We start from the raw sequence: 68,584 nt of genomic DNA, 5'->3' as shown, positions 1-68,584 counted from the left end.
TCCTGGGTTGTGGATGGACAGTTGGTCACGGCGACACAGGATTCTTTTTGTAACGTTGAAGGGCCGGTACCCGAGAGACTTTTTTTTTTTTTCACGGTCTTGTCTTCTTTCCTCCTAATTCTCTTTCTTGAAATTACTTGCCCTTTATGTAAGAACAACCCCCTAAATGCAGTTTTGAAGCACGAGACTGGATGCGTGGCGTCGTAAAACGGAGGGTTTATTTTTCCTGGCCACATTCTAGCCCCCCCCCCACTCTCCCACCGAGTGAACGCTCCCCAGCCGAAGCGAAGGCCCCTTGTGGGCGCAGCGGACAGGTGGCTGCCCTCTCCTGACAGGCATTTCTCTGCCGCCGCTGCCCGAGGCCCTTCATTTTTACTTCAGCTCTGGGAGACCCTCTGGATTGCCCAAATTCCCAGAGGCCCAATTCTCATTTCCTGCAAATCTGCTTTATTGTTAGATTCCCTGCTACTGCTGATTGACAAGGATTTGTGAATGCCCCTTCTAGATGCCTCTGCTTAACCTGTGCTCAGAAGGAGTTACATGTCCACCTATCTGATTCATCCTTTTTTTCTTACTGTTACGCTTGGTGACACCTGTACCATCTTCCCAGCCTGTTGTATGAAATGACACATTAACCCAGCGACTCCCTGGCTGAAACATTGCTTCTAAGTCAGTCCCGACATGTATCTGCTCCGTTTTCAGTTCTCACTGTCTTCTTAATCCTTCCTGTCATGTTGTATAGTAATTAATTATATTTTAGTTATATAGAATTTCTATTATTTGGGGGCAACATAGTATATCTGAACATTTATAGTCAGGGTAGTATATTTGATAACTTTTCAACAGTTCATTACCCTAATAACAGAAATTTAGTAAGTTTATATTCCTTCAACATTAGATATAACGCAGTCCAGCTACAGGGTATAACCTGTCCTCCTCACAGAGCTCCCCCATACTCTGTTCAGTCTACTTTATGTGTTCTGCGTAATATTCATTCACTGTGTCTGACTGCAGAGGTGTGGAATCTGTTCAAAGAGAGGGGCGGTACTGCTGCTGAGAGTGGACGTGCCTGGCCGAGTAAAAGCAATATACTCATCACATCAGACTCCGCTTGGCTTGGACTGAGTTGTTTAAATGTCAGGTTCTCCCCTGTCAGATGCCTTCCTTGGGCATTTCCAGCTTATGAAACAAGCCAAAACGGCGTAGCGTGTGGAGGGGTTGCTGTCGTGGAACCGTACGACCGCCGTCCTCCACTGCGCCCCTGCGTTCACATAGGGGGAATAGGGGGAAGCGTGCGCCGTGTGGACCAAGCAGCTCAAAGCCCCGCGGCAGGCATGTTGGGCTAATTGATAGCCTCTGCTGTGTTGTGCTATCGTATGCACAGCTAGATTATTTTTTAAATACAGCACGGATGTGCGTTTCCTTTAAAAAGCAGTTATGAGTAATGTTTAAACATCCATGGAGCTTAGGATAGGGATTTAATATTTAATAGGTGGCCTGTTGCCAAGGCTCCTTTTAAAGATGGAGCGCGGCTGCTTAAAGCAGGAGCAACAAAAGCAGGTGCTTTTTAGTGCTCAGTACCCTGGCGGATGACTGGTCTACGAAAGGAGATCGTAGCTGTAGCTGCGTTTTCTTTTCAATGAGAACGAAGAGATCCTTTTGACACTCTCTTGATGTTTTTCCCAATTGGTGTGTCTCAAAGTAAGGCATGTGTTTTTGGTTAAACATGATTTTACGCCTTTATTTCCTGACTTCATACCTTTGTGTTGTAATTAAGCAGTAAGACTAAACATAAGGAGATTGCTTTACAGAAAAGACTAAGGTAGCAAAGCATGCTAGCGGGAAATCACACCTGCAATTCTAAATTTTATATAGTTGAAGGTGTTTGGTTTTATTTGGACCAGAAAGAAAAAGCACAAGAGAATGGAACTCAGTCTGCTCAGAGTCCTTGTCGCCATGGGAACCGGGGGTAGCCGTGTTCCCGACCTGAGTCCTTCTGAGCTATTCTGGTGGTTGTTTCTTAATTAAGTCCTTGGGTAGTTAAGAGTTAAAACTGTTCAGTCTGTGTGGCCAAAAGTAATTGCAAGAACTAGCTAATTAGCGGACAACCAACTGACTACTGAAAAGCATGCGTTCTAGTACATCTGGAGTAAATTCAGGGCTTCCCCTCCAGGGTGTGACGGTATTGAAAAGCGTGGCTAACGTCCGGGTGCTAGACCCTGCCAAGGCGGCTTTATCTCACCCGAAGAAATTAATTCATAACTTAGTAGGGCCTGCGTATGTGATTGGTTTTTCAAAGCATTTATCCATAATCTAAGTTCTGTTACTTCCTCTACTTAGTAAAGCTTCCCCCTCCTCTGCCTTCTCTTAGCAGTATAAGGATAAACATATCCAGCTTGTGTCTAAGACATCACAGATTGCTAGGCGACAGGTCTACGTTAATGAGTTGGTAACAACGGTGTGTTTTCTGAAAGTTCTACCACCGGTCCTGGTAGATGGGAAACATTCTGATGATGACTCATCATCTAGCAAAACCCCTGGGTAGGGCTGTGGTGTCCGAGTCACACTGATTTCTAGGGTATTCCAGGATCTCCCCTCCCCCGCCCTTATGCTCATTGCTGTCATTGCACAACATCCCATCCCCCCAAACAAGAAAAAGGAAGCCCTGGAAAAGTCCAGGAAGTAACTCTTCCTGAAAATAAAGTCCCCGCACCCCCCGCGCCTATGCATTTTTCAGAAAGACGTTAGGATAGTTATCCCAAGTCTGAACTTCACATTAGCTTCTCAGGCTGTCCTGCTTATATTCAAGCTGACCTTTCTTGAGGAAATGAACCCCCCAATAATGTGGGCGAAGTGACTTTACCATCCCATGACATACGTAGTCCAGCTTGGCCATGACTCCGTAACTCCAGGTAAAAAATTCAGTTATGTAACATGCAGGGTCCCATGTAAGGAAAACAATATTTTTTACTCAATATTCCTGTCCAGTAGGTAAGGAAAACTGTCTCCGTTATTAAACATTTAGGCACTTGATAATTATTACTACAGGTAAACAGTGTTACACCCCAAATCTAGCCTGCACAGACCAAAATACCTGTACAGCACTGGACAGAAAGGATTTTCAGTTGGGTCCGTAGAGAACCACCCTGGGGTCAACGATGGATTTTATACATTTCTGTATTTCAGACTGCAAGGATTTTATGTAAAGAAGCAAAAGGAAGGTAACACACTTAAAACTTGAGAAAATCAAAATTCTTTCCTCACCACAGTTCATTCCCTGCCAGTCAGGAAATACTCCAGTACTTTCTCCAGCATGCTTAAATGTGCAAAGGTTCATTTATAAATATTTGATAGGCAAATATTCCAAAAATACTTCCTGGCCCTTCTTTCTCTGTCCATGCCTTAAATAATTCCAGTTCCCTCACCCTGATGATAAGGAAATAAAAACATTTTGGTGAAATAATACATCTGGACAAAAAAATACGATGTGTTGTATTTTACTTCTGGTACATTATAATACTGTATTTAGTTGTTTTTTGTGTGTGTGTGTGTCTTTCTTTCTTAATTTCAGAAACCTAAAAGAAGGTCTTTGATTTCCTAAAGGAAAAAAATTGTATTAGCCTTTTTAGGAGATTCTCTCACCATTCTTTGTTTGCTGTGTCCATTTGCTTAATGAATTGCGTGGGAACGGCCACTGTAATGAAGTGTGTGTGTGTGTTGGGGCCGGGGGAAGGGCATGGGAAATGTTTTATGAAGAAAAAAGACATTATAAGCCAAATACAATGGAGTAACATCTAACGGAAGTTCTTTTTAAGTGCAATATATTTATTTCTGCTAGAAATGTATTATCAACACTATGTAATATTTGAAAGCATTACCTGTTATTTGTAAACAGCTTAAAATTATATATTACCCAAAGTTGTACAGGAGTACAAATGTGTGCATATTAATTTCTTTCATTAAAAATGGTGTGGTTTTGATATATCATATATATATATACACACACACACACACACACACATTTACACCTTTCATTATCTGACATAGTTTGCTTCCTGACTTTTGGTACCTGTTTTTCTCATCTGAAAAATAGAGGAGGATTAAGTAGGTCAGAGGTCACCACTGGCCCCTTCCGGGGCATGCACAGCCCGCTGGATTACTACACGGGGTTTGGGTTTTGCCTTTGAAAACCTGTAGATAAGACTTGGCTCTCAAGTCCACGCCAGTTCCAGATTTCCTACACCCAGCCCCCTTGACTTCCTGCTCTTTCCCCGATGAGCCCTTAGAAAGCTGGGACTTTGCACCTTTCTGCACAGAACGATAGGAAGAGTCCAGAAAGCCCCAAGGGCTCCTACCTCCCATTCCTGTCCCGAGCACTTGGATGTGATGTAATGACATTACACAGCAGGCTGACACAAAACAAGATTAGCCAAATTCAGCCTTAATCCTTCTTCCACATGACAGTCCTTCAGACTAGCTGACGTTATCATGCCTGCTGCTTTCAGAGGTCTGCTTGATTACCCTTCATTTTCTGGGCACGCCAAACACCATGCTTGTAAAAATCTTTTGTTTGAAATAATTCTAAGCTTCCAGAGAAGTTGCAAGAAAAGCATAATAAAGAAACCCTGTATTCCTTTTTACCTGGATTCACCAATTGTTAACCTTTTGCCTCATTTGGTTTATCATTTGCACTCACACTGAGTACTGCACACACACACACACACACAATATATATGAATTGTTTTTTTGAATCATTTGAAAGTTTTGCATGTCCTGCCCTATTATCCCAAAGTAATTCAAAGCGTATATCCTAAAACCAAGAAGATTCTATGAAATAGCCACAGTAGAGTCAGCAACTTCAGGGAATTTAACAAAGGTGATTCACCATCCGTGCTCCAGTTTTGTCGCAGGACCTGGTGACGTCCTCGGTAGCACGTCGTTTCCTTCGCCACAGATCACAGACTGCATTTTGTGCCGTTTCTTTAGTCTCCTTTAATCTGATACAGCTCCTCAGCCTTTGTTGTCTTTCATGGGAAAAAAAAAAATTCCTATTGTTCCACGGTTTATCATTACAATCCTTAGTAATCTTGACACAAATCATCCCAGATTTGGCCGTTGGGAGCCCCTTGGACTGGACCCTGTGTCCTTTTGATACGCCCTGATTTATTTATTTATTTATTTATTTATTTATTTATTTATTTTTAGCACTTCTTCAGTTTCTGGCACAACACGTTTTCCAGGCTCATCTTGAATCTTTTGTGTCCCAGCCCTGGAACCAACCATTTTCATAAAAAACCAAGATTTCTTTTACTTGGGGAACTGTATTAGAAACTAACATCTGGGCGCCGGAGATGCGCAATGGGGTATATGTGCTTCGAGGCCCCTTTTCAGCCAATAGGGATACATAGATGTACATAAGCATATGCATTTAAATGTGTGTGTGTGTGTGTGTGTGTATAAAATGTCTTGAAAGTCATGAGTTTATGCCAATACCTCCAATTCCCGTGTGCCCCATAGAGCCCTTCTTTTCCTTGCTTTGCCCCATTCTGTACCTGTATCTGCCTTCCTCCACAGTGAGCACCTGACTTCCAGTATCATCAACGTGTCCTTGACTCATTTCTACCATCCTTCACACCTAATCTGACATCGCCTTGCTCATGCAATCATAATAAGCACACCTCCTACAAAGAGTTGGGGATTTATTTAAAGCTTTTCTCTTCCTTCTCAACTAAGGGTCTATTGTTAAATGACCTGTTCTGCATTTTCTTGAATTAGCTCCTTTGTTGCTGTCCTGCGTGGTCAGGTTACTCATTTGCAGTACAAGTGGGTTCCTTTGTTCAGCTTGCTTACGGTTTTAAGGTTGTTTTCTTCTTCTTCTTGATTTTTTTTTAAAAAAGAACATCAACATGCTTCCAACAACAACAACAAAACTCATAGAACTAATAAATAATTACAGCAACATTGTAGGACACAAGGTGAATATAAGTAAGCAACTGTTTTCCTACCTATCAGCAATGAACAATGGGAATTTGAAATTAAAAATACAACAGCAGTTGTAATAGTAACACCAAAAAAAAAAAAGAAAAGAAAAGAAATACTTAGGTATAAATATAATAAAATGGTATGTACATGAACCATATGAGGAAAACTATAAAACACTGATGAAAGAAATCAAAGGCGATGTAAATAAATGTGGAGAGACTGCTTTTGTGGATAGGAAGACTCGGTATTGTCAAGATGTCAGCTCTTCTTCATTTGACCTGGAGATTCAATACAATCCCAATCAAAATCCCAGCATGCATTGTGGCCATCAACAAAACTAACTCTAAAGTTTAGATGGAGAGACAAAAGACCCAGAATATCTAACAATATCAAAGAAGAACAAAGTTGGAGGACAGACGGGACCCAACCTCAGAACTTACTATAAAGCTGCAGTAATAAAGACACGGTAATATTGGTGAAGAAATCGACAAGAGGGTCAACAAAACAGAATGGAGAGCCCAGAGAACACGCCCACATGAATATAGCCAACTGATCTCTACACAGACACTGCAGAAGATAAACAGACGGCAAATGAACGTGAAAAGACGCTCCACATCACGTGTCATTTGGGAAATGCAAATTAACACAACAATGAGATAACACTACACAACTATGAGAATGTGGAACGAGAGGAGGTAGATGCACAACCTTGTGGATGTACTAGTCAGTGAACCCTACACTTAAAAGAGTGTATTTTATGGTATGTGAATTATATCTCCCTGAAGCTGTTATTTAAACTGTAAAAAAAAAAAAAAAGCCAGCAAATCTTTTATTTTCATTCTTTAGGGCCCAACTTGTCAACTTTGAGGACTTCCAGGGGAGTAAGTCTTGTGTACTTATGAGTTAAGAGTTGTCTGAAATCTTCTCCCTGCCTCAATTTATTTTATTATCTGTTTTGTTTTTTTAAAAAAGATAATATTGCCTATTTGATAGCATTGTGTGACCCGGGGCTCTCAATTTATATTAGTTTATTTTTACCCCGTCATTTTATTTTTCAGGAAGAATAAAGCTAGTTCTTTGGATTCTCTGGGAAAGAAAAAGTTCATATAAATAATCCTCCATCCTGAGTCTGATATGGTAATAATTACTGTCTTTTATGAAGCATTTACTATATCTATACACGTTATATACATTATCTTACTTAATCTTTGCAATGACTGATACGAGGTTGGAGCTATTATTATTATTCCCATTTGAAGTAAGAGAAAAACGAGGCTTAGAGAGATAAAGTGACCCACAGCAAGTGGGAAAGTCAGGATCGAAGTCCTGTCTGTACTCATAATGAACGGCACCAACCCCAGAAGCAACTATTTCTAAATTCTAAGAATGAAAAAAATTTTGCCTTTTGTGAACCCAGGTACCCAGCTTTAATTAATAAACATAAAACCGGCATAACTCAATGCTTTTTATCCTGTGGACTATAAATGGCCACTGGTAAGTGTCTCAGGAAGAGTTTGAACAGATGGCAGGCCGGAAGGGAATTTTACAGTTCCATAGTCATCTTTTGTGGGTGGGCAATATCCACGTGGGAGCAGGACCCTGCTGCCCTAGCAATAGTGTGCTGGTCTTGGTGTGAACATTTACTACTTAGGGACGTGTTAGTTAAGGACATGTTTCCCTCTCCCTTATACTCTAGCTGCCAACTAGGCATCTAGGGCAGTGGTCCCGAACCCCCGGGCCGCGGACCAGTACCGGTCTGTGGGCCATTTGGTCCCGGTCCGCAGAGAAAGAATAAATAACTTACATTATTTCCATTTTATTTATATTTAAGTCTGAACGATGTTTTATTTTTTTTAAAATGACCAGATTCCCTCTGTTACATCCGTCTAAGACTCACTCTTGACGCTTGTCTCGGTCACGTGATACATTTATCCATCCCACCCTAAAGGCCGGTCCGTGAAAATATTTTCTGACATTAAACCGGTCCGTGGCCCAAAACAGGTTGGGGACCACTGATCTAGGGGATAGAAGTGTTTAGGAAATCGGGACAGTGGAACCCGCTGTACTTAGAGACTGGAGAGCAGTAAAGGGAGGGACCGGAAGAACAAAGCCCAGGGATGCGGTGGAGGCTGGGTTGGGTGGAATGGGCTAGAGAAAGAGGAGACACATAGGCTTAGCTCAGGTGGGTTGGCAGTGAGAGGTGCAGCTACTGGAGGACTGGATGGGGGACGGACTGTGAGGTGAACTGCAGAGAGACCCTCCGGGAATCGGTGCTCAGAGCTAGAGAGAGGGAAGTGCTAACAAGAAGAGAGTTTGGTGCAGGGCACCGCATGACTTGACAGGTACATCGTTCCAGCTACCTAAGTATATATACACATCCCAAGACTCATTTAAGTTTAAAAGACTTATGGTAACTACAGCCATGTAGCCCAAAGACTTTATTTCATAGTTGAGGAAATAGGAGATAGTGAAATAAACTGCCCTGTACACACTGGGCCTCCTCCAGCGATATTTCTAGACCACTAGGTCATAAAGTTAAATCTTGAATCAACCATAAATATTATGTGATATAAAACATAGCACAGATGCCTTGTGGACCATTGCTGTTTTTGCTGTTTTACACTCAATCTGCCCATTTAGAGTCTACAGTTCACTCTTTAATATATTCTAAGACTTCTGGTTACTAGTATTGAATGTAGTAATTCTTCGATTAGTCACTTTGGTGGTGAATGAAAATAACCTCAATATGTTAGCGTTTGTACACAGAACTGTCATCACTGAGTTCATGGAACAATAGACTGTAGGGGTGTGGTGTATGTATACAAATACTGGTTGTCATTTAACAATGCGGTGGAGGCTGGGTTGGGTTGAATAGGCTAGAGAAAGAGCACTCTTCTGCTGAAATCGGTGTGTAAGTAGGTAACTGGGCAGTTCCCCCATGTAGGGGATAAAGGAATTCTCCTTATTCCATTAATTCATGGGTCGCCTCCCTTCCTTTTAATGGAACATGCCTGTTTGAGGCTGTTCACAGTCAACGAGGTCTCATATCATCTTGATACCGGCTTGGGGAACAAACCAGAGTGTGGCTGTAGGAGAAAGCCTCAGTTTTAAAAGGAGAATAGGCCCCTCATGGACTCAGAAAGTAGACCAAAACTCCTAGAAATCCCGACTGATTCCAGATGCCTTTCCTCCTTTGAACATTTGCATAACGTCGCGGTGGTATGCAAAGCACCACACACAGGTGCGTTTCCATTCAAGCTGTTGGCTCCACTTTAACGTGGGGAGTTTCCACTTTCTCCTAGGAAGAAACATCTGCATCCAGCTGGAGCTGAAGCGCGCTCCACAAAGTAATGCAACAGCAGTAAATGGACTATTTAAAAATGAGCCGATCAAAATATGGAATGGTTTTAGACCAGAACAGTTATTTTATAAAATATGCCTGTGCAGATCCATTTATTTCAGTGGAGGTAACTGACTGAAGAAAAATTTTAAAATAATCTTTTAACAAGTGAAGACAGACAATTAAAAAATAAATAGACACCAAGAGGCACATACCTGTGGCTATTCTTTTTTTTTTTTTTTTTGGAGACAAAAATAAAGCTCCATAATTGAGCAAAAAGGTTTTTTCATTGTTGTGAATATATAGGAAGTCTTGCAAAAGTATAAGATATGAATCTCACTTTACCTTTTTAAAACTTCTTAATTGAAATGAATAATATTACTGAAGAAATTGCTCTAAAGGAGTCTTGGCTATGTGGTTCAATTCTAGCTAACATAATTATGAGAGCCTAAGAAATCAGTTACCACCTTTGGGACTGATGATGACAGACTAGAGGTAAACACTTGGAAGCCAACTCCAACTCACTGAACCATAAAAGGGAAAAAGGTATTTCACTGTAAAGGAAACTGTGAGACAGCACAAATAAAAACTAATCTTTTATGCAGCAGAGTAGCAATTATAGCAGGGGTCAGGAACCTATGGCTCACGAGTCAGATGTGGCTCTTTTGATGGCTACATCTGGCTCTCAGACAATTTTTTTTTTTTCCTGAAGCTGGAAATGGGGAGGCAGGCAGACAGACTCCCGCATGCGCCCGACTGGGATCCACCCGGCATGCCCACCAGGGGGCGATGCTCTGCCCATCTGAGGCGTCGCTCTGTTTCAACCAGAGCCATTCTAGCACCTGAGGCAGAGGCCACAGAGCCATCCTCAGTGCCGGGGCCAACTTTGCTCCAATGGAGCCTTGGCTGTGGGAGGGGAAGAGAGAGACAGAGAGGAAAGAGAGGGGGAGGGGTGGAGAAGCAGATGGGCACCTCTCCTGTGTGCCCTGGCCAGGAATTGAACCTGGGACTTCTGCACGCCAGGCCGACGCTCTACCACTGAGCCAACCAGCCAGGGCTGCAGACAAATCTTTAATAATAAAAAAATAACGTTAAAAATATAAAACATTCTCATGTATTACAATCCATTCATTTCCTTCCGCTCATGTTCATAGTTGCGGGTGGCTGGAACCAATCACAGCTGTCCTCCGGGACAAAACCAAATTTTTATTGGATAATGCGTAATGTACATGGGTCGTTGTATGGCTCTCATGGAATTACATTTTAAAATATGTGGCGTTTATGGCTCTCTCAGCCAAAAAGGTTCCCGACTCCTGAATTACAGTGAAATTAGTGTTTTAAACGATCAAATTTCAGGTGGGAAATTTTAAATTTTCAAAATAATGTTTATTGAATTACCTCCCATATAAACCAAGCTAGACAGAGATGCAACTGAGCTATCCACTTAAATTTATATCTAGATATTTGTGCAAAGTTAAACATTTAAAGTCAATTTAAAAATTATCTGAATCAATTAAAGCAGAGTCATTACTGTATTAAATGGAAAACCAAATTTGGCCATGATGAATATCTTGATTACTTTGATACATGACATATGCAATGTAATTATTTTTATGCAGGGTTACATTTGGAATGTCCCTAAATTTCATATTTAGTAAACAAATTTATTACATGAACAGTGATTTTTCTTTTAAATGTGAATTTAAAAACTACCTAAATTTTAAATTCTCATATGCAAGTCATTATTGCCATCTGCTGGTTATATAGTTTCATTGCATTTTTTTCTTTTGCAAAAGTTACCTATCTGCAGCACTAAGAGACAAAAGGGAAACGGAAGTGAGTTTTAGATATAAAGGACTGCGTTCAAAATCTCTAAGTAAAAGAAATAATTTGCTAAATCAGGAGGCATCTCCATTTCAAAGAGGATAGGCTATATTTGTATTATATCAAATTTAGAAGTATTATATGAATTGTCAGTTCACCGCAGAATAAGTATCGGGCATACTGTTTTTTGTTGTCATTAATAAGCATATAGATAAAATATGACTCAAACAACTGTCCATTCAAAATTGCTAGGTCAAATTAAGTGACGACTGTTAGACAAGTTGTAAAAAGACGAACATGTGCCAGGGTTCTATTTAACCAAATAAAAGCTACTGAGTGCCATGTTTTCAACACCTCACATAGAGGAAATCAATTCTCTCCTTAGTAAGAAGATGCATAATTATTTAGGCAACTGTTGGACAGGTTTCTGAGTTAATTAATAAACCTAAAACTTGTATTACTGTTTAATAGTATAACTTAATGATGAAGCCAGGTGAGGAAAAAATTAAAAATAATACTTATTATACTCTGAATATGATCCATCTAGTCTAGAGCAAGATATAGGAACTTTAAAAAAAATTAGCACGTACTATGTTTTGGGTGCTTCTTCAGCATTTTTCAGACGAGGAAATAAGTAGAAGAGTGGCTAAGTTCTTAGCTGAAACCACACTGGTAATCTTCCACAGAGGAATCCTTTACGTGAAAGTCAAGATGGAGCCCAGCATACAGTTCATTGTGTGTTTACCGTGTGTCTGAGTCCTATATCCTGCTTCCCTTCCCTTGACTGTCCCATGAACACTTTCCTTTATCATTCAATATTCATTCAAGATGACTTCCATCCATTTAGTAATGGATGCTGCACTGTATGAATGTTCTACAATTTATCGTTTGATAGTGAGGTTCTCATTTTAACTCACAGAAAGAACAGTACAATGAGCCTTCTTATAAAAATATTTCTAAATGATACATATGGCCATATTCGTACTTTCAAAGGGTAGGCCAGGGTAAGATTATAATTTATTCTGTTAGGACACCGAATGATCCAAAGGCAATTGGAAACTGCAGGAAACACACTGATGAAAAAGGAAAACCTAGGAAACAAATGCCGCGCACGTGGGCGCCTGCGCGCGGGGCGCTGCGCACGTGGAGCCGCGCTCGAGGACGGCGCCCGAGCGGCGCGGGGCCGCCTGGACCTCACACCCCCGCCCCTCCCGGGGTCTCGGTCGCCTTGACGACCGGGCGGCGCGCAACGGCGGCAGGACCCGGTCGTTGAGGCTGCGAGCCCCTGAGGACTCGCCCGACGGGGCCGGGTCCGCGCCGCACGGAGAGCCCGCCGCCTCCGCACGGGGACTATGAGAAAATGGTCGGGCCGACGAGGAGTAAGTCCAGGGAGGCGGCCCCGGAGCCGCCGCAGTCCTCCGGCTCAGCGCAGGCTCGGCGGCGGCGCCGGGCCCCCGGGGCCGGGGAGCCGGAGGGGGAGGAGGAGCTGCAGGAGGCGGCGGAAAGGCCGCGGCTGGCCCGGCCCGCCAGCGGCGGCCACCTGCCCGGGGGCGCCCGGCCCTGCGCTCCGCGGAGGACCCGGAAACTGAAAACTCAGAATTCCGTGCAAATGGAAGGGGTCGCAAAGACCCTTCTTTTCCGTCGCTTCCAATTCCTCATCTATGTCCTGGATCAGCTCCGCGACAAGATGCACGTATTGCGGAGACGTCAGTACTCGTTCCGGGTAACCCTCGGCATAGGTGAGCCCAGCAGGCCGGGGAGAGCCGGGAGAGCACTTGGGTTTGGAGGGCGCTGGGTGCGTCTTGGAGAACATCGCAGCTGAACACGCCTAGTAGAAGTAATGACAAGGGTCAAGCTCTGGAAGAGCGCTGACAAGAATCCCCAGTCCCCTTAGTTCTTGTTTTACAACATTTCCCAGGGTTTTCAGGCATGGTGATCACCTGGAAGTCACCAGCAAAATAGCCTCTTTAACCAGGGCTGTAAAAGTGAGAGGCTAGCTCTTGAGAGGCAGATGTTGTGAAGGGTGGAGTTAAAGACACAAATTTGAGACGCTAACTGGAAGAGAGAAGAGATCGATTCTCTTCTGAAATGGTAGGGAATAGAAAAGCAAAGATTACAGAGAAACATTGAAGTGGATGTAAGAGAAGTTTGGGATGCCTGTGTCAAATGATCTTTGTTTCAGTATAGTGTAGCGCTGTGTCACTTTCAGACGTGAGGTTGGTGAACAGGATACAGGAGTCTGAGAGACATGCTTTTTAGGACACCTTATGCATTTTGGATATTGGCATTGTTACACCTTATTGTTTTATCAGGTGTGGAATGTGGGGGAAGGGGAGGGAGAGACACAAGCATATTTTGAGGATTTTTGCAAAGCTAGATGGATTTAACGGTATTTTACTTGTCCCTTTTTTTTAAATATAACTTTTAAGAGTTTTCACGGGTATATGTCATTGTCTGGAGAATAAGAGGATACAGACGTAGTTGAATAGGACAGGCTCTGTGTATTTAGAGGGGCATCTCTTTCAAGGTGAGAGAGAAGGTAAAGGTTTGATTTCAAAGTGGTTCAGAGTATAGTATATATTAGTAGAAGGAGTTAACATCTGTAGTGGATATATACTTTTTCTGTAAAGAGCCAGGCAGTAAATTATTTTAAGCTTCAAGGGCTACGTACAGTCTTCATTGCCTATTCTTCTTCCTCATTTTGATAGCCTTTAAAAGGGTAACAACCATTTTTAGCAAATAGACAAGATAGACAGTGGGCTGTAGTTTGCTGATCATGGTATAAAACAAGTAAATCTTCTGAGATGTTTTGAACAGTTGTAGAAATGAGCCCTGGATGGTTAGGAATATGGAAGAAGACCCGGAAAAGTATGATTGGGAGTCTTCAACATTGCGGTGTTTTAACATTATTATTGAGTTGTTGACTAATTTACACTGGTTTTGTTAGCCAAGTTGAGTAATTTTTTGAATTTTTAAGAGGTTAATAATGGTGGTAGTGTGTAAAATGACTTGACAAGCATATTTTGCGACAACCATAAGAAATACTATTATGAAATCTTGGAAGGGGTCTTGGAGGAGGGGGCAGGACATCAGAAACAGCTGAGCACATTCACTCCTCCGTGACAGTGGGAGAGTTCACTGTATCCAATCTTTGGAAATCAGCCAAAGGTTTACAACAATCTAGAGCACATTTATTCAGGAAAAACTGCTGAAACTCTGTAAGAACAGCAGGTTCTGTGAGGTTTTAAGTTGACTTCTTCCCATTCCTTCTCCCCAACTCCACGCTATCTCTGAAAACAAACAGTCCCAGCCGCTGGAGGGGACAGACAGGGTTGGAGCTCCTCAGAAAGCCCATCCCCACAGCAGGTGCCATGATGTCGTGGGGGGACCTGTCTGGCAGCTCCCTGACCCAGCTTCATTCCTAGGACATTGACCTGGGGATTCCAGATGAGCCTCCCAGGCAGGAGTCTGAGCGCTCTCAAGGTTCACTAAAGGTTTGCATTGCCCAAAGGGGCTTCCAGGTCTGGTGCGGAGGAAGCATCTTGTGCGCATTCGTCACGTTCTGGTGAGCACGACGAGAAGTGATCTAGTATGGCTTCTGTCGGCAAGAGTCACTTCTGAAAGGAATAACCAGATCATGAAGTGTATGTGGGCTTCTTTTTAAAATTTTATGGAAAGTTGGCCCTGGCCAGTGGCTTAGTGGATAGAGCATTGGCCTGGCATATGGACATCCCAGGTTCGATTCTTGATCAGGGAACACAAGAGAAGCAACCATCTGCTTCTCTTCCCCTACACCTGCCCCTTCACGTCCTCTTCCCCTCCCACAGCCAGTGGCTCAATTGGTTTGAGCATGGCTCAGGGTGCTGAAGATGGCTCCTATGGAATCAATCAGCCCCAGGCACTAAAAATAGCTCAGTACTAGAGCATCAGCCCCAGACAGGGTTGCCAAGTGGGTCCTGGTCGGGGTGCATGCAGGAGTCTGCCTCACTGTCTCCCATCCTCTCACTTAAAAAAAAGTTAAGGAAAGAAATAGAGAGTAACAGGCAGGTGACGTGAGAGTGAGACTGAAAAACCAAAAAAAAAAAAGTAAAAATCATCAATAATTTCATCACTCTTTTGCAAATGATGTGAGACATCGTCTTCCAGGTCTCTTCCTTTGCTCCTCAAATCCCCCTGCAGAGGTAAGCACTCTTCACAGTCTGTTTTCTGAGCTGGAATTTTTCTTATGTTAGGTAGACATATTTAGCTAGCCATCTTGCTTGTGTGTGCTCTCTCCAGACATACTAAGGAATGCATTTGAAATAGTTGTTAAGGATATATTATAATTACCATGAGAAAGCAACTTTTAATGACTTTCCTCTCTTTCTCTTTCCAGCTGCCTTTGTGGGAGTTTTACACTGGTAAGATCTGTTTCAGTGTGAAGTAAATAAATAAAAGCATATGAATTAAAAAGTGCTGCCACTGTCTGCATGCAGTAAAACCATAACTGCTGGGTGTGTGCATCGAGTATCTATATGTGCACCTGTATCAGTTGACACATGCAGATTACTCGTTTTTGAAAACCTCCTATATGAAGCACCATTTATAGAATGAGTGCATTTGGGGAATAGCAACATGCCTTACAATACTTTTGCTTTACCAAAGGACCCACTACTGCATTTCTTCAGTATCTAGATGTTCTAGTGGACTCTGCATGTTCACTTCATCTAAAAAACCCCCTTGTTTTACAGCAATGGGATGTTAGCTGCCATAGCCCAGAGATAAGGTTTTAGTGGCACCTGTCAATAGAAATGAGGTAGAAATGACGACAGAGATTCTGCAATGGTAATACCACGTTAAATGGGGCTTCCATGCACAGGTGCCTTATTTTCCACAAGTGGTTTCTTTGTGACACTCATATGTAATAGTATATTTTTCCTCATACATAATTGTATTTCTTCCTGACCTCCGGGATTTCTCTTCTTGGGAGGAAGGGGATTCTCTTCTTGGGAAGAAGGGGATCTTCCCCTTGTCCTGTTGGGACAGTGCTATTCTGGCCATTTGGTCTGCAGGGACACTTTGACATTAGAACTAAAGTGGAATGGTAAGAAATATTTCCCATAGCCATTGGTACCTGGGCATGTATCCCATACGTAAATAAAAGTGAGTGGGAGACAGGGTTGATATATGGCATTTTACTGTATTTTCTCCTTCATTGGGAGGCATCTGCTATGTAAATAAAGGAAAGCATAATTTTGCTCATCACATATGTTCTTTACTGCCGACAGCTGTTTGCATCAGTTGCCCTGGTAAGACATCTTGACGTGCTGTTCTGTGTGCTTTGACACTTGACAGCTGATTCATTGTATGGAATTATCCTTCTTTATGATTGCTTTCATGTAAAGCAGTTTTATTGAGAATTATATTCCAAATGCTTTTCGACAGTTGCAGAGACATTTTTCATACGTGGTACATTAGAAGCTCTTGTAAAACTTAAACCCAAACTTACCTCTGTTCTGATAAAGAGGACCGGAGTTCAAGGATCTGGGCTGTGTGCGGCACTAGATTATAAATGCCTGAAAATGTGCAAGGTAGAAAGCAAATCATCACGTTATCTCAATATTCATTAGAAAGGTTTATTCCTTTTACTTCTTTGTGGTTTTCATACTTTCTCTATAACTTAGTTATTTTAGGATTTATTTGAAACATTCTCATCCTTACAATATGGTGTTTTATTATTATTTTTTTTTTCTAGGATACATTTGGAAACACTTTTTGAAAATGATCGACACTTTTCTCACCTCTCATCTTTGGAACGGGAGATGACTTTTCGCTCCGAAACGGTTAGGCTCTTTTCTTTAATGAATTAATTTGTGGTTTACTAATATTAAGTCTATGAGGTGGATATTGATTACGAACTGAAATTCTGGTCAACCACTATCTCTCAAGCTAAAACTTAGGTTTATTACTCAATTAGAAAGTGTTTTAGGATGCTTTTCTTTTAGCTCATTTTTCTCTCCTTTCCTAATACAGACTTCTTAAAATGATAATAAAGATCAATTATAATATTTGAGGAAGAGGAGAACAAAGGCAACATTTAAAAAGTGATATAGGGGTATCAGATGTGATCAGAAACTGCCTTCTCTTGTGTTAGAGTTGGGCAGCCCCACGTTATACGTGACATTTTTTCTTTTTTTTTCTTTTTAGCTCTCTTAATTTCAAGATCATCTCTTTTAAGAGGTGACTTTACAGCCTCTTTAATCATTGTTCTGTTATTTCATACCTACTCTCTAGAATGGAGATAAGACCATCTGCCATACACATGTCACCTAATTGTCGTGATGATTAAATGGGATAACAAAAGCCAGAATTGCAGAATTTGGCAATTAGGAGAGACCAGGACTGTCCTCCAGAACCGCTGACTAGGGGCTGAGTGAAGAACTCAAACTGATGCTCTGATTCTATAGCCACTACTTTTTTTAAAAATTGTGACTCAATTAAAATAAAAATTTGAATTCACATTGAAAAACTTAGAAGTCAGAATTGACCATTATCCCTGTTTGTGTGTGTAGTTCTGTCGCTTTACATACATTTCCATTGTGCAGCCTCCCTGCCCATCTCCAGAACCTCTTCATCATCCGAGAGATCTGAGCTCAGAGATTCTAACCTCCCCTCCCCTCCCCCAGCCCCTGGGAACCCCCATTTCACTTTCTGTCTCTGGACTTTCCTGCTGTAGGTATGTCAGCCACTACCATTCATTCATTCATTCATTCATTTATTTTGACAGAGACAGAGATAGAGAGTGAGAGAAGGACAGACAGGGACAGACAGAAAGAAACGGAGAGAGATGAGAATCATCAACTTTTCGTTGTGGCACTTTAGTTGTTCATTGATTGCTTTCTCATATGTGCCTTGACCGGGGGGCTACAGCAGACTGATTAACCCCTTGCTCAAGCCTGCGACCTTGGGTTCAAGCTGGTGAGCTTTGCTCAAGCCAGATGAACCCACGCTCAAACTGGCGACCTCGAGGTCTCGAACCTGGTTCCTCCACATCCCAGTCTGATGTTCTATCCACTGCGCCACCACCTAGTCAGGCTATTATTTATTTACTTATTAACTTTTTAAATTTATTGTTCACATGGATTCAAGTGTCTCACTCAATATAACACCCTCACCTCCAGCAAACTGCCCCCTATTACACCCCTTTTGCCCCCCTCCCTGGGTTCCCTCCTCCTCCCTCTGGGATTTGCTGTCCTGTTATCTGTATCTCTGTGTTATGTATATATAATTTCACTAATCCCTTCACTTTCTCTGACCCTGTCCTCTCATCCCCCTTCCCTCTGACTGCTGACCCTCTGCTCCCATGACCCTACCTCTGCCTCTGTTCTGTTCCTCAGTTCACTGTATTTATTAAATTCCACATATAAGTATGAGATCATATGATATTTGTCTTTCTCTGCCTTGGCTTATTTCACTTAGCATAATAATCTTTAGGTCCATCCAGGCCATTGCAAAAGGTAAGATTTCCTTCTTTTTCATGGCTGCATAGTATTCCATTGTGTATATGTACCACAGCTTTTTTATCCATTTGTCTACTGATGGACACTTGTTCTGCCACTGCATTTTAAATCTCACCCTATTGCTTTCTTAAAGCTTTGAAAAATGGACTGCATGAGCATGTGTATGGCATTCCCATTTTTAATATTTTATAGGCATTATTTTCAAAGGATAAAAAAACGTTGTTAACTAAAGCATGTAGCTGTGGCAGTGTGGACTTTGATGACAGGTCAGTGGCTGCAGAGGGCAGCTCTGTGCTTCCTTGCATGACGGCCGCTCAGTGAACCTCTCTGGTTCTCGGTAACGTCATCTGGGCCCCAGACACGACGCCAGCCATACAGGGGGTTTATTGAAAATTAAGGAGACAGTGAACAGAGCACACAGCACAGCTCCTGGCACACCAGCAAAAGCTGCCGTGAATAAAAACATATTTATGCATTTTCTCTTTCTGTAAATAACGCTTCATGCCTGCTAAAGATCCTGTCATTGTAGTATTGCCTGTTGTCCTCATGAGCAGGAAGAAACACCCCTAAAGGAATTCTCTTCGTTATTGCACACGCTGGAATGATGCACTAACTAATCTCCACAGCGTCTGTGTCACAAGCGCAGTCAGTTGACGTCTGGTTGGCGCTGACTCCGTGCCGAGCTCTGAGGCGGAGCTAGGCAGCAAGTTGGGAGCAGAATTTCCATCTCATGATGTTCATGATCGTTGTATGTTATTTCATAAAAAGCTGGGGGAAAAAAGACATGAAGATCACTCTGTTAATGCCAGGATTAATCAGATCTCAACCTTAAGGCATCTAGAGTGGGGGTCAAGTTAAGCGTGGTGAAATTGAAGTATACACATTAAGGCGTGGAAGAAAAGTCCTTAAAAACATCTAACCATCCCCTCCAGTGCTCTTTCAAACCTACACAACTTCTGAAACAATAGGACAGCGGCAACCTAAAAGGTGTGCCTTTTGCATCCAAGAATGCAGTCTTAGCCAGGGAATGTTAGGAAGTCTTATTATTAACCCTTCCCTACAGGAAAACAAAACACCTGTTCTGAAAGGAGTTATAAAACACAAATCGTTTTCAGATTTTACTTACATTGACCATTTGTGTCTTTTAAAGGGACTTTATTATTCCTACTTCAAGACCATTATCGAAGCTCCTTCGTTTCTGGAAGGACTGTGGATGATTATGAACGACAGGCTGACTGAGTATCCCCTTGTGATCAACACAGTGAAGCGATTCTATCTTTATCCAGAGGTGAGTCAGATTGCGGATGAATGCTTTGAGGGTGGTTCTTTTTTCTTAGATAAAATAGTAAGTAAACACAAGGATGTTATTTATAAAAAGGAGGGGACCTTAAAGGTTTTTTGATGGCGTATGTCCTTACAGTTGAACAGATTATCAAAAGTTCGCATGGGTCTCCAAACTTTTTACACAGGGGTCCAGTTCACTGTCCGTCAGACCATTGGAGGGCTGCCAAATACAGTGCTCCTCTCACTGACCACCAATGAAAGAGGTGCCCCTTCCAGAAGTGCAGTGGGGGCTGGATAAATGGCCTCAGGGGGCTGCATTGCGGCCCGCGGGCCGTAGTTTGGGGACGCCTGCACCGAATTTGTTTTAAGTGGCACTTTTTACTATATCAAGCTTCATCCCAGAAAGGAGTATAATTCTAGATTTAGCGCATACATTTAATCCGATAATGTTTTGTATTTGTATGATAAATACACAGGAACAAAAATTATAAATTTTAACAGAGTGTCAGTTTTATAAAGTTAAGTCATAAAATAGTAAATGTATACGTTTTGGACATGGAAAGATGTGTATGATGTTTCTCAGTGATGTGTGTCACAATAGTAGGATAATATTTATACGTAACATTATGTAATACTGAACGACTTGAGCTGTGTGTTTCTATCTGCCCAGGGAGAGACTGGCAGGATGACCAAAATTTTAAAGCAGTTCGCTCTGGGGAGTTTTTACTTTTACTTTGATCTCTCCTTTTTAACTTTTCAAAATCCTCTTGTATTATTTTTCCCAACTATGTAAAATAATTTCTTTAAGTCTCCCAAGTTAGGAGCATTTTGTTTGCAGTTTCTTGTTGTTCCTTTCCTTTGTCCTTAAACTTTGTAAAGTGGTTACAGATAGGGGAGAACAGGTTACACTGAATCTGCTTGGTTGGAGCCTTAATGGGCACAGGGGCTATTATTCCATATGCAGTTGGTTTTATATTTTTTTAGACCATGAAGAAAATAAATTCAAGGACCTAAATGAAACGTTATGAAATATTTCTATAAATCTTTGTATTTTTCTATTAATCATCATCTTTTAATATATAATTTTATACTTGACAGTGATTATTTATATAGAGTTGATTACAGAGTATGTTACAGAGATGCTGATAAGAACAGAAATTTTTATAGGTGTTCATTATTCTTTTCTACAGAATAATGTTTATAATGTGTGTGTGTATAATTTTAAAATGACTGTTTCCCAAGTGAAATAATTTAAATGAATTTGTCAAAGTTTATAATGTCAACAGCAACCACCATGAAATGTTATTTGAACAAATTGTTATGAAGGTAATGTGTTCTCCTTCAGTATCTCTTTTTGCTTCTGTCTTTTGCAGGTGATTATAGCCTTCTGGTACCGCGCGTTTATAGGAGTAACAAATTTAGTTGGGCTGGAAACTAAGACCTGCTGGAACGTCACCAGAGTGGAACCACTGGACGAAATTCAAAGCTGTGAAGGTGTGTCTTCCTCCTAAAATGCTGCTGTGTTGTCATTAATGTTTATATAAACAGCTTACACTGTTATGACTTATTTCAAGAATTATTGTGGCCCTGGCCGGTTGGCTCAGTGGTAGAGCATCAGCCCAGCATGTGGAAGTCCCAGGCTTAATTCCTGGTCAAGGCACACAGGAAAAGCGACCAACTGCTTCTTCCCCCCGTTCCCTTCCTCTCCCACAGCCATGGCTCTAATGAGCAAGTTAGCCCTGGGCACTGAGGATGGCTCCATGGTCTTGCCTCAGGCACTAAAATAGCTCAGTTGCCGAGCAACGGAGCAGTGGCCCCAGATGGGCAGAGCATCACTTGATAGAGGGCTTGCTGGGTGGATCCAGGTCAGGGCGCATGAGAGTGTTTGTCTCTTCGTCTCCCTGCCTTTCACTTGATTAAAAAAAAAAAAGAATTATTGTAATCTAGTGATTGACTTTTTAAAAACACTATACCTGATTCACCTAAAAGAGTATTTAACTATAAAGTAATTTTCTGAGAAGGCTATGTTCTTACTAATTTAGAATTTGATAATTACTATGTCCTGACTAGAAGCTTGAAGTTATTCCTTCCAATTCAGAATAAGAAGTTACAAAAAAGTTTGGGGTAGCTTGAATATATAAATGTGAGGATGTAAATTAAATGGTCAAATAGCTACCTGTCATAGTTAATGTAAAAATTTAGTTACAGAAACATAAAATCAGACATACAATAATATATCGGTTTAGAAATACTTGACGCTGTTTGTATATATATACCTTCTCCATTGTATCTGAGCCACAGGGCCACTCTGGGAGTCATCGAACAGTCTTCCAGGGTCTGCCGTTCATGATTACTGCTAATCAGGATGTTTACGGTTCAGCACTTTGACAATCTAGGCTTTATGCTCTCCCTTGAAACTTACTTGAAGTCACATAGATCTGCTTGCATGGCATTTGCATAGTTGTGTTTTTTCTGTATTTCTTCATATTCTCTACAGAAAGACTACCTGGTCTATTTTATAAACATATTTTTATAGACTTGTTCTCAAGAACATTCAGCTCTCAGAATATGTACTAAATCTGTACATTCGTATTTCCCTTATGTTTTTACTGCGTCCCTCGGGGGAGCTCTCTAAAATAGCGCCGATACAGGACATTTGAAACATGGTTAGGATTTTCGTACGCAAAGTAAAGGGATGGAGAAAATGCCTCATAAATGTAATGACCCAGTCGGCTTAGAAAGTATGGCCTTTTCTGAGATATGGGGAAAAATCACCTTGTATATGTACATTTATGATATTTATGAAGTTGCCGAAAGGGTTAGGTTCATGTTGGCCCTTAGGACCCCAAGATGCACCAGTGAACGTGGCGCCTTGTCCTCCTAGACTTTAAGTATGAGACAGGTATTGTCAGTTACAACTGCTGGGTATTACCTATAAGAAAATAAGTTTGCTCAGTTGAGGAGTAAGAGAAGAAAGTGCTGGGGGGCAGGGACCAGCGTGTTGGAATTCCCGAGGCAGCAGGGAGCGGAAAGAGGGACCCGTCCGGGGGCAGAGGGAGAAGTGGCTGAGCTGGTGCTGGGCCCGTGAGCAAGGCTGGGGAGTGGAGGGGTGCTGGGCCCGTGAGCAAGGCTGGGGAGTGGAGGGGTACTGGGCCCGTGAGCAAGGCTGGGGAGTGGAGGGGTGCTGGGCCCGTGAGCAAGGCTGGGGAGTGGAGGGGTGCTGGGCCCGTGAGCAAGGCTGGGGAGTGGAGGGGGTGCTGGGCCCGTGAGCAAGGCTGGGGAGTGGAGGGGTGCTGGGCCCGTGAGCAAGGCTGGGGAGTGGAGGGGTGCTGGGCCCGTGAGCAAGGCTGGGGAGTGGAGGGGTGCTGGGCCCGTGAGCAAGGCTGGGGAGTGGAGGGGTGCTGGCCCGTGAGCAAGGCTGGGGAGTGGAGGGGTGCTGGGCCCGTGAGCAAGGCTGGGGAGTGGAGGGGTGCTGGGCCCGTGAGCAAGGCTGGGGAGTGGAGGGGGTGCTGGCCCGTGAGCAAGGGTGGGGTGTGGAGGGGTGCTGGGCCCGTGAGCAAGGCTGGGGAGTGGAGGGGTGCTGGGCCCGTGAGCAAGGCTGGGGAGTGGAGGGGTGCTGGGCCCGTGAGCAAGGCTGGGGAGTGGAGGGGTGCTGGGCCCGTGAGCAAGGCTGGGGAGTGGAGGGGTGCTGGGCCCGTGAGCAAGGCTGGGGAGTGGAGGGGTGCTGGGCCCGTGAGCAAGGCTGGGGAGTGGAGGGGTGCTGGGCCCGTGAGCAAGGCTGGGGAGTGGAGGGGTGCTGGGCCCGTGAGCAAGGCTGGGGAGTGGAGGGGTGCTGGGCCCGTGAGCAAGGCTGGGGAGTGGAGGGGTGCTGGGCCCGTGAGCAAGGCTGGGGAGTGGAGGGGTGCTGGGCCCGTGAGCAAGGCTGGGGAGTGGAGGGGTGCTGGGCCCGTGAGCAAGGGTGGGGAGTGGAGGGGTGCTGGGCCCGTGAGCAAGGCTGGGGAGTGGAGGGGTGCTGGGCCCGTGAGCAAGGGTGGGGAGTGGAGGGCCAGCCGCGGCGAAGGATTTTGTCCTTGATTCATCAGAGACTTTCACAGGTTTGCATTTTAAACACATTACTTTGGCAGGTCCATGGGAGAGATATTATATTAAAGGCCAGAACGGGGTTCGGTGAGGCCAGGCAGGAGACTGCTGTGTTCTCAGCAAGTGACTGTAGGAAAGAGAATGGAAATGCGTGGATTTGAAACGGATTTTGGAAGCCGAATGGACAAGACTTGGTGATTGGTTGTTGGGCGAGGGAAAGGAAAGGGAAGTCATGTAACCGTCTGGCTTCTCTCTTCAGTACTTGAGTCCATTTGAATAGTGAAGTGACTATTCAAGTAGCAGGTGTGAATTGCTACATTCGGGTCAGACACCTTTCGGGCCTCAGCATGGGGAGGGCAGGGGACTGCCTGCGTGTATACATGGAGGAGCGAGGAGAAGGCTGTGGCTGAATGCACACATGGAGTCATCGGTACGCAGGTGCTGGCTGGAGCTGTGGCAGCGGAAGAACTTCCTTAAAGAGACTACGGAGCCCGAGAAGAGAAGAGGGCATATGGCCAGGCTTCCTTGGGGTCCAGCATGGCAGGAGTGTGCAGAGGAAGGGAAGTTACTAGGACAGACTGGAAAGGAATGGTCAGAGAAGCAGAGGGATCAGCAAGGCCAGCCTTCAGCTCTTGGTGCCATCAAAACCTTTTATAACTCAGTCACTTTTGGCAACTTATTTACATTTTCTTCTGTTTTATTCAACCATTAAAATATTATTTTCATACCAACTAATCCCATAGATTTGTTTTGAGGATTATGTGACATTAAGATTTTCATGCACCTAGTAGACTAGCTAGCTAGCGAGATATCTGGTCTTATACATGGCAATTGTTAATATTAAGGTTGAATGTCCTGGCTATATGTAATAATGGATCAAATAACTAGATTAGCTCATAGAGCAGGCATCCCCAAACTATGGCCCGCGGGCCGCATGTAGCCGCCTGAGGCCATTTATCCGGCCCCCTGCAGCACTTCCGGAAGGAGCACCTCTTTCACTGGTGGTCAGTGAGAGGAGCACTGTATGTGGCGGCCCTCCAACGGTCTGAGGGACAGTGAACTGGACCCCTGTGTAAAAAGTTTGGGGACCCCTGTAGAGACTAACGCTGTTCCTTGAGGTCTGGACCCATAGCTTACTCATCCTAGAACCAAGCCAAAGATGCGAATGCAATGGATTTTCTCTTGTAATTCATCCAATGACTCTGTCGACAATTCTAGGTACTGATCAATAGCAGCATCTCCTACATAAAGTGAAGCACCAACTAATTATTACAGTATAATAGTACTTAATTGGGGGAAAGTATAAATCTAATCACAATAAAGTATAAAATCTGAATGTAACTAATAACATCTCATAAGAGGAAAGTACTAACGTGACTATTATAATAGAACAGCGGTCTCAAGCAAATGCTACTGCAAATCCATGAGCTCTTGATTATAAAGCACTGTGATAATTATGTTCAGTTACTTTCTAGTCATTTGTTGGCTAAATACTGAAAAATCTGTATCTTTTTAAAGGAATAGGAGACCCTGCTTGCTTTTATGTTGGTGTGATTTTTATTTTAAATGGAATAATGATGGCGTTGCTATTCGTATATGGTGCGTATCTGAGGTAAGACTACTGTATCGGAAGATCCTTTATGGGCTGTAAGGACTGGGTGACATTTTCTGATTATATGAGAAGGATAATTGATTAGATTAATCCATCGATAGTGGGAATGTTTAGAGATTTTTTTTTTTCAGAAGCTTATCCAAAATCATGCAACTGGAAAGTAGAGTTCTCACTAAAATAATAGCATGAAGGCCTTCCTTTTATCCTTGTGGGGAATTTTTTTTTAGATACTTAAGATTCCTTAACAGTTTTTAATGACAATACCTCTAGGTCATGTGTAACATTGTAATGGAGGGGATCTTTGTTTGGCATTTGTAGCCGATAATTTCTCAGTCTCTGTACACGTAAAATGAAGAAAGCAATAAAAGGTAATCTTTATCACATGCAGCAGACGCATCCCCAATAGCCTGTCTTTCTTTTTTTTTTTTTTTTGCATTTTTCTGAAGCTGGAAACAGGGAGAGACAGTCAGACAGACTCCCGCATGCGCCAGACCGGGATCCACCCGGCACGCCCACCAGGGGGCGATGCTCTGCCCACCAGGGGGCGATGCTCTGCCCATCCTGGGTGTCGCCATGTTGCGACCAGAGCCACTCTAGCGCCTGGGGCAGAGGCCACAGAGCCATCCCCAGCGCCCGGGCCATCTTTGCTCCAATGGAGCCTTGGCTGCGGGAGGGGAAGAGAGAGACAGAGAGGAAGGCACGGCGGAGGAGTGGAGAAGCAAATGGGCGCTTCTCCTATGTGCCCTGGCCGGGAATCGAACCCAGGTCCTCCGCACGCTAGGCCGACGCTCTACCACTGAGCCAACCGGCCAGGGCTGTCTTTCTTGATAACAGGACTACAGTTTAGTTTGGGGTGGCACTGTGCTCAGTGTCAGCTGATAGGTTGACATTAACTATGACAGTCATGTACAGTTGACCCTTGAACAATGCAGGGGTTAGTGGTGCCAAGCCCCCTCCACCCGAACACACACACACACACACACACACACACACACACACACAGTTGAAAATCCACATATGACTGGATTTTAACTTCCCAAAACTGAACTATCTTGCTGTTGACCAAAAGCCTTACCAACAACATAAACAGTTGCTTAATACATAATTTGTGTGTTACACATATTATATTATATTATATAGTTTGTATATCGTATGCTTTTTTGAAATCTGGAAAATGTTACACAAGGCCAAAATTTTTTTTTTTTTTTTTTTTTTTAGAGACAGAGAGAGAGAGACAGGGACAGACAGACAGGAACGGAGAGATGAGAAGCATCAATCATTAGTTTTTCGTTGAGCATTGCGACACCTTAGTTGTTCATTGATTGCTTTCTCATATGTGCCTTGACCGTGGGCCTTCAGCAGACCGAATAACCCCTTGCTCGAGCCAGCAACCTTGGATCCAAGCTGGCGAGCTTTTTGCTCAAGCCAGATGAGCCCGCACTCAAACTGGCAACCTTGGGATCTCGAACCTGGGTCTTCCGCATCCCAGTCTGACGCTCTATCCACTGTGCCACCGCCTGGTCAGGCAAAACTTTTTTAAGTTAATGTTTTTTCATCGCTAGGGAAACTCAAGAGTTACCTTCTCTAAACTGGTTACATAGACTTTCATATGAAGCTTCAGTCTTTAAGGAGGATATACATATAGATACAGCAAATATTGACTATAAAAGGTCTCTGAAACTGTGAGGATGTTGAGTGGCATATGAGAAACAAAGACAATAGGAGTCGGTGGGGGTCGTTTCTGTGTCGTAATTGTGGCCACCCTCCCCCACAGGCACTGCCTTGGAAAGCAGATACTCCATTTTTGTTCTTTTGGTGGTTAACAATAAAACATTAACATGCACACCTAACTTCATCAAGTCTACAGTTAATTGTTTTCCTGTTCTTACAGTACCGGGGTCTTTGGAACACTGCTTCAAAACAGCCCCTGGCATCTTACAATTACCGCCAGTTTCGTGCTCCCGTTGCCCCTCCACAGAAGTCATTACTTTTATTTTATTGTTCACGTTGTCAAATCATACTTAGCTTTGCCCACGTGTTCCCCGTTTCTATATGCAGTATTGTGCTTGCTTCTCAGATGGTCTTTCTCTCAATTTCTTACTTTTTGAAGTGCATCCTTTGAATTTCCTTTGGTGAAAAGTCATTAGTGGTAAATCACTTCCCATTTGCTTTCTACTATTTGTGTTTTTTTTGTTGTTTTTTTGTTTTTGATCATTCAGCCAATATTTATTACCTTGCAGTTGTGGTGCTATGGCTGTAATTCATGAACAACATACAAAGAAAAGGCAGCTTTAAGAAATGGTCTTAAGCTTTGCTGGTTATCCTTGCTTGGTCTAATTTTTGGATTCTACATTATTGTTTCTTTGGGACTCAAGAATATTTGCAGTAGTTTAAACAGTTTAAAGTTACTGCTAAATGAAACCGTTAGACTCTTGTTTTCATCCCCTAGTCAAAAGGCAAAAATCAGCCTCCATTCTGAATATTCAGAGAATGCAACATAGACTCTGAATCACTGGCCTGTTTGTTAAATATTATGTGTTTTATTTAGAAAATACTTTAATATAAAATTCAGATTATTTTATATATACATTTTATATGCTTATACATTCAAGATTTAAACATCAACAACCTGGGTACTTTTGAAAATTTTACTATTATTTTATATGGTTTAGTACTATGACATTATGACTGTGATTTTAAATTCTAATGTAATTTTCTGAATAACTCACCCTATTTTGCATGAATTATGATTGTGTACTTTCTTTACAGTGGGACTCAACTTGGAGGTCTAATTACAGTGTTATGCTACTTTTTCAACCATGAAGAGGTTTGTTTTCTAGAAAATAATTTTTAAGAAATAGAAGGGACTGTATAGGAACAAAGAAATACATTCATCAGAACAATTTATAATTGCGTGTTACTTAGGACTCTGCAATGTTTTAAAGAACCTGGTGTTGTAAGTTGATATTTCATCTTGATGATCCGCATTTTTACATAATAATTAGAATTTATGACGTGAGCTGCCTTGCGTGGTTTTTTAGTGTGCCTGTTCACACACACACTTGTAGGAAAAGGACACGCTGGGCTTGCTGAGTTGGGTACTTTATACACACTCACTCTCACTCCTAGACGTGTTTGGGGAATGGTGTTCTCCTCACAGAAGATAAGAAACTGGAATTTGGAGAGGTCAAGTTACCCAGGATTTCACATTCACCGCGTGATGGGGCTGCCTCTGCCATGCACATCTGTCTGAACTCGAAAGCCTCGTTTCTCCTATTGCATTATGCTGCCAGTCCATTAACACAAGGTGCTGACTCAGAATAGAAACCAGCTAACTCATTCAGCCCGGCACCTAAAAAGAATTTGTAGAAATTGATTTAGAAGAAAAGAAATTCATCCAACAAAATACTGAGTGCATAATATGTGCCAGCCTCTCTGTTAGAGGCCAAGGGCGTGGCAGTGAGGGGCGGGGGTCTGACTGCTGGTTTTTAGAAGCAGAATACGTGATACGTTAGGCACAGCCTATCAACGGTATGCTCTTTATTCATTTCTATTGGGAAAGGTAGATATTTGGTTAATTTCAAAAAATCTGTTAGACAAGAGAGTCATAGAAATTGCACATAAGTATCTTAAATATATTAGTTCAACAAATGCATTGTCATTCACCAGTGCGTTAACGGAAAGACAAGATGTTCTTTTTGAGTGAGCCAGACGGCTGGCATTATGAGTTGACTTTCCCATACATACCACCAAACCAGATATTTATCATTCTGCTTTTTTAGAAAAGGAGCAATAACTTTGAAGACTCCTGCAAGGTTATAAGAAGTTAGATGCTTTCTAGAATTTTAGAATTCTTGATTTCAGACTTTATAATATTGTCACCTATATGTCTTAAAAGTTTTAAAGTCTTTAAATTTAATACTTTTATCATATGCATCCCATTAGCAATTTCCAAATACTTCCAGTTGTTTTTAGAAATCAGTAGGTAACTGTTTTAAAGGTATACATCACAAATTCAGAAACAGTCATAATTACTTATAATGTGTGTCTGTGCTCATGAAACTTGTTACATATAAATGCTCTTGATGTTTGTGAGTTCCCTGGGTGGCATCTGTTTAGCTGTTTTCCTGGGCATGTATGTCTTCATCTCCAAGCCTTGGGATTCCAGGCCGTCACCGCAGCGCTGGAGTGTGGATCTGCTTTTCTGTCCTCGGTTCTTACCGCTCCCGTCCCTGCACCTTGTCCTTTGCCTGACACAGCTCTCCCTTGTTTCTGGACCTGAGAGTTAACGGCCCTCCACCTAACGGCCGTCTCTCCGTCAGGAGAGCTCCGGGAACTGAGAAGCTGTACCAGGCGTTCCAAAGTGAATGAGCCTAGTATGAAAATCATAAACACCAGCCCACCCGTGATTAGATTAAGAGTGTCCGTTGCAGTGGAATGTCAAGTGAAGCAAGCGTTGTATTAATTCCAGGCTACCCGTGTGATGTGGATGCCACCCCTCCGGGAAAGTTTCTCGTATCCGTTCCTTGTGCTTCAGATGTTCATTTTAACTTTGATTCTCAGGTAATTTTTATTTATAAAACAAATCTAAATAAATTATAAATGAAGTTTCTTAAAATATACTTCAACCTAAGTTATAGTTTGAATTTAGGCGCTATTTTTTTTAGCTACTTTTAAAATAAATTGAATGTCCAGTTAAGAAAATAACCTAAAATATTTTGTAGAAAAATTACTTTTCCACTTAATCATATCAGGCAAACATCTTGAGGGAGACGGTCAGTTCACATGCTGTTTTCTGACCTTGCTGGAGTATTAAATTTTGTGCAATGTCAGGCTCTGTTAGAGGAAAATAAACATTTATGTTTAAAATATTTTATTTACTAATAAACTAGGTACAATATTTCCTTTAAAGCTCTAATTCTGATTATTTTATGCTACTAAGCATTTTTATAATCCAAGTAGTATTTTAAGTTCTTTTTAATGAGCTTTTAAAAGGTTTTGCTATCTTATAGCCAAGATAAGAGAATCATTAGATGTGGTCATTTTGTAATTAGTCTTTCTGTTTAGCGATAGGATACTTTTATGGTAAAACTGATTGGTGTCAATTCTCTCCCTTAAGGACCTCGAGCAATAACAGAAAGCATTTTGTTGCACTCTGTCTTTCCAATGTTGCTTTTATGCTTCCTTGGCAGTTTGCTCAGTTTATACTTTTTACACAGGTAAGATGTTTTTAACTAATAGAAGTTGAATGCAAGATGGACTCGGTTGTTTCTATACAAGTATTAAAATGTGTATATTTGTGCCCTAATAGATTTTCAAAATATAGAACAGTTGTGAGATTTATATACATGTGTGATTTTTAAAAAATAAAATACTATCCATTCTACATATAATCTAATGTATTACTGAGGCAGATATTTAAGATCAACAAGCAGAAGACTTTTTTGTATTATTTGAATTCACATTTTTTCTTGTTGGTATTTGAAATGAGCTCTATCAGTCTGCCTGTAGATTTTCCTTTTGCCTTAGGATTTTGGGTGCCAAGCTACACAGCATGGTAAGGGCCAATCCTAATAAAAACATTAAGTGAGAACTTAACTGTATACAAGAGACTATATGTGGCCCACAAAGTGTGACATACATACTGTCTGGCTTTTTCTGTAAAACATTAACTGACCCCTGAAGTAGATTCTTTATGGATCTATTTCTTTTGCATTTGTAATAAAGTCTTATCTCTTCCTATATCTAGTTAGTTTTGATGTGGTGTTGGACATTGTACGTTAACAGGTATACAGTTAATATGAGACTAGGTTGATGTTAACATCTACCAGAGAAGTTAAATTTGCTGCCAGCAGGCAAATAAAGATACTAACAGTCTCGAATCACCCTCATGAGGTCGGAGAATGAAATACCGTATTTCCCCATGTATAAGACGCACCTTTTTGGGAAAAATTTGGGGTCTAAAAACTGGGTACGTTTTATACAGTGGTTGTAGTTTTTTTACTTGCATTTCCCACTTTGTCGCACTTGTTTTTGTGCTCATTGCTGTAGATGAATAGAACTTGAGTTTAATAACTTTGTGTAATACTTTTTTTTCCAAATTTCGGGTCCCCAAATGAAGGTGTGTCGTATACATGGGAGCGTCTTATGCATGGGGAAGTACGGTAATTCAAAGGTGGGCTTTCTTCTTCCTGAGGACTGCTTGATTTCTGCTCTCCCTTTTAGGATGACCCTTTGAGACCCCAAGCGAGAGCCTGGGAGCACTTAGCAGGGTTCTTGTTATTGATGAGTCCTCGCTGCTGAGTCTGGGAATTTCTCAACTGCCTCTCCGCTGCCAGGCATCTGCTACTCTTGGAACTGGCAGATGCCTCTGGGAGAAAAATGACCCAAAATGTCATGCTCACCCCTGCAGAATTCTGTCTTTTCTCTGGTTTTAGCTTCCTAATTCCTTTTTGCCTTGTTAGTAATATGTAGGTTTCATACAGGTATTCTCGCTAGCTACTCCAGTTCCCAATGAGAAGGTTGCTTGAAATTACTTAGGTATCATGATTAAAACTGTAACTCTCCCGTTACATTTACTTTGCTTATGAATAATCAAGTAGTTGTTTTGTACATTTTTTTCACTTTTGCTTTTTATGTATGTTTATTTCAGACAGCCTCATTATTTCCCATGTATGTTGTGGGGTACATTGACCCAAACAAGTTTCGGAAGATCATTTATATGAACATGGTAACATTTTTCATATTTATAAGTCAAATATTAAAATAAGGTCTTGGGTTCTTTCAAGTTGTATTTAATACATATGCTTTTGATACTATCCAGAAGGAAACCAGGAAATGCACATTATAGATACCATATTATAACATACTTTCAACGATAGTGTCAACTATCTGAAACTTTTATTTTTCTGTTACTTTATTATAAGTCACTACTTTTGAAATTGTCTATCCCCCCTGAGACTTGAAATTTGTGATTATGCTTGAATATGACATAGTGTAAATTTTATGTGTTTGCATTTTTTGTTTTTATCTTAGTTTCCAAACACGTCTCCCTTAAAAACATAAAAATAAATATCTTTCTGCTAAGAACATCAAGTTTTCTTAGTGATAGAAATCCTCAAGTAGTCCTACAAAAATAAGATTAAAGAATTAATACTTACAACTGTTTTTTTTATTATATTACTCCCATTATTGAATCAATAGATACAGGTTTTTTCTATTTTCTTTGTACCAAATAGCAGATAGAAAAAAAATTTTTTTTTAATTTTTCTGTATAGATTTTATGGAGTTGAAAATACTTAGAACCTGTCAGTATGTTGAAATTCTAATCATTTGGCCAAGATCTATTATTAATCTTCTTTACGCATATGACATTTGTGTTAGAATGGTTATATGCTTGTAGACAACGTATGGATTACTCCACATATCTAATACTGGTAAAACATGTGTTACTTTTCTTTAATTTCCAGGTTTCAGTTCTCCTTTGTTTTATATTGATGTTTGGAAATCCAATGTATTTATCTTCTTATTATTCTTCGTCTTTGTTAATGATATGGGTAAGTGTTTACTAAGCTCACATAGTTGTTGTTTTTTAATCTGTGAGATAGTAGGTGTAACCCACCTGATACAGAAAATAAGACTGACTTTTAAGCCATAATTTATGATCAAACTTAGTTATTTCCTTCTAAGTCACTTCAGGGGGCTAAATGCTTACTGTGGTGGCCCGCCATTGCTCACACACACTTTGGAACCCCTCTGAATTGCCTCCACAGATTGGGTCACATTCTGTTGAGTATCCTCAATGGTGGTACACTTTGCCTTTCGAAGATGGATTTGATTTTTGGAAACGACTAAAGTCTTATGAATAAGGTGGATGATGGGGCTGGGTAATATATAGATCTTGGCCAAAATGTGGCATGATGTTAAAGTAATAAGACTTATTTTCTTGCACCATAACTAAATACTCTTTGGAGGTAGTTTATTAATGGAGTTCCAAACTTTTGAGCAATGGTAACGTAATTAGAATAAGTGTATAGTTTCCTCAGTGTGACTTAACGTTCCTTGAATAACACTCATTTGGGTCAGTATTTGGAACTGTGGTTCAGTAAATCGGTTTTATTACTTGACAGTCACACCTCTGATATTCGTAAGCCGGACCCATAATGTTCTCCTTCATTGAACATCCCTGGGACGTTCTCTTCCCACAATGATCAGAAACGATACTAATGACAATGGTGACAGAAGAGGGCCCTTTTCCATGCATGGGGCATTGATTGGATCTTTTGGATTGCCCTCATGTTTAACAGTTTTGCTCCCCACACCTTTTTTTCTGACAATAAGTAATCCCTTCTCTTTCTCATTCCCTCCAAAACACAGGCTTTTCATTTTAACATTCTGTCAGACTTTTTCAGCATGACGTGATAGAGACTTATAATAATGTGCTCATCCACCTCTATTTTTGAAAACTATTTTATTTTGAAATACAGACAGATGCAGAAAACTGCATAAAACAAATATTTTATGTATTGACATTAACCAACTAGTACTGATTAATGAACTGTTATTTGGCAAAAATACTTAAACTACCATGAAGTTAAAATCAGAATGTTTCTAACCATTCCGTCCCAATTATAATTCCCTTCCCTGTTTTACAACAGTAATGACTTGACTCTGGTAATCATTCCAACCTTTTCTTTATGGTTTCATCACTTAAATTTCTGTTTTTATCTACAGGTTTCCTATATAGCCACTTGTTTTCTTTCCCAGGAAATATATTTGTTGAAGAGCCTAGGTTATTAAACACATGGAGGATTATGTGGTCTAGATTTTACTCTTTGGATCCTTATGGTGTAGCTTAACATCCTCCTCTGTCTCTATATTTATAACGTATCAATAATTGAACCTAACACTTGGACATGTTAAGATTTGATCCCTTTAGCATACATAGTATCATTCTTCCATTAGGAGGCACATCATATCCAGTCCCTCTCTTTTTATGATAGCAGCCATCAGTGCTTAACACCAGATCCATTAATTCAATAGGGATTGCAGAATAGTGATATCCCTGTCCCTCATTTATGATTAATACAGGGAAAGTAAGTACATGTCTAAATGAGGGAGGTGGGAGGAAGTAGGAACATACTTGAAGAAATAATGGGTACATTTTTTTTTAATTTGATGAAAATGATTAACTCAAAAATAAAGAATTTTAGTAAATCCCAAATGTAGGAAAGTTATAGTAAGGCATATATCATAATCAAATTGCTCAAAATCAGTGATAAGGATATAATATTAATAATAGCCAAAGAAATGACATGTTAAATATAGAAGAACAAAAGGTAAAGATGTCAGTAGTTTGTTTTCACTAAAAAATTGCAAGACAGTTAAACAATATCTTTAAGGTACTTAAAAGGTACTTATCAATCTATAATTCTATACCTAGCAACATATGGCTCAAAAATGAAGGTAAAACAAACACTTCATGACCAGATTTGCACCAACAGAAATGTTAATGGATGTCCTTCAGGTGGGAGAAATGTTATATTAGATGTCGACATGGCACTGCACAAATGAAGCACTGGAAATGGTAGCTAGAGGTGCTGCTACAACAAAAATACCATAGACTGGGTGGCTTATTTCTCACAGTTCCAAAGGCTGGGAAGTCCAAGACCAAGGTGCCCTTTGATTGGGTTCTTGGTGAGCGCTCTCTTCTTGCTTTGTAGACAGGTGCCTTCACTACAGCCTCACATGTAGAGAGAGAGATTATCTCTCTTATGTATCTCCTTATAAGGAAACCAATTCCATTCGTTTGGGATCTTATTTCCTCCCAAAGGTTTCATTGCCAGTATGCTATGTTGGAAATCAGAGTCACAACACATGAATTTGGTTGGGGACGTAAATATTTTGTTGCTAGCACTGAGCATGTTTTTTGAGGACCCTGGTTTTCTGCACGAGTCTCAATTTCAATTTCTTAACCTCTCATCTGTCCCAGCCCTCTTGTGTGGTCCTCTCTTTCAATACTAGCATGCAGTTGTGACTTCTCTCTGCAGTCCTCCTTAAAGACAGCCGTCGGTGCTCTCCTAATTGCTGCTTTAGTTTTTAAAATCACCTTCTTTTATCTGGCATCTGGAAAGTTGTTTTTCTTCTTAAAAGATCAGTTAGGTTTTGGTTATTTTTTCTCATTTTTATTTGGGAGTTTGGAGAGGAAGGATTTTCATGTTAACTTAAACTGTTAATTTTTCTGGATAACTCACATACACACTTGCATGGACACACCATCCACACAGCATTGACCTCATCAGAGGAGCTGCCTGCGTATAACACTGCAAGTGATGCAGTGACGCATTAAGTTGATTCTAGATGCAACTCCTGAGCACACAAAGCATTTAGCTTTCACCACAAAGAAATTTTATCATATTCAAATTTTGAAAAGTCAATAGTTAAGGAAAATGGCTGGTGATAAACAAGATGGAAAGGGGGGATGGCTATATAATTTTTGAAACTTACAATTCATATAAAGATATAAATGTTAATTCTGTTTCATTTTGTACCACATGAATTTTAGGTGATAATTCTAAAGAAAAATAACATTCAAAGATTGAGAGTATCCGAATTCAACTTTTGGGTAAGATTCAACATCTTTAACAATTTCTTCAAATTCTTTGTTTCTAGAAACTAAAATAAGACAAGGTCCTAAAAAATGGAATGATTTAGAGTTGATAAATCTTGTTAATATATAGTTACTTGCTTAAGGAGGGAAATAGTCCTTGGCGACATCTACAGGTTGTCGGTAAGAAACTTGGTCATTTATTCCCGTGCTACCTTTGCACGACCCTCAGCCTTTCTTCTTCTACTTTTTGTTCTGCTCTCCCCTGCACTACCTTACTTTCAAATTTTTCTGATTGCTTTGAGCTTCTCTCTTTAGATTAACTTTCCCCACTTCTTTTCTCTGCATCTATTATCTGTCTTTCCTTCTGCTTCCAACCTTAGACTAGTATTTTTTTCCATTTAGCATTTCTCTACAATCTCCCAGCCTCTTATTATTTCAGCTTAGACACTGCTTAATCTTTGGCTTCCTCCCAGATGTACAAAGGGATGAGCATTACCTCTATGTTTGTGTGTTTTGCTTCCAAGTAAAATAAGTATATTAGGTGGGCACTGCAATCACTAATTATTATATCGGCAGACGATAGTCATTCCTTTTCTCTGAAGTGCTTCCATTAGAAGATAAAACCTGTTATATTCAAAAACTATGTGATTACGTATTACATATTGATAGGGTAAAACTGGAAAAGTTACAGGAAGGTAAGAAAGTACATTTGTACTCAGAATACAAAAGAACACAATGGAATGAGTGCATTGACAGTTTCACGTTGCTTAAGGCATTCTCCATCCCTTACGGCAAACACATATTTGTCCACTGAAGTTATTGGGGCCTGGCCTGTGGTGGCGCAGTGGATAAAGTATTGACCTGGAACGCTGAATTCACTGGTTCGAAACCTTGAACTTGCCTGGTCAAGGCACATATGGGAGTTGATGCTTCCTGCTCCTCCCTCCTCCTCTATCCCTTCTTTCTCTCCCTCCTCTCTAAAATAAATAAATAAAAAATAAATAAGTTATTGGATGACATGACTCTTCTAATATATGATTTTTTTTTACTTTAGAAAAAAATGGTAATGGTTGTTTTTTAAAAGATTAAACCAAGAAACCAACAGAAAATTCAAAGATTTTTATTAAATAACTACTCAAAATGAAATTTTCAGTTACAAACTATTGAAAGATGACAACAATTAGATATTGAGAGAATTCTCCAAAGCTGTTCTCTGAGGGAAATTTATTGTTCTAAATATTTTCAGTTTTAGGCTAGAAATAATACCTAAGCTTTCAATTCAACAATTTCAAAGAAACAAAATTCTAAGGAGAGACAAGTTGAAATGCAGTGAATGTCCACCTTATGTTTATATTTTGAAACGTGTGTAATTGCATCATCAGTTTCTTGCAGCAGGGAGAAACAAGTGCTTAGTCATCTAAACAGACAGCACAGGGGTCATCTGGCTCTTCTTAGCACTTTTTTTTTTTTTTGTATTTTTCTGAAGCTGAAAACGGGGAGAGACAGTCAGACTCCCGCATGCGCCCGACCAGGATCCACCCGGCACGCCCACCAGGGGGTGATGCTCTGCCCACCAGGGGGCGATGCTCTGCCCCTCCGGGGCGTTGCTCTGCCGCTACCAGAGCCACTCTAGCGCCTGGGGCAGAGGCCAAGGAGCCATCCCCAGCGCCCAGGCCATCTTTGCTCCAATGGAGCCTTGGCTGCGGGAGGGGAAGAGAGAGACAGAGAGGAAGAAGGGGGGGGGTAGAGAAGCAAATGGGCGCTTCTCCTATGTGCTCTGGCCGGGAATCGAACCCGGGTCCCCCGCACGCCAGGCCGACACTCTACAGCTGAGCCAACCGGCCAGGGCCAGCACTTTTTTTCTTAACAGAGACAGTCAAAAAGGAAAAAGGCGATATTTTCTGAACTAAGACTTTTTCTTACAAAAATAAATCCTATTTTATTCTCAATGAATTATTTCACGGTAATGGAATAAAAATTATATTGTATATCTTACCCTGTCATAATTAGCAAATTTGAAAACAAGGAAGTTCTTATTTTATATTGAATGACAGTAAAAATATTCACAGAAAAATTTTACTCGTGATCAAAATCTATTTTTAATATTTTTTACCATCATGTGGCAACTTGGGAGAAAGATTAGCAACTTAGAACAGCAATATATATATATTTCCTCATTCTGATCAAATTGGGTTTATCCCAGGAATTCAAATATGTTTCTGTAAAATCCATAAATGTAAATTATCAAACTAACAGCTTAAAGGAAAAAATAACTTATGATCATTTCATTAGATGCAGAAAATGAATTTGATAAAATTGAACACCCATTTATGATAGAAACTCTTAGCACAGAAGAAATGGCAAGAGAGTTTTCTTAGCCTAATAAAATTCTTAAGCATTCAGTGGTCTTTTAGGTGAGGTATTTGAGTGTTAGGTTTAAAATAAATATTAAGATAATATGTTTTTTCACATTTCATTAAAGGTTTGAGCTAGCACATTAAAGCAAAAAAAGTAAATAAGAATAGGAAGGAAATGGAAAGGAAGAATTGAAAGGCATTGTAATATTATTTACATAGAAAACCTTAAAAAAATTTAAGACAAATTATCAGAAATTATTAGAATTTAATAACATAGCTAGATAGAAAATCAAAAGTAATTACGTTTCTATTTTTTGGCAACAATGAGAAAACACATTTTTTAAATTTGTCATATAAGAAAGAAAAAAAACAGTATCAATCTAGCAAAATACAATATTTTCTTGGGAAAAGTTAAATTATTTAGACATGATAATATCAAAGTAAAGGAAAAGATATACCATGTTCATGCATAGGAAGGCTCTATGTAATGTCAGTTCTCCTCACTCGATGTTTAGATTCAAAGCTGTTACAACAAGATTACCTTATAGGTCACTTTTCAATGAATGATTTGTTTTATTTGTATCTGTATCATATACAAATTATATCATATATAAATATCAATTTCAGACTTGGCCATTATGAATCTTTTCAAGCTGGACTTTATCCCATTTGATCTATCTTCATAATTTTTTTGTGTGCTTCCTTACAATATGCCTCAGGACACTCCAGGCTCTTATACTTTTCTTGCCCCGAGTCTGGACCCAGCTCTTCCCCCCGGGATCCTTAGTTCCTGTTAGTGTAGAATAGTGTTTAGAAACCAAGAGCTGAGAGCTGAGTGTGCTCATTGCTGCCAGTGCATACTTGAGTCTAGACCCTTTCACTGTATGTATCTGTATGTACACTCACACATGTCTATGTATTTATATGTAGAAAATGTATAATTTCATAACTGCACCTCCAATTCCAGTCCAATGCCATAGGAAAATAGAACAATAGAAAGAATTTACTCTAAATGACAAAGGAAAAATAGACTGGAAAGAAATCATAGAGGCTTAGGGTCCCTGGGGACAATAACAAAAGAGCTAATATTTGTATCATCCAAGTTCCACAAGGAGAGGAAAAAGAGAGTGGGACTGAAAAACTATTTGAAGACGTGGCTGAAAACTTAAATCTGCTAAAAGGTAAATCTGCAGCGTCAAGAAACAGAGTGAATCCCAAGTAGGCTAAGCCCAACAAGGTCTCGTGGCTAGACATATCATCATCAGCCTTTTGAAAACTAAAGAAAAGGAATTTTGAAAGCAGGCATAGAGAAATGATGCATTGCCTGTAAGGTGCGACTGACCTGAATCTCAGCACCCGTCTCGTCTGAAGCTCTGCAGGCCCGAAGGCGGTGGCACATCCAGCTTTCCACAGGGACATCCTTTTATAGACCTTATCACTCGTATGCCTCCCGTGACTACAGTCTTTCTGTGCCATTGTTGATATAACTGAGTATCTTAACTGGGTAGTTTTTAGTACCTGATTTCTATCTTATTTCATTTATTTTTTAGCTAATTCAAGGTTGTGGTTGGTTGTGTGGAACAATCATTTTGAAATTTCTGACATCTAAAATCTTATGCGTTTCAGACCATGTAAGTACTTTCTAGTTAAAACAAAAAGTTATATAAATATGTATATCTGAGTGAAAATGTTGAAACCATCTCTTTTTTTTTTTTTTACCTCTTCATTTTATAGAGAGAGGGTAAGTACCCTCTTCAAGGTCCCCCAGCTAGTTACTGGCAGATTCAGTATGACAACTCTGACGTTCAATGACCTTTTCAACCCACTAAGAAAAATGTATATCAATGAGTACTGGCTTAGCCTTCTAGGGAAAAATTAATAATATGATAAGTAGTTATTTGTTTATATTATTTGTTTAAATAATTATTTATTGCAGGTGTTGATGTGTGAGCAGACTACTCAGCTTTGAAATACAGAACTCTTAAAATCTTAGTATAGCTATCTCTATAATTATGTATTCAATTTAAGATACTTGATGTTTTTAAAGATTTTTTTTTATAAAGAGAAAATGTTAAAAGCTATCTTTTTATATTCTATGAAATATATGCATCACTTATCCTTCATGGGTGGGATTTCTGTTTGTTTTAAGGTTAATGCTTTAAATAATGACCCTTTTTAAAGCATGTGTCCCTATTTAACAAATTAGTTTAAGGAATAGAAAACAATGCATGAATTTACTTTTGAGTTTTAGCACTTTCTGCCTGAATATGAGGATACATGTGAGTATCATACAGTAACCCACCCTGACATTTGCCTTGTCTAGTACTATCCACTTAGCACCCTGTCTGATGTTCAGATTACTTACACTTTAACAAGGGAATACGGCATTTACTCTCTAAAAGGTCAAGTGCTGTTACTATCCAGTACTATTGAACTTGCATACATGTTCATATTAAATAAAATTTCAAACTCTAAGGCCTTATTTGCTATTTGTTGCTAGCTTTGCATGGTGGTCCACTAGGTTTATTTGTTGCCGTTGTTCTCAGGTATGTCCGACACATTTTCCTTTTTCTTTTCCCTTTTATTGTTCTTAACTTTTTATGCCATAAGGAGTATATATATTTTATGATACACTTTATTTAGGTCTTCTAAATTATTTACTTACCTATTAAGTTGGTCTGTAGTTTTCTTTCTTGCCTTGCTCCACACTGTCATCCAACCCTTCATAAATTTTATACACATACACTCGCACATGTACACACATGCACACGTACACACACATACATACATCCTTGGTACTCTTAAGTGACTTCCTCTGTGTCATAGCAGTGAGAAAGGCTTGAAGCTAAAGCTTTATTTTTAGCCCTGGCTGGTTGGCTTAGTGGTAGAGCATTGGCCCAGCATGTAGATGTCCCAGGTTTGATTCCCGGTCAGGGCACAGAGGAGAAGCACCCATCTGCTTCTCCACCCTTCCCCCTCTCACTCCTCTGCCTCTCTCTGTTCCTCTCCTCCTGCAGCCATGGCTTGATTGGAGCGAGTTGGCCCCGGGCACTGAGGATAACTTCATGGCCTCTGCCTCAGGTGCTAAAAACAGCTCAGTTGCTAAGCTAGAGCCCCAGATAGGTAGAGCATCACCCCCTAGTAGGCTTGCCAGGTGGAACCCAGTTGGGGTGCATGTTGGAATCTGTCTCTGCCTTCCCTCCTTTCACTGAATTAAAAAAGAATAAATAAAATTTTGTTATTATTAGTCACCAGGCATACTCTAAATTAACAAAATAAAGGAAACTTTAAATTATCCCTGTATTGGTAGATAATGGGAACCATGAATAAAAAAATCATAGATAATCATAGAAACTTAATATAAAATAATTTCTGTTTCTATAAAATATTATGAATTAAGATTTTATATGCCAGATATTTTTCTTTTCTCCTGGCCCGAGAATGCAGTGGAAAAAGAATCATCTCTCTGATGGCAGGTAACAGATAATCAGTGGAATCATGAGCTCCACGTTGGCCTTGTTTGGTAGTGTCTATTGGAAAGGCCTTGGGGATCAAGGAACTAAGTAGTATGTAGAGTTGTTGGAATTCCCATGAAGGACAGCGCTCTCACATTTAGTGGCTGTCTGAAAAATTTAATGCATGTCTAAAAAATTAAGAAGTACCCAAAATTGTAATCAATGTATGAGGCTTTGTGAAAATGACAACGCATAGAAAATTTGTTCATGATTTACAATGTGTGGTAAAAGGGCTTCACATGAAATTGTTTTTTTCTTGATAAATGATATGATTATAAAATCTCATGATTAACTGCCTGGTGGTTTCTGCCCAGCAAATATTGATTTTTAGCTTACTCTTTACATTATCATCTCTGCTTATTTTTTTCTGACCTCTTTCAGCTTTTCATTTCTCTCAATAGTTCTCTTTTTTTTATTTCTTCATAATTCAGCATACAGTGTGTCTGACTGATTGTATTTTCCTTTGAGGGGCAGGCATCCAAGTACCTTGGCTGCATGGGCTCTGGAGATTTTATTAGACCATATCAAGTCAGTTGTTACTGACTGGGAGAACCCGTGTAATTGTGATCTGCTCTGCTCTCTTTTCCAGATTCGCCTGAGTGACCTTATAGCCGCGAGAATCTTAAGGTACACCGATTTCGATACCTTAATTTACACCTGTGTTCCTGAATTTGACTTTATGGAAAAAGCGGTATGTTTTCTTTATTTTTCCTTCTCTACAGGTATGATGTTTTTTTGCTCTTTTCTCTTGAATATGAAACTCAAAAGTTTTTATTCGGAAACATCAACTTACCCTATCATTTTTTAACTGTAATGTTTGTTGATCATGTGGCCTTCCTCAACCCGTTATGTATAAAAGCAGTAAACAGCAGCTCCTGTCTTAAAGCGTTATTGAGGATGGTTGGGTGAGATAATCCAGGGAGAGCACTTAAGGTATTTTATGATCCACAGTGAATTACGGTTATGACAGTTCACTTACTTTTAATAATCTTGGTCTGTTGGAGGTATAGGACCACTCAGGAAGACTAAATCCAAATTCTTTAGGTTTTGTTTTTTTTTTTCCTTTGTATTTCTCTGAAGCTGGAAACGGGGAGAGACAGCCAGACAGACTCCCGCATGCGCCCGACTAGGATCCACCGGGCACGCCCACCAGGGGGCCACGCTCTGCCCACCAGGGGGCGATGCTCTGCCCCTCCGGGGCATCGCTCTGTCGCGACCAGAGCCACTCCAGTGCCTGGGGCAGAGGCCAAGGAGCCATCCCCAGCGCCCGGGCCATCTTTGCTCCAATGGAGCCTCGCTGGCTGCGGGAGGGGAAGAGAGAGACAGAGAGGAAGGAGAGGGGGAGGGGTGGAGAAGCAGATGGGCGCCTCTCCTGTGTGCCCTGGCCGGGAACCGAACCTGGGACCCCTGCACACCAGGCCGACACTCTACCACCGAGCCAACCAAGCCAGGGCCCAAATTCTTTAGGTTTTTAAAAAATTCAGTATTATTTCATTTAATACCCCAAATATTATAAAAAAAATTTAAATAAGATGCTGCCAGAAAAGATATACTAGTGATCATACATTATTCTCTTATCTATCCAACCAGTCATACATTCACTCAAAAACTGTTGTTGGCCGCTAATTACCCGTGAGGCAGTTTGTTGTTGGACTACACAGGAGAAGGCACCTTAGTTCCTGCCTTCAAGAAATAGATCATGTAGTCACATGGTAAACCACTCCCTATCACAACAGGTCATGAAAATTAGTTAGCTGCTATTACCTAAGTAGTTATTCCTACTTACAGCTTTCCTCCTCCTTAGTTCTAGTTTCACAAATGAAAAATAATGGAACCTTGCAGCCCCAAAAATAATAATGTAGGATAAACCCAAAAGAAAGAAAAAATTAAGTAGACATAGAATAGACATAATTAACTTTTGGCTTAATACTTTTATCATTAAAAATTTTGATAAATTTGTATAACTCTTTTTAATGTTGATTCTTATATTAAAATATGAAAGTTGATAAATGTATATTCTGTTAATAACAATGGTAGTTCTCTACCTTTAAGAAATTTCACTGTGACACTCTGACATGGATTTTTCCTCATTGAATGTAAAATTTAATAAATGTCTATTTTGAATAATTTGTTTTATTTCAGACTCCGTGGAGATACACTAAGACATTTTTGCTTCCACTTGTTATGTTGATTACTTACTTCATCTTTAAAAAGGTATTTTTAAAAAGTGTATCACTTTGGGTTCAAGATAAGGACATATAATAATAATAGATTAATGATAATAGTTTAGAATTCTGTCTTATTTTTAAGATGAACTCTTCCCCTCTCTAAAATTTTTTTAATTAAAATCTTTAGTGTTATATGATTTTTTTTTTTAGAAAGCTACATTAGAAAAAGTATTCTTATATATTCTCTCAAGAGAAATGTATCAATTACCCACCATGTGGTAAGAACTATGTTAACATCATAGGTACACTGGGACAAAAAGGCCCAGGCCTTACAGACGTCCCCAAACTACGGCCCCACCGCCGCATGCGGCCCCCTGAGGCCATTTATCCGGCCCCCTGCTGCACTTCCGGAAGGGGCACCTCTTTCATTGGTGGTCAGTGAGAGGAGCGCTGTATATGGCGGCCCTCCAGCCGTCTGAGGGACAGTGAACTGGCCCTCTGTGTAAAAAGTTTGGAGGCCCCTGCCAGCCCCCCACCGGGGACATTATACCACCACACAAATGATTACAGAATCATAATCAGCATGGATACCGGGAAAGTAAAGTGCAAGGATGGCTTTGGTATCTTTCAAAAATAAAGCATGTTCAAAGAAATCTTGATCCATTTTGAGACATGCACAGGAGAAATTTGATAGCTATTTTATTATTTTTTATTTTAGGTCATAAAACATTTCTATGTGTTCATTGTTTTCACAACAAAAGAACATGTTCTCACTATAGAAGAAATAATGTTTAAACTACACTGGAAGGTTTTCATGGTCTCAGTGGTTTATCTGAAAGTCTGGCTAAAGACAGCGGGTCCTTAGTTTTTATCGATTTTGAAGCATCTTTATATGGTTTACAAGTTGCCTTGCCTTAAGTCAGTATATGTTTATTTTATACTTTTGGGCCGATAGCAATAACGTGATTTCCTACCCCATCCCGTACCGTGTGTGGTCTGTTGAGATTAGTTTTCGGTATTTAGAATCAAATTGCTCTTCTCTGCAGTCCCAGGCCCCATGTTTCCCATTCCTTTGTTTTCGCACAGAATGTGAATGATTTATGAGAGAGACAGGCATCTCCTCCGCATGTCTGTGGTCTCGCCCCTGCGCCAGCGCAGAGGTGATGAGAAGGATGGGTGAAATCCGCGCAGGATTGCTGCTCTCCACCCCCACCCCCGCCCTACCTCCCCGAAGGGGCGGGGTTTTTCCACCAGCGGTTTCTAGTGCAGCGGGGAACACTGTGCTGTTCCGCCCAGGCTCCACGTGGAGGGGCTGATAATGCAGGAATTAACCACACACAGCCATGCCAGCCCCGCAGCCACTGCTGCTTCCATGGAAACCATTGGGAGGGAGTTAAAAACTTCAAGATATTATGTGCCTGTTGCAAAGCAGGGACCACAGTGTTCCTGAGGACGCGCTTTAGCAATAAAATACTGCTTTCCGCTGGTGTGTGTTTCTAGTAATGAATCAGGGCATTTTAAATGTTGCATAATTTCTTAGAAGAAATTTCATTGATTTGATTCTGTTCACAGGCTTTCCGTGATGTTTTATGTGCCTTATCTACAAACACTTATCTAAGGTAACTATATCGTAGCTGTCTCTAAATCATACTATAGTCAGTTATTAAATAACTTATTGTCACATCAGTTTTTCAGAGGAGTGGACATTAAACTTCAGCATTATGACTAAGAAAGGAGATATGAGCCAAATTTGTTTTCTAAAAAAAAAAAGAAAAGACTGCATGTATTAGTCTCATGGGTCTCTTCTATATATTTGGGCCTGTTTTGGAGTTATTTATATTTTAAAACTAACTCAAAATTTAAATTGATTTAGTTTAATTTTAATATATGACGAGAATTTAAAGTCAACGAACAGAAGTTTGCGGAAGTTTCATTTGGGCAATTATTTTTTTTAAATTTTGTAGAAAACATAATTATTTGTTTTTCTGAATATTTATGAAATAGTTCTTTCTCTTTCATTGTTAAAACTATTCCATCACATTTCTTTGTGATTTTTGTCAAGTCACTAGATTTACAGCATAAACACATGCAAGAAAAATCTGACATGAAAATAAATTGGTGAAGAAAACTTCCTTCAGAGGAAAATCTGAACTCTAATTGCCTTGTATACACGTAGCTATGTCAGTAGATTTGTTATTTTTAAGGAAACAGTATCTTTAGGATTTTTTTAGATTTACAGAACAATTGTGATGATAGCACAGTGTTTTCATGAACCCCCCACACCCTATGTTTATACTTTCAGTAATTAGTTGTATCTGGTTGCCAGAAATGCTAATTAGAATTTTATGGATGCAGTCTTTGAAATGGTAGAATCTTATTTGTTGAAATCGTTTGCAAACCAGGGGAGCTGATGGACCCGCTCCACTTTGCTCTGTTCAGACGGAGCTCTTGACATTCTAAAGAGAGAGCTCGAGAGAGAGCCCGGGGAACTGTTCCCTGGGGGAGGAGCCTGGGGTAGTGACTAGAGAAGAGGAGCTTGAGGCGTGCATAGACGCCGCCTCCACACATTTAAGGGGTGCTGTGGGAGGGGGGCCCACCTGAGCAGGACGGTGGGTGGGAATACTTAGCTCACAGTAAGGAGGTCTTCCTTAGTGATTAAACACCTGAAAGCAATGGCTGTGTGTGTGCATGTGCACACGTACAAAAAACAGTATAGGGAACAGTGTATCCGGAAGTCAAGAAGGAGAGGCAGCGGAGACAACGTAATATGGTGATTTCACTACTATCTGGAGAGGCCTTCCCCCAATGACCCATTTCTTTTCTAATCTCTGGATCTGTCTGTGCCCTTGAATTTCTTACTTTTTTACTAAACTTTCCAACCCCAAAGTACACATTGGAAGGCCTCCACATCCGGTCAAGCTTTGTTATGAAACTAAAATACCTAGTATTTTTAACAACACAAAAATAGACTTCTACTCTTGTATGAGTCTAGTAGACACTCTGTGAGGGCAAAACCAGTGTCAGTGCCCCTCATTCTGGGGCCACTGCAGGATCATAGTAATTACGACTGCCATAAAAACTTAGTCAATTTTTAGCCATAAATATTATATTTAGTAAAATTTTTAGACTACTTTTCTGGAACTAAAAATACTTATAGGCTTTACCCAGTGACTTTTTTTTTTTTTCAGAGATTTATCCTAAGGAAATACTCAGACGTACACAGTTTTATGTACAAGGATGCTCGTGGTATTTGTAATTGTGGACAATGTGTACAATTCAGAAGTCCCGCAATGCTTATTAAATACTGTGTATATCGTACATGGCTGACTAAGCAACAGACATTCCTTTTATTCACTTATCCTCTCCCAGCTGCCCTCCCTATCAGTTAGTAAAACCTCTTTTATCTTAAGAAAGAATGGCTTTGTGAGACACCTTGAGTAGGATGACTATAAATCATGCCTTTTAAATTGCTGTTATTTTCAATAATAGGATCTAATATTTTTATTTTTCTCTGTGCTGCTAAGTAGTTTAGAGAGAATCAAAGTTTTAAGACCTAAGAAGAAATGAAGTTTATTTTTTTATGTGGTCAGAGTATAACGGACACTTAGTAAGCAGAGAATGTTTTTGTTTTATTCCAGAAAACAGCTCCTTGAACACGGTGAGGTAAAGCCTTCATTTTGCTCTCTGGTGGACTGTGGGTTACATTCGAGTTCGAGGCCGATTCACAGAGGGTTAGCCTTGCCTTGCCGCCGACAGCCCCGGCTTGGCTTGAGCGGCTCCGCCCCGTGACACATTTCTGCTGGTCCTCCCCACAGTTTAATCCGCTCCGTTGTGAGCAGTACTAAGGCTTGGAAAGCTGGAAGACTGACGTATGACCACGGAGCATAATTAAACTAACATACCTTCACTCACTAGTTCTTATGTTCGTTCAGCAAGAACGGGTGTTAATTTCTCTCCTGCTAAGCTAATCAGTCATCAGGACCAGCGCCCGTGGCCCTGTGACAGGTGGCCGGCTCCTGCTCCACACAGATGTGGTGCTCGGTCAGCTCACAAGCCTCAGCAGTGTCACAGGGCACATGAGGCAGTGTAGGTGTTCCTGTCCTCCGGTATTTGTAAGTTTTCAGTCGAGGTGTGAAACAGGGCAGTGTTTCTTATGGTACTAAAATGGGCTGCATGTGTGATTTCCTGAGAACTCTGAGTCTTAAAGGAAGGGGCCAGTTTACCAGACAGGGCAACTGAATTTGAACTTGGTAGGACTAACTTAATGATAAGATTTTTTGAATAGTTACTCTGTGCTATGTACTGTGCTGTTTAATTTTCATAATCTTATTGTGCAAATAAGAAAATGACGCTCATTAGGTGAGACTGCCTGTTACGGAGATGAACGTTAACATGACTTAGCAGTAGTGTCAGTCTTGGCTCACGTGAGGTGACAGGCAGGAGCTCCTGAGGGGCAGGAACGAGAGACCCAGCCCCCTTCCACCTGCCCTCGGCCGTTTCCACACGTGGCCTCCTGGGCTGCCGTGCAGGACAGCACGGGAGTGGCGCTGACCCAGGGCTCTCAGCGGACTTAGTGACACTTGAACTTGAACCCAGGCAGTCCGTTTCCTGGGCTCTCAGCATCACTCAGCACTTAGCACGTCCTGACTTAAAGATATTCATAACTTCTACCCCGCACAGCGCACTGAGGTTAAGTACTGTTATTGCTGTATCACAGATGAAAAACATGGTGGCGTAGAGAGGGTGAGTGACTGGCCTGTGGACCCAGGATGATGAGCCCAGCTGTGCAGTCCAGAGTCCACGCTGCTGGCCAGTCACAATGCCGCCACCCGGTGTGACCGCACCTGTGTAAATCGACCATGTCAGAATGCTCAGTTTTACCGATCAGTGCAGTGCACATTCGTACTTTACGGTTTATCACACAGTATTTACAACCTACTCTTTTTAGAAACATAGCATTCCTTCATTCTCTGCCTTTCCCGTTCCCTTCACAACATGCCCAGTTTTGCCCAAACATGAATCTTACTGAAGAAAAAGTGAAGGATTGATTTTGAAATAAATGTTTCACATTCCAGTTTTGGGTTCAACAATTAGGAAAAAATTAAGTAATTTTATTTTTAAACATAGCTCTGGATACAGTTTTGCCATCCTGTTTTACATAAAAATCATATATTTCTTTGTATAAAAATGATACGTTTAAAAATTTTGGAAAAATGAAGAAAAATAACCATCCAAAAGAAACCTTTGTTAACTTTTTAGGCCTATGTTCTTACAGGCCCACCCCCTCCATGCATGTGTGTCTGTGCATGTATGTGTACACACACTGTTTTCATAGAGCCCGCGTCATTCTCCGTGTACAGAGATTTATACTCTGAAAACTTTTCCATGCCATTCGGCAGCCCTCCAATGTGTAATCTTTTAATGGCTATATGTATGTGGAAATGCAGTAATTTAATTACTTATTCCTCTTCATTAATCACTTAGGTTGTTTCTTTTTAGGTGAAAGGAGGGGATTTAGTAATGCACCCAACAACCCTATCTGGGGCCAGTGCTCGAGTACTGAGCTATTTTTAGCACCTCAGGCTGACATGCTTGGACCAACAGAGCTGTCCTCCGCACATGGGGCCGTGCTTGAACCAACTGAACCACTGGCTGCAGGAGGAGAAGGAGGAGGGACGGGGGCAAGGGATGAGGGAGAGAAGCAGATGGTCTCTCCTCCTGTGTGCCCCGACCGGAAATCAAACCTGAAACATCCCCATGCCAGGCCGACGCTCTATGCACTGAAACACCGGCCGGGGCCAGGTTGTTTTCTATTTTTGCTGCTAAAAAAGTCACTTTTGTGATCATCTTTGCAGAAGCATTTTTATGTTTTGATTATTCCCTTTAGCTTAATGTCTAGAATGGAAATTTAAGTGAAGGTTTGGCTTTTTTCTAGAGTCTTGATGAATTATGCTAAATTACAGAAATGTACCAGTTTGTCATTTCACTGTGTTCATGACATACTCTCAAACACTCAGAATTAATTTGTCTATTTTATAGATAAAAACACCTTATTATCTGTAACATTTAATTTTTCTAAATGTTAAAACATGACTGTTTAGTTGCCCCTTACTTCTGGTGGCATTCTTTGTCCCTTTTTCTAGTGAGGACTTGGTTCATCTTTTAACAAATTACATCTGTTATGTTTGAAACCTCTGCTGAGTGGAACTCCATCTAAATCAGAATGGGGTATCCTGCTAATTAGTAAAAATATCTATGTAATTCCACTGCTTTGAAAATAACCTAGTTTCTGTTTGGTCCTACGTCTGCTGCCGTCTGAATGATGCAGTTTGTGCAGCTTTGCGTGGTTTTCTGTCTCCGCGGCTCCCTCCCTCACCCGGTACGAGTCCTTGCTCAGACACGGCCTTTTCCCCGAGGCCCAGCCTGGTGACCCCACTCCCCTCGCAGCCACTCCACTGTGGCCTCGCACACCCTGTGCACTCCCGGTCTCTGTCCCTCACTCCCCGATCTCTTCCGCCACACTCACCACTTCCTGAGAGACCACGAAATGGACTGATTTTTGCTCTGTTTTCTGTCTGTCCTTACCAAATACACTAACATGTGAACCTCGCCAAGGCAGCAAATGCTCACTGTTGTTCTATTCACCGTTGAGCCGGAAGCACCCAGAACAGTACCTGGCACGCAGTAGGTGTTCAATTAATCTTTGTTCACTAAAAGAATATCAATAGGCTCCTTATTACGAAGTTATACAAGATCTTTGTCGTAATGAATAACAGGAGTTCATGCTTTGTGTTTATTCAATAATCTGTAAAGTGAAACTGTCATTCTGTTTTGTGTTTATAGCTCATTTATCACACCTTGCAGCTGTTCGCATTTACTGCTCTCGCCGTTTTAATTATGAGGCTGAAGCTGTTTCTGACTCCGCACATGTGTGTGATGGCGTCCCTCATATGCTCTCGACAGGTGAGGCATTCATTCTCGTATGACCGCGTGACAACACTGGGACTGTCTTAAAAGAGTGAGAATGTCAGCTCGCGGGTCACTATAGAGGAGGAGAAGCAACTTCCAGGAGCTGTGAAGATCACCCCTAGAGTTGAGCTGAGATGGCTGAGACGGCCACGAGGCACATCTCTCCCCTCTGTTAGTGGTAGCCTGTCCACAAACAGTTTTGGGAGCTCAGGTCTGTGCGAGAGATTCCTGACTCATCACAGCTGCCCTCAGGAGGTCTGACGCCCAGTGTCTGCAGTGCGGGTGCCGCGGTGCTTTCCTGCCGGGCTCGGAGGGTCCCTGGGAAAAGCTGTCCCCTCCGGGGTCCCACCACTGCAGCCACTATGCAGAAGAGCTGGACAGAGTAGCTAGGATTTGGGGACTAAGGTTCTTCTAGAAGCACCTTATTTAGTTTTGATCATGTGAGTCCTGTCTGAGACTGTCGGGATGCATATTTTCTGAGAGGAATAGACTTGCCTGTACCAGGGGGTTTCCCTCGTTATCCCAGATGTCCATAAAAAGCTGCCAGTGTTACAGCATTTATTTCTGGAATGTTTCAAAACTGATTTGCTCGTCGTAATCCCTGGAGGTGATCAGTACTGGAAGGATCGGGTGTTCCTTCCTTAGTTTTTTCGAGAGGCAGGAAAGCTGCAGTTTTATACTGGACCCTGTCATTCCAGAATATTGGCGGTTTTCAAACCATAGCTGATGAGAGTTCTGTATGTTACTATACGTCAGGGGTCCCCAAACTACAGCCCGCGGGCCACATGTGGCCCCCTTAGGCCATTTATCCGGCCCCTGCCGCACTTCTGGAAGGGTACCTCTTTCATTGGTGGTCAGTGAGAGGAGCATAGTTCCCATCGAAATATTGGTCAGTTTGTTGATTTAAATTTACTTGTTCTTTATTTTAAATATTGTATTTGTTCCCGTTTTGTTTTTTTACTTTAAAATAAGATATGTGCAGTGTGCATAGGGATTTGTTCATAGTTTTTTTTATAGTCCGGCCCTCCAATGGTCTGAGGGACAGTGAACTGGCCCTCTGTGTAAAAGGTTTGGGGACCCCTGCTACATGATAATATCAAATGGCTGTCCCTCTTGGGTGAAGTAGCAAGGGGAGCATTTATTACTGACCCTCTTCACGTAAGAATGATAAATAAATGGTTTCTTTATGTCAGCTCTTTGGCTGGCTCTTTTGCAGAGTTCGTTTTGAGAACGTCATCTTTGGCGTTCTCACGGTCATGTCACTGCAAGGCTGTGCCAACCTCCACAGTCAGTGGAGCATAATGGCCGAGTTTAACAATTTGCCTCAGGAAGAACTGATAAAGTGGATCAAAGACAATACCAGACCAGGTGCGCAGCTGTTCAGTTACATGTGTAGTTGGTTTTATACACACACCTTTAAACATACACACGTGCACACACAGAGTCCTTTACAACTCACAGATTTTGAGCATACTAATTTCAGTGTCCGCCAAATCAAAGCTTTTCAAAAAGTGCTTTTGTGCCCTCTTTCAATCCCTCCTAGGTAACCGTCATAAAGAATTTTCATTGACATCAGGAATTAGGATTGTTCACAGTTATGTGCCGTGACTCTGAGATCATTATTACATTTAAACCCTAGGAAATTACAAATCACATACCAGTACAGCTTTCATAGCATAATTTCACACCTTGTGACAGACAGTTGGAGAAGACACGTGATTGTGGGGAGATTAAGGTGACACATTAGTCACTGTTGTCCGTTCCATCTCTGTCAAACCGGGCACAGGCAGGAGAATTAACACCTTGAACATTCTGTTTTGTTCACCAAATAATTTCAAAGAGACGAGTATTCATCCTACTGTCTCTAGCTTACTTTTTTTTCCTCCTTTTTCCAAAACCCCCTCAAGCAGATAGATCTTTATTTCACATTTGAATACCTTATTGGAGAATAAGTAGGTTCTATGGTATTTCTGGAAGTATCTATAATCTTGTCCAAGACTAATTTTGATATTTAGTAATTTTTCTCCAGCACAAATTCTTTACTATGGTTCATTTAAATTTATCCTGTGATTCCTTGAGTCAGTTTTCTCTTTTCCCTTATCTGACACTCACCACTTTACTAATTGGTCATCAGGAAGGTAGACTTTGATAAGCTTCAGCTCGGACATTTGGTCTGTGGCTTTCAAAGGGGTACCTCATCACTCAAAAATTCCAGGCCAGCCTGACCAGGCGGTGGTGCAGTGGATAGAGCATCGGACTGGGATGCAGAGGACCCAGGTTCGAGACCCTAAGGTCGCCAGCTTGAGCACAGGCTTATCTGGCTTGAGCAAAGCTCACCAGCTTGGACCCAAGGTCGCTGGCTCAAGCAAGGGGTTACTCTGTCTACTGAAGGCCTGCGGTCAAGGCACATATGAGAAAGCAATCAATGAACAACTAAGGTGTCACAATGAAAAACTGATGATTGATGCTTCTCATCTCTCTGTTCCTGTCTGTCTGTCCCTGTCTATCCCTCTCTCTGACTGACTCTATCTCGGTAAAAAAAAAAAAAAAAAAAAAAATCCCAGGCCAGTGGAAGCAGAATTCTAAAGTTAATCCTCTACTGAACTTTTCCCTGTAGGAGTCCACGGTAGGCACAGCTCGACCCCTCCCCAGTTACAGCTGATTCCCCCACGAGTTAAAAGACACCTGCTTTTTAAGTCTCTCCTGGTGTCTGTCTGTGGCAGTGTTTGTCTGGGTTCCTGTCAGAGAGTGCCCATGCTCAGCACCGTGTCCTTCTAAGATAACGCTCACAAACGCCTTCCTCGTTTCCAGCCGCCTCTTCTCTGATCTCCTCATGAGTCTTCTGTGCGCCTGCGCTATGGGTTCACTCGTGGTCCCCGCAGGTTTACTGAGAGCAGCGTGGAAGGCTGCCCCGCAGCGTGGGTGGGAAGAGTGCCCACGTGGAGATCCACCGTGGAGGGCTGAGTGGGTTGCGCACCACACAGGTGCTCAGGACAGGAAGGTGGGACCTGCAGGCCATCCCAAGGTCCCTCCCCACGATGTGTGTTAGCGAGGCCCTGTCCGTCAGCGGGGACTCTCCTGATACATCCGGTAGGCCCAGTAGAGACTTCAGGGTGTTTATAGGAGGAGTTCCTGTTCTCTCCCTGCCGTGCTCTGATTTTCTCTCCCTCTCTCAGCCATTGACGGCTTCTCCGCAGTGGTTCCAGCGTCTGCTGGGCAGGCCGACGTCCTGTCTTCCTGGTGACTCCGGCCCTGGGCTTTGGGTCCCTCCAGCCCCGCGTTCTCAGCCGCGGTTGGCACTGTTGGCATTGGGGGCTGTCCTGGGCATTGCAGATCATCAGCGGGCCCCCCTCTCTCTGCCTCACAGATGCCACAGCCCTTGTCCCACCCAGTGGGTGGCCGAGGGTCTCGGGGGAGGGGCTGACATCACCCCGGGAAAGAGTCAGCCTGCTCGATAGCCAGGGCTCCGGCCCGAGAGCTTTTCACGCTCAATTACTGCGTCATGAGATAATACACGCACGTTTACTTCAGTAGACTTAAATATTTTCAAGTCTAAGGCGTTAAAGAGATTTTAATTCAAAGTTATGTTTAGAATGAATGCTTAGTTATATTTGAAAGTAAATATTTACTTAGAGTAGATCTAAATAACATGTCCCTATTAGTGATTTTATTGTACTCGTTAAAAATGATAACCGCAGCCCTGGCCGGTTGGCTCAGCGGTAGAGCGTCGGCCTGGCGTGCGGGGGACCTGGGTTCAATTCCCGGCCAGAGCACATAGGAGAAGCGCCCATCTGCTTCTCCACCTTTCCCCCTCTCCTTCCTCTCTGTCTCTCTCTTCCCCTCCCACAGCCAAGGCTCCATTGGAGCAAAGTTGGCCCGGGCGCTGGGGATGGCTCCATGGCCTCCGCCTCAGGCACTAGAATGGCTCCATTGCAATGGAGCAACACCCCAGATGGGCAGAGCATCGCCCCCGATGGGCGTGCCGGGTGGATCCTGGTCAGGCGCATGCAGGTGTCTGTCTGCCTCCCTGCTTCTCACTTCAGAAAAATACAAAAAAAAAAAAAAAAAAAAAAAAAGATAACCTTTATAATGACAGGGTCATTTATTATACATAAGTACATAAAAGTAAGCACTTGGTCTCTTTGTTGTCCGGGGACAGAGCGGAAAGGGAGGTCAGGTAGTAGACTTTGGTGCGTCCTGAGTTCCATGACAGGCAATATATTTATACATGCCATTGCTGCCAACATGCTATGAGCAAGTCATCAAATACTGGATGATGAACAGAGGCTAAGATGCCCTAGCGATGGACATTTCAAGATGACCTAAGGGCCCTGGCCGGTTGGCTCAGCAGTAGAGCGTTGGCCTGGCGTGCGGGGGACCCGGGTTCGATTCCCGGCCAGGGCACATAGGAGAAGCGCCCATTTGCTTCTCCACCCCCACCCCCTCCTTCCTCTCTGTCTCTCTCTTCCCCTCCCGCAGCCAAGGTTCCATTGGAGCAGAGATGGCCCGGGCGCTGGGGATGGCTCCTTGGCCTCTGCCCCAGGCGCTAGAGTGGCTCTGGTCTTGGCAGAGCGATGCCCCGGAGGGGCAGAGCATCGCCCCTGGTGGGCGTGCTGGGTGGATCCCGGTCGGGTGCATGCGGGAGTCTGTCTGACTGTCTCTCCCCGTTTCCAGCTTCAGAAAAAGACAAAAAAAAAAAAAAAAAAAAAAAGATGACCTAAGGGAAGAAAGCAAGGATGTCCTGGGGCAGATCCTGGCGACCACGGTTGACAGTGCACAGAAGTCGTTTTAAGAAATGAACCATGGGGCTCGCCTTTCACCCTCCCTGACAGTCCCTCAGCTCCCAGCACTGTGAACTGTCCGGACGAGACTGAAATTCTAGTTCCCTCCAGCCCTCCGTGTCCCTGCAGTGCTGTCTCTCAGCCCAGTGCAGGGCGGGCGGGGCTGGGGTGAGGTGGCGAGGACAGGATGCTGGGCTCTGACACTCCTCGCGGTGGCCTTGGGCACGGCACGTCACCCTGCGGTGTCTCAGCTTCCTGATCCTCCGCGAGGGTCACAGAGGACCCACCTCGCGAAGTCACGCAGCTTCCACTGTGCCGTCCCAGTAATGCCACTTAGCACAGTTCCGGGCACCATGCTGACACTTCACCAAGGGCAGCTGCTGTTCGGGGGACAGTCCGTCAGTGCTGATCGGGAAAAGTAGCAGTGCTAGTGGTTATTGTTTAAGGGTACTTATTCTTACTTTGGGTTCAAATGTGATAGAGACATAGCTTTGGGGTTTTTTAAATACATGTTATTAAGCAGTAAATTTTTTTTCAGACGCTGTGTTCGCGGGGGCCATGCCTACGATGGCCAGTGTGAAGTTGTCCACCCTCCGCCCCATTGTGAACCACCCGCATTACGAGGATGCAGACTTGAGGTTGGCAGCTGGTGGGCTGTTCCCACCAGACACACAGCTCACACTGACTCGTAGGGATAGGAAAATGTTTTTATGCACACACACACACATGCATGCTGTCATCCTCACATCCATGCTAGAAGTTTAAAAAAATGTGCAATAACCATCCAGAAATTACATGTACATCTTGACTCTAAAGCAAGTTTAATAAGCTCTGGGAACAGAAAAAAGCAAAAGCCAGTTCTTCCAAAGTGATAAATGTGTCACATATTTATGATCAGCCTCAGTGTGTGTGCACGTGGGTGCGTGCATGTGTGTGTGCACGTGCACACGTGTGTTCATTCCAGTAAAACCCCTCAGGGGAAGCGGTGGGAGCTGGGTGAATTTGGACCCTGGCTATACTTCCCAGCCCCTGCTCTGAGTTCACAGTCCCTCCGCCCGACTGACGAAGCCGTTTTCTTCTTATCGCTGGCTACTGGCGAGCCTTCTTAGCAGGTAGAAGAAGTTCATGGAACTTGCTATCGGACCTGCTTTTATGGGAATTTAGAGTATTCTTCCGCTAGGTGATTATGAGCACTCTGGTCTCCACTGAGGTCTGCAAATCATGTTTTTCTTAAGTGACTTTAAAAATTATTTTAATCATTTCTTGTGATTTGTCAGGGCAGTCTTTTCCTCTGCATGCATTTCTAGTCTGTTGTTAGAGGTGAAGTTTTAAATTATGTCAAGTTTTACGGCTGGTTGTGGAGATTGGGCATCCCATGCGCTTGAACTCCTAAGCAACGTTATGCATCAAGGGTCATTTGTTCAGGTTTTCATAAAAACTCCCATGTAGGGCCAAACCGTGTATTATACCATATTTGGGTGAACACCCCTGTTTCCCAAGCGTCTGAGAAGGTGCTTGATCTGCTGCCACCCTGATGCCCACAGTCTGAATGCTCTGTTTCCTGCATTCAGCTTCAGCTCATGCTTTTCGGAGCACCTGGAGATGAAATTCCTGACGTCTACATTTTCACTGTATTTAGCCTCCACCTGAATGTGTTCCATGAGCAGTTAATTTCTAAATTATACAGAAATATATACAGGATATTGCATTCTAAATGATTTTTCTGCTGTCCAACTCGAGATTCTAAACTGGTTTTTATAGAAGCAGTACACGCAAAATTTAAACTGCTGTGTGTGTTGGAATGTGCAAAATATAAGGAGTGTGGAAACCACTCTCTCCAAATTAATTCATGCTATTTGGGGTCAAGTATATAAATGCTCCATCCAGTGAGTATTGAGATTTCAATTTGCTAGCAACATTTCTTTACTCCATTTTATCATCATATATTAAAATGTCTTTAACCTGGTTTTAAAATTTATTTAGAAAATTAATTTTAACAAGGTGACATTGATCAATAAATGTACATAGATTTCAGGCACACATCACTCCATCATTTGATTAGTCAGTTATGTTGTATATCCATCACCTACTGCCAAATCATTTTCTGTCACCTTACACCTGCCCCTCTCTGCACTCTTCCCACCCCTGTCCCTGCATCTCCTTCCCCCTGGTAATCACTGCACTTCTCTCCATGTCCAGGAATCTCAGCTCTGTGTCTCATCTATGTGTGAAATCATACAGTTCTTAGATTTTTCTCATTTACCTATTTCACTCACTATAATGTTCTCAAGGTCCATCCATGTTGTTGTAAGTGACCCTATGTCGTCATTTCTCATGGCTGAGTAGTATTCCATAGCGTATATGTACCACATCTTCTTTGTCCATTACTCTATCAAGGGACACTTTGGTTGTTTCCATGTCTTGGCCACTGTGAACAATGCTGCGATGAACATGGGGGTGCATGTGTTTTACATACCACTGTTTTTGAGTTTTGGGGGTAGATACCCAGTAGAGGGATTGCTGGGTCATATGGTAGTCCTGTTCTTAATTTTTTGAGGAACCACCATACTTTCTTCCATAACGGTTGTACTAATTTACATTCCCACCAGCAGTGAATGAGGGTTCCTTTTTCTCCACAGCCTCTCCAACATATTACCTGTCTTGTTGATAATAGCCAATCTAACAGGTGTGAGGTGATATTGTAATTTTGATTTGCACTTCTTGAATAGCTAGTGAAGATGAGCATTTTTTCACATATCTGTTGGCCATTTATATGTCTTCTTGGGAGAAGTGTCTGTTCATGTAAAGTTCCATTCTTTTGCATGTGGCTCTCCAGTTTTCCCAGCACCATTTATTGAAGAGGCTTACTTTTCTCCATTGTCAAAGATGATTTGACCATATAAATGTGGTTTTATTTCTGGTCTCTTAATTCTGTTCCATTGGTCTGTGTGTTTATTTTTCTGCCAATACCATGCTGTTTTGATTAACGTGGCTCTGTAGTATAGTTTGAAGTCAGGTATTGTAATACCTCCAGCTTTGTTCGTTTCCCTCAGGAGTGTTTTGGCTATTCCAGGTTTTTTATGGTTCCATACAAACCTGGTTATTTTTTGTTTCATTTCTTTAAAAAATGATATTGGAATTATGATGAGAATTGCACTAAATTTGTATATTGCTTTGGGTAATATGGCCATTTTAACTATATTGATTCTTCCAATCCATGAACATGGAATATTTTTCCATTTCATTGTGTCTTTTTCAATTTCAATTTTTAACACTGCTTTGTACTTCTCAGTATATAGATTCTTTACATTCTTTGTTAAGTTTATCCCCAGGTACTTAGTTGTTTTTTTGTTGTTGCAACTGGAAGAGGGATTATTTCTTTGAGTTCATTTTCCAAAGTTTCATTGTTTACATATATGAAAGCAATAGACCTCTGTATATTTATTTTGTATCCTGTGACCTTACTGTATTGGGTTATTGTTTCTTTTAGTCTTTCTGTGGAGTCTTTGGGTTTTCTATATACAGGATCATGTCATCTGCAAAAAGTGAAATCTTCACTTCTTCTTTTCCGATCTGAATGCCTTTTATTTCTTTCTCTTATCTGATGGCTAAAACCTCCAGAACTATGTTGAATAGGAATGGAGAGTGTGGGTAGCCTTGTCCTGATTTTAGAGGAAAAGCTTTCAGTTTTTTACCATTTAGTATATTAGCTGATAGTCTTTAACCTGTTTTTAAATTAAAAGGGCCCGGACAAAAATAGTTTATTCTGCATATAGTCGAAAATCTGTGAAAGAAGTAAGAGATAAATTGTCGGAGTTACATGTGAATTATTACGTGTTAGAAGAAGCATGGTGTATTGTGAGAACTAAGTAAGTATGAGCCTTATGATATATTTTTAAGCAACAACTGTTTTACTTTATTAAAGTAGTCCTGATTCTTTAAGAATTTTCATTCTAAATAAATCTCAGTAAAATATTTTATTTAAAATTATTTCACATAGGAAACTAAAATTATACTATCATTTAAGTAGAATGTACTTTCAGAAAATTATCGTATGTTTTAGTTTTCTGATTTTTAAATTTTAATTTAGTATCTCAAATGTAGATTTTTTTCCTATTTTCCCATGTTTTTATTTTTTTATTTTTTTATTTTTCTGAACTGGAAACAGGGAGAGACGGTCAGACAGACTCCTGCATGCGCCCGACCGGGATCCACCCGGCACACCCACCAGGGGGCGACACTCTGCCCCTCCGGGCCGTCACTCTGTTGTGACCAGAGCCACTCTAGCGCCTGGGCAGAGGCCAAGGAGCCATCCCCAGCACCCGGACCATCTTTGCTCCAATGGAGCCTCGCTGCGGGAGGGAAAGAGAGAGACAGAGAGGAAGGAGAGGGGGAGGGGTGAAGAAGCAGATGGGTGCTTCTCCTGTGTGCCCTGGCCGGGAATCGAACCCGGGACTTCTGCATGCCAGGCCGATGCTCTACCACTGAGCTAACCGGCCAGGGCCTTTTCCCATGTTTTTATGATAATTTCTAATAGTTGTGTGAAATGCAGATTTCAACTTACAGCCGACTGAGATATTAGTGTTCTGATGCTATAGGAGAATTACACTGGGTGTGTAAGATTTATGAGGAAAGTGTCACATAACTCAAAAGGATGTACTAAAAACATTTTTAATTAACACAGTGTTGAAAAGCCAAGTTCAGAAATATTAGGAGCTAATTTTTATATGTAATTTTAATATCTAATAAATATATCTAGGAAAAAATGGCATCTTGCAAAAGAAGTAAGAGGAACATCATAGTGTTCATGCATGTGCCTATCACATTAACTTAAAATTTAATAAAACCAAGGATACTTCAAGACAAGGCTTATCAACCACAGATAAAGATAGATACTTTATAATTGCAAAAGGATTAACTTATCAAAAATACAGAACAATTATAAATGTATATATCTCTAAACGGTGCTTCAAGGTACACAAAGTAAAAATATGCAGAACTAAAAAAAAACAAATCTTTGATCGTAGTTGGAAATGTTAACATTCTTTTCTCTGCTGAGAAGAAGAGATGAAAAGCCAGTGTGGACATGAAAGATAGGGGTACGAATAGTGTCACACAGCCCAGCATTGACGGAACACGACAGGGAACAGCCGGAGAACACACTCTTTTAAAGGGCCCATGGGATGTTCCTCAAAAGGGAATGTATGCTGGGCCCTAAAAGCAGCCACAAATATGTTTAAGTGGTTTGAAATTATGCAGAATTAACTTAGAAATTGATAATAAATAGATACCTAGTAAATCCATACAGGTTTGGAAACCAGGTGATAAACTTACGGATAACTTATGGATCAAAGAAAATATCACAAAGGAAATATAAAAAAGAATGTATTTTACTTGAATGGAAAAAGGAGTCTTTTCTTGCTGATCTGACCAGATTACTTGGTTTAAGTGGAACATGAATATGCAACATACTTCATTTCACTTTTACCTCTAAATATTGAACTCACGCTTTTTGAAATGGTGCCTTAAAATCTTTAGTTTGTTGAATAAATTAGTCTCTCGGAATCTAGGAGCTGCTCCCCAATGTGTATGTTTCCTCTGGATACGAATGCATTGTCAGTATGTTCCCTGTGCCTTTTTTTTCAGGCCTGGTTGCAGCATGCTTGAAATCTGGGATGTGGAGGACCCTTCCAACGCGGCTAACCCTCCCCTGTGCGTCTCCTTGCTCGAGGATGCCAAGCCTCACTTCACCGCAGTATTTCAGAATAGTATGTACAGAGTACTCAAGGTTAACTGAGGCTGCAGCTACCTGTGACCCTGTGGTGCAAGGAAGTGCATTGAAAGCTTATCCACATTAGTAAAAATCACAAGAAGATAATAAAATGACAGTTTTTCAGATTAGTCAAGGGTAAATTATTTCATTGTTTTCCATTGAATGCCAGCGTTATTAAGCTTGTTGTTCATCTTAAAGTTTTTTTAAAAACCTATGTAAAAGAACCATGAAATTTCAGGAATCAAATATATGTAAGCTCTTTTGACTCCAACTAGGCGAATTGTTTCAGATTTTGTCTAGTACCAGGAAACACTGGTTCAGACTCTTGAACCCACTTGGATAGGCTAATGCCATTTCTGAAATGGCACTTCCGGTCTTGATACTGACCACAGCTTCTTAACCTCTGTGAGGAGATTTGTTTATAACCATGCCATTAGTAAGGTTGTTTCTGCTTTTACTAGCCTTCAGGAAAGGTCTTTAATCGCTTTTACTAACTTTTTACCACTTCAAGTTAAGTATTTTTAAAAGCAGCTTATTTTGTAATGTTTTGAACATTTCAAATTTATTTACCCAACTAGATAAGTATTTTTCCCATTGATTAGCTCTCGGCCTAAGTTCAACAAGCTATTAACCTGTCTTTAGAATCCAGTGGTTTTTCTTTTAAGATCCCGGTAAAATAAAAATTGTTATCATCCCTGATGTAATGTGGGGCTCAACATAACCAGAAAAGAAAATCCAGTTAAATTTACCAAATGAGATTTTAGGATTCTAGATCTTGAATGAAGCAAAGCAGTTCATCTTGGTACACCAGCTGGGCAGTTTATCAGACGTAGTCTTTCTTCCCGGTCACCGTCTTCTGTAATAACATTTTAAGTCCCCATTTATTTTTGGTTTTAGATGAAGAAGGTGATGTTTTATAAATTTTCTCCCCTAATAGAAAACCTACCCAACAATAATGCTTTGAAAAGTGGCAGTTACTGTTGCTAAATGCAAAGACAAACACTCTCTCTTGCTTGATACATATTAAATATGTCACATCTATAGTATTTTAAATGTGCATTTATTTTAACATCTTGGAGTTTTTATAATTCCCTCATGCTCTTGGCCCTCTCCATTTGAGTTAACGAAATGACATAAATCCATATATTAGTTCACTTATCGTACGTAGGAGATGACAATTATAGCCAATACAGTTATTTTTTAACTTTTGTAGTTGTAAAATATTTTAATACAGGACACAAAGCAGCTAAGAAAGCATGCCACATTTTACTTATTTTAGCATTCTCAAATAATTTGTTTTGGTGTGGGGGGCAATGAAGGAGAGGAGACATAACACCTAACATTCAGAAAAGGAATGTAGCATATTGTATGGTATTTTCATAGGAAACAGATTTCAACAACAAAAGAAATGGGACAAGCTGTATTAACTAATGAAATGTCCCATGTAACTATAATGTAGTGATTGGATTTATTTTCATGTGCTGTGTATGTTTAAAAATTAAAAGACACCTTGTAGATATTGTGCCTGTGTTCCGTCATCCACATTCTTTACCAAGCACACGTTTTGAAATTGAAAAGGTTCTGATATGAAGGCAGAAACCACAGGTTCCTGGATTTACTAACCATGGTTAACGTTGACACTGATATTTCTTAGCCGTTTTAAATGGTTCTGCAGAGTCACACACATGGAGACAGTATGGGCTTTGTAACCAGACGGATCTAAGTTTGAATCCTGGCACTTCTGTTTACTAGGTGTGTTACCACCCATTCAAGAGATATTTGTGGAGCACTTACTGTAAGCCAGGTACTGTGCTAAGCGTGGTCATGTTTCTGGACTCTCCTGTGAATCGGAAGTCGCAGGACCTACTTGGAAGGGTCACCGTGAGGACTAGTAGGAATGTGTGAAAGCGCTGGGCGCATGCAGGACTCAGCCAATGTCAGCTCTTTGCTGCCTCTCCCCTGCTCACTGAATAACCAGTTTGGTGATGTCCAGTTACATGGTAGCTTGTCTCATCTCCGAATTCCAAGTAGGACGCCTTGATTCTGTGTCAATAAACAGGAATACTGCATTCTAGCCCCTGTATAATGGGAATTCTGTTTTTGCAATCCAGCAAACACGTCCATGTATTCCATGTATTTGATAGTGTTTGTTTATGGAGAAGAGTCCTTTGAGAATGGTCGAGTCCAGGCAGGCAAACCAGGAACGCATGACATACACATTGTATATGTCTATGAAATGATCAACACTGAAATTTGGTCGTGGAATTAACTCTAGCCAAGTCCAGTTATTTTAAATGAGCACTTGGGCTTTACCAGACTCTCTTTGCAATATAAAAAACAAAAATATCTTAATATGCAACACAGTTATTGTTTATGTTGCATACTTAATGAAATGACGTATACTATATTATAAAAACTTTTTAATTAAGCAGGAGGAAATGCCCACTAAATGTAAATTAATGTACTAAATGTTTATTTCATATACACTTGGCGCCATCTGCTGGGTATGAAATATTATAACATTTGTCATGAAATAGCTACAAAAAGTGTTAAGGAACTATTAATAGATAGTTTGCATGTTTTATGAGCAAAGGGGAGAAATCCGGGGAGAAGCAGAGAATGCAAGGACACGAGCTGCACTTTTGAGTTGTGACTGTCTCTGCAGGTAGTAACGGAACAGTAATTCCTGGCGCTTCTCTCTCTTGCCCACCACATCGCTGCTGTTTCTTCCACCTCCCCCCTCCGGTCCCTGCCTCCTGTCCGGGCTGCTGGACACGCCCAGCTGTTCACTTCAGCAACGGTGGACTGCCCATGCTGACACTGTCCCCTCAGTCTGTTACAGTCTTACCTGTCCTCCCACTGCCTCTTCCTGCTCATACCCTCACCTGCCGGCGCAGATGTCCCCTCCTCTCGGAAGCCCACCCTAATCATCTCCTTTGTGGTCTGCTACTGCCATTCCACTTGCCACATTGCTTGACCATTTAAAACTTTTCTCTTTGGGACTCTCTTATTGATCTAAGAACTACTTAAATATAGGGTTTGTGTCTGTCTTATTTCTGTGTTCCACCTAGCACAGTGCCTGGCACGTAGTAGGTGCTTAGGAAACGTTGCAAGAAGGAATAACATGGAACATAACTGGTGGAAACAACAGGAAAAAAATTGAAGATTGAGTGGTTGGTGATTCCGTTGGGTATTTTTTTTTTTTTTTCTGTTTGGTGTCCCTGCCATCTACCTAATTTATCCCCCAAAATGGGTCAACTTGACTTGAAGGGTTCCAACACTGTTTGGGGCGCTCTGGGGACCAAATACAAAATATCAGTATGTAGGTTGAGATTGGGTTTGAATCCCTGCTCTACCACTTACTAGCTGGGCAATTTATGTAACACTAATTATTTTTCTCATGTGCAAAATGGAGACATAAAAGGTATACAGGAGCCCTGGCCGGTTGGCTCAGCGGTAGAGCGTCGGCCTAGCGTGCGGAGGACCCGGGTTCGATTCCCGGCCAGGGCACACAGGAGAAGCGCCCATTTGCTTCTCCACCCCTCCGCCGCGCTTTCCTCTCTGTCTCTCTCATCCCCTCCCGCAGCCAAGGCTCCATTGGAGCAAAGATGGCCCGGGCGCTGGGGATGGCTCTGGGCCTCTGCCTCAGGCCCTAGAGTGGCTCTGGTCGCAACATGGCGACGCCCAGGATGGGTAGAGCATCGCCCCCTGGTGGGCAGAGCGTCGCCCCTGGTGGGCGTGCCGGGTGGATCCCGGTCGGGCGCATGCGGGAGTCTGTCTGACTGTCTCTCCGTTTCCAGCTTCAGAAAAATGAAAAAAAAAAAAAAAAAAAAAAGGTATACAGGAGTGGGCAAAAGTAGATTTGCAGTTATAATACAAATAGTGCAATAATTAATAAGTAATAATACAAGAATAAACTTTTGCATACTCACAACTAGAAACCTACTTTTGCCCACCTCTGTTAGAAAACCACGGGCCCAAAATGGATTCACTTGTGCCAAAGCCCATTGATACCACGCCTAGATTTAATACCTGGCCTGTTTCACTGTCTCCCAGAAATATAATCTTAACCAGTCTGAAGTTTTCTGGTCATCAGCAATAAGGTAATCTGTCACATGCCCCAGAGAAAGGAGAAGCAATCTGTGTGATAAAACCCAAGAGAGGATATTGTGGTCCAAAAATAATCCTTTGTCCCCCTTCATTAGTAGCTGCCCTGCGCCAGCCTTCTCCCTATAAAATCCTTCCATCTGTGCAGTTTCCACGGAGCGCCCTTCTAGTAGCCAGACGGGATGCTGCTTGATTGTGGATGGCGTAATAAAGCCAAGGGTCTTCAAATTCACTCGATTGAATTTTGTTCTTCAACACTTCAAAACGGTCTTTTAGAAAGAAAATTAAGGTAATCACACATAACGCATATAAAACAAGACGTGCTCCAGAGGTTGCTGTTGGTTCCTTGTGGTTCCGTTCTTGCCCAAGTCAGAGCCTCTCTGAGCTAGTGCCCACCGGATGGGGCTTCTGTCCCTCACTCATTCCTCAGGGACCGTCCACTCTAGAGTCTACTATTACTAGTTTGCTATGCCAATTTGAGAAGCTTTACAATGGTGCTGTTTCCCTGATGAGGTCTAACTTGTATCTTTAATTTTAAAAAGCCATTCTGTTGGGGACAGAAGACATGCATGGCCTAAATACATGACTGTGGCTTATCCTACAAAATGGCGGTCACTGTGGTGCAGGAGCATCCTATACTGCCAGGCTTTAGAGTAACTTTGAATTTACTTGGGTAGTCTTTCTCTCCGGGCACAAAATAAGAAACGCGACAGCCCCAGACCTGCAGAGCACGGCTGCTGACCAGTGTCTCACCAGTGAGCGCGAGGCAAATTGGCAAGGATAAAGAACTCGTCATACCCCATTGCCCTGATGGAGGCCTTTATAAAGGGGAGGGGTAGAACCAGAGGGCTAGAAAGGAAGGGACGCAGGAGTCATTTTATACTTGGGGCCAGGTGGAGAAGGCAATGGAGGACCAGAGAGAGCTGGCTGGGAACCGAGTCGGAGTCGCTGGCACTTCTGCCGGAAAGACGAGAGAGAAACCTGCAGTTAGAGACCTTCACTTCCCAAGGTCATCCCAAGAATTGTCTCATCTGTGACTAACCAAGCAGTTACCTAGCTGTCCTCACCCTAGACCTTCTCAGGGTTGGCATGGGCCTGGGGGTGCGGGACATGGCTGGACTAGTGGACTGAAGCGTCTGCTTCGGTACACCAGTGGAGGGGGGCGGGGCAGCTCATGCATCAGTGGAGGGGGGCGGAGTGGCACGTGCACCAGTGCAGGGGGGCGGGGTGTCATGTGCACCAGTGGAGGGGGGCGGGGTGGCACGTGCACCAGTGCAGGGGGGCGGGGCGTCATGTGCACCAGTCGAGGGGGGCGGGGCAGGGGCGCACCAGTGGAGGGGGCGGGCAGCACGTGTACCAGTGCAGGGGGGCGGGGCGGCACGTGCACCAGTGGAGGGGGCGGGGCAGAGGCGCACCAGTGCAGGGGGGCAGGGGCACACCAGTGAAGGGGGCGGGGCGGCACGTGCACCAGTGGAGGGGGGCGGGGTAGGGGCGCACCAGTGGAGGGGGCGGGGCAGCACATGTACCAGTGCAGGGGGGCAGGGGCACACCAGTGAAGGGGGCGGGGCGGCACGTGCACCAGTGGAGGGGGCGGGGCGGCACGTGCACCAGTGAAGGGGGGTGGGCACCGTGTGAGCCCGGGAGCCCGCCCCCCATAGACCCTGTTCTTTCTGTGCCCACGATCAGACGCTAACTCGTGGGAGCTGCAGAGGTCACTGAGTCTCTCAGCCGAGCCCGTGCCACGGGCAGACTCCCGGGCAGACTGGAGGGGCTCCGGCTTCCTCCTGGGGCAAGTCGCATTTCTGCGGTGCGGGCCCTCGCCACCTCAGTTCATGCCCAAGCTTTGCATCCCACACAAGTCTAGGGCGCAGGCCTTCAAAGCATCCCTCATTTGCCTGTCTCCCAGCATCCACTTGCTGGGATTACGAATTCTCCGCGGCAAATCAGATTCCTATCGGAGGCCATTTTGTGACAGTGTGGGGTGCGTGCGTGACATCCGGTGTGGCCCCTGAGGGTGCGACGCTGTTTCCAGGGACAAGATGCACGTAGCCTTCATGCACACAGGTGGGCACTTGATTCGGAGCACGCAGGTGACTGAGATGACATCTGGCTGAAATCTCCCGGATGCGAAGTTCCCCAAATACATAAAATCCTGGACAATGACATGAGACAGCCTTGACCACATTCATACACCAGCAGATTGTAAGTGCTTTTTTGATATTTTCAGCTAAGAAACATTTTTAAGGCTTTTGTGGGAGCACAACGATGTCATGAAGTGTGGCACGCCGGTCGTGTGGTGGTTACTTTGGTCAGAGACACGGGAAGTCAGAAAGTCTGTCCTTCCACGACGTCTTTATGCCAGAGGAAGAATGAGTGACACATATGAATGCATGCTGAGCCGTCTGGTCTGCCGCGGAGGGAAACAGGTCAGATCTGCTGCTCTGAGTCTGGGTGACTTCAGATCCCCCGTTTCCCCTTCTTCGTGGTGGTTAACAGCTGTAGGTTGAATAGAAGGAGACCCCCCACCCCCACCTAAGCTTCAGTTTGCCTGTCTCAGAAGTGGAGCACTTTCTGTGGTGATCACCTCGGACAGTTCCGGGACCTGGAAGTCGGCAACCTGTGGACCTTGCCTCAAGGAAGACGGCCCTGGGATGACAGGACAACTTGCAGAGACGTGTGATGTG

General features: G+C 42.0%; 1 protein-coding gene across 1 annotated transcript; it reads left to right on the top strand.

The window, feature by feature from the left end:
* Nucleotides 1-12,506: 12,506 nt before the first annotated feature.
* DPY19L2 (dpy-19 like 2) lies at nt 12,507-61,825 on the top strand. The gene is made up of 22 exons (XM_066239761.1): nt 12,507-12,885; nt 15,522-15,546; nt 16,881-16,968; nt 19,796-19,933; nt 21,303-21,423; nt 25,528-25,621; nt 28,391-28,448; nt 30,093-30,184; nt 30,741-30,840; nt 32,274-32,351; nt 33,091-33,177; nt 36,186-36,245; nt 40,138-40,218; nt 42,692-42,793; nt 44,245-44,316; nt 45,843-45,889; nt 47,909-47,933; nt 51,114-51,233; nt 52,433-52,607; nt 56,559-56,658; nt 59,764-59,889; nt 61,667-61,825. Exons 1-22 carry the CDS (start codon nt 12,507-12,509, stop codon nt 61,815-61,817), a joined length of 2,319 nt encoding a protein of 772 aa, XP_066095858.1. The 3' UTR covers nt 61,818-61,825.
* Nucleotides 61,826-68,584: the final 6,759 nt, after the last annotated feature.

This window comes from Saccopteryx bilineata, chromosome 7, assembly GCF_036850765.1.
Source record: "Saccopteryx bilineata isolate mSacBil1 chromosome 7, mSacBil1_pri_phased_curated, whole genome shotgun sequence".
NCBI lineage: Eukaryota > Metazoa > Chordata > Mammalia > Chiroptera > Emballonuridae > Saccopteryx > Saccopteryx bilineata.
This window is presented reverse-complemented; position numbering and strand designations above follow the sequence as displayed.

Coding starts and splice junctions, on each gene's coding strand:
- DPY19L2 (XM_066239761.1), top strand. CDS start 12,507: ATGGTCGGGCCGACGAGGAGTAAGTCCAGGGAGGCGGCCCCGGAGCCG. Junction 28,449..30,092: donor ACTTTTTCAACCATGAAGAG/GTTTGTTTTCTA, acceptor TATTAATTCCAG/GCTACCCGTGTGATGTGGAT. Junction 51,234..52,432: donor CCCTCATATGCTCTCGACAG/GTGAGGCATTCA, acceptor TCTTTATGTCAG/CTCTTTGGCTGGCTCTTTTG.